Raw genomic sequence first — 72,089 nt, 5'->3', positions numbered from 1 at the left:
GTTGTTTTTCTAATTTACAATACAGAAGAAAGAATTAACCAACCTCTGTATTCTCAAACATCCTCAAAACAATATGGCTCATGTAGTCAAGTTCCTTGGTTTTCAGTAGGCGCTCCAACGCAATATCACAAACAAGGCTGGCTTCCCCTTGAAGAGATCCATCCAAGTAACAGTATCGAAGAACATTCTTCAAGGAATGAATATGAGATTCCTATCATTAATAAGCAAATAGCATCACTAAACAAGGATTTAACCAAATAATAAATTTGGAGATGAATATAACAAACTTATACCGATGTAAAGTAGAGGCGAGTCCGAACATGCCTTTCCGGGGTCCGAACGTTAGCATATCTACAGATTTGAAACACAAATAACATTCAAAAAGGTGTTCACATTGGAATGAACTAAACGATCATATAAACATAAACTAACTTTGGATCTGAGCGGTATTTAATTTCTTTGTCCTCGTCATCATCTGGATCCATTGATTTTTCATTTGTGTGGCCAGTCCTTGATTCTTCATTCTTTTGTTGACAGTCCGTATCTTGTTTATCAGCTGCAACAGAGGTCGAGTCCATACACAAACTCTTCAATTCTGCAACATTAATGGCTTCTTCACGAGTATTCCTCAAATCAATCAAAATTTTTCCCAACAAACGACGGGCAATCTGGAAAGTCAGTATGCAAGGGTCATAAAATATTATTGCATCAGTTATGGAGGTTAAGGTAAAGTTAAGTTTACCTTTGAACCTATTTTTAACTTCTGCTTTGGATTGATACCATACTCGTTTGGAATAACACCATCTGCAAGTAACTGTGCCACTTTGAATAGCTCGTCCAAGCCCTCTATCTTAAGATGTGCATTGTGTAAGAGATCATACCTGTAAAAAAGGTTCAAATAGAGCAGCTAAGAAAAGATGTAAAAAGGGTTCACGTAGAGTGATAATAAAACAATAATGGGTGATCTACTTGCAAGAATCGTAAACATCTGGAATTTGAGTTATGTCATAACGTCTGCACATGGAATGCAACAATATTTAACTATTAACAATAATAAGTGGTAATTTGTCATTAATATACAAAGCTTACTCTTTGCGTTCATTATATAAGTCTCTCTCCAGTTTTCTCCACCGTGCAAACATCAGAAGAAAGCCTTCACTCCCACAAGGTAATCCAGCAGCAATACGGTCAACATCTATATTTGTTTTACCAAGTGCTTTTGCTTGATCATATGGAGGAATCACATCATATGAGGTTGTCTCTGCAAGCTTCTCATCTTCATCTTTTGCAAGTAGCCTCACTTGTTCAGTAACCTTTTTGGTCAATTTCACCTATTAAATTGAACACTCAGTAAACTGCACTATATTTACATAAATAAGCATCAACAGCCAATAGCCACAAAAGAAATATTTACCAGTTCAGGTAGAAGTTCAGAAGCATTTGGAGGAATTCCAGCCCCATCAATCATCCAGGGTTTTTTTGGTGATCCATTAGCTATTTTTACTCCACGTGTTACCAACTCATTCAATCGAGCCTAAAAAAAGGTAAATGGAAAAAATCATACGAAGCATATATTATGTGAGCTTTTGCAGCATATAGAATGAAGCATTGGAGCTTAACTTATTTGGATAAAAGAGCAGATATACCTTGGCTTCTTCCATATTGGTACGTGCATTATCAAGTCCATCTAGCATTGAGGAGTCCTTGCTAACAAGGGAAACCTTCAAAAGAATTTTGATTCTCTTAGTCAAAGTCAATGTCAAAATGCAGAGTCAAACTGTTTTAAGTACAAGGTAACAAACCAGGATTGGTGTTAATTGTCCTTCCAAGTCTAGAAGTCCCTTGGCAAATGCTGCAGCTGACATCTGGCATAATATTTTATCCACAAAGAGGTCAAAGGAGTCAATACATAAGTATTGTTGCCAGTCAAGTATAAAGAGAAATTAGCTCAATGAAGATACCTGCACACGGCCCTCATCTGAGCTATAGATTTTGAGATCGTGACGGTACGTACTGTGGAGGCGAAGTAGTCCTGTACCTTCACCTGAGACATAAAGCGAGAGAAAATATGAAACTACACTAAACAACCTCTTCCACATGTTATGAAATATGTATATCTTCTCCTTAAACTAACTGTTAAAAAAACTAATAAGAAAGTGATGTTAACCTGGATACATATTGTTGCGAAAATATCTGCCAAGTTCTTCAGCCTGACAACACAAACGAAAGATTCAAACCATAGATTAAGATGATATAAGAAAAGTTACTGTTTAGCAGATGTACCACTTACACAGTAACAATCGACAAAGAAGCAATCATATCAAAATATACAAATATATGCGGCAAATTGTTAAATCACCTGTTTTCGACCAGCATGTGTGAGAACACCCCCATACTTAAGAATCATCAATGCTTCTATAGGACGTTCCTCTTCAGTGTCCCCTTTCGCAACTTTAACCCACTTAAGCGGCTTCAACTGTACCTTCCGGTAGATGCCAGAGAAATGGCCACCCTAGAAATAAAAAATTAGTTACAAAACTGTGGAGTTTGAACCCATGAAGACGTGAATACATACTTACACACGTAATCACACAAAAACATATACATACATAACGGGATCAATATAGATAGATTCAGATGCAAACCTCTTCAAGAACTGCTTTAACTTGCCGCAGTTTTTCTGCATGTTCAATGTATTCTGCTTCACTGTCATTTCCAAGACCAAGTCTCAAACTAGCTCATTAGTATATAAAATTACGTCTTTGACAAAAGAAAAAAGTAAAGTTATGTCTTTTTTTTTATATAATTTAATAGCAATGATCCAGCAAACAGTGTGGTAACTTGTTCTACAAAGAGAGATCCCACATTGTAACTTATTAAGAGAGATGCCACAAAATGGTGAATTGATGATACACAATACACTGCAAACATGATTTAAGAAAGGAGCAAGCCAATAAAGCTATATATCCATAAGGACTTAAAGCAATATGTAACAGATTAAATTCAAAGAGTTCATAAAAATCAGTAGCCCATCAGGATCTATTAACAGAAAACATTCTGAAAGTTTGGAATGCTTAACAAACTACATGCTCACTGAAGCATGAACCTAAATATTCACAAAAACCAGTGATTCACTTCTTATCATGTTTAATATTGTTAAGGGACTTTTATGAGATATGAGGATGAAACTCTAGTGGGCCTATTACACAGAGATGGGAATAACCGAAATATATTCTAACATGGATCAATACCTGGTATGAGGTACCAGTATACGTGTAGCATCTAACAAGTCTTGCAACTGGACTGCACTTTTGAGTTTTGTCTGCAGCAGAAGAGTTGTAAATAAAAAGACAAGGCAATGTATATGAACTTGGATAAGTAGGAAAAAAAAGGTAAAAACAATATAAGAAGCACCTCAGCTCTAGGTCTTCCCCCATTGTATTTTAACATCAAATTCAACAATTTTTCCTCCGTGACTTTCAATTTCACCTTTTGCTTTGGGGTCCTATCACCACTAGTGACAAAAAACACAAATGCTTTGAGAAAACTACTAAACTAGCAAGTGCACACACAATGTAAAAAAAATAGAAAGGATATTTAACTTACTGGCGAACAATGGCAATTACACAACGTAGCTCCTCAGCTTGTCCGAATGAACCAATGATCCCACTTCCCTGACGTGTAAGTCCTTCAGATGGCTGAGCTGGCTCACTGACCTTCCAAGGCAGAATTGGTGGAATTGCTGTTGAAAGATGGGGAGCTTTTGCATCTAGAAACATCTTTCTCAACACACAAGCCGCGTCATCATAATATCTGTAGTTAGATGAACATGGTAAAAAGAACAAGACAACAATGAAAGAACATATTTATGAATCTTAATATTACAGGTATCAAGAATTGTGAAGCACCCGCATTGACAAATGAAAAGGAAAATACTAGCACACATACTACATAATTTGTAGGAAAATAATGGCATATTTTATTGTATAGAAGCTAACTAACTAGCAACTTTGATATGGCAAATGTAAGTTTCCTTCTCAACTTTGCATCCTATATAACACAGACGATTTGGCATTATTAACAAGTTTATGCAAGGAGGTCTCATGCTCTCATGTTAAGTTAAAGCAAAACATTTTGATTTTTACTAAAGAAAGCAAATTACTCATGTATGTTCAAGATAATTAACAATTATTACTTGTATGAGTTCTTCACAAAGCTCCATCCATTCACATCACAAACATATGAACGACCTTCACAGCGTAATAGATCAAACCCACACACCTGCAGTCACATAACCCCAGACATTCATTAAGTTCACTAACTTATATATGCCCTTTAACTTCTGCTTAAGAAGTCTTATATCTAAAGAGATTTGGACATCCTATAACAAGCAAATAAATTAGTTTATATATGCTCCTTCAAAAGGGGGGAATATTAAAAAGCGGGGAACTGGTGGAAACAGTTATTATTAGAATACAAAGAGTTTTGCATAATAACAGTAACTCAGGATTGCCAATACAAAGATAATATCACCTACCCCTTGCCTAAATGCTATGCAGACTTCTCTTGCCATTTGTTTCTCATTGGGTGTAAGAAGCACAGGATATCTGACCTGCCAAAAATAAAAAAATTATAATAAAAAAAATAAAAAATAATCCCTATTTGATGCACTTACTAAACCCCTCTCTAGTATATTATCAGCAAAACTAGATAACAAATAGCTATATAAGTAAAAAGTTTTGTTAATGCTTTATACGTGTAAATTAATAATATGGTGGTCTACATGCAAGTTTTCTTGGATTAACCATATCCTTAGTTAGTTAGTTAGTTCCTAATACAAAGTCCATATAAATTGTTCACCAACTACCTTTATAAGTCAAGCAGGAACCAATATATTCCTTCCAGAAGAACTGAGTGTCATGAATCTTGGAAGTTAAGAAGTCAATCTATTCCTGTAGCTGCTACAAAAGTTACAGCTTTTACATGTACACACGAGTTAACCTAAACTGGAGATATGAACAGGGTATATATGAACCATATGTTGCATGTCATAGCCATGAAGGTATTCAAATAAATACAGATTATACTAATAATATGTTAATAGCAGAACTTAACAATGATTCTTGGAACAGATAAAGGGAGAAAGGAGTGGAGAAAGAGTTACTCTACAAGTCACTTACTTCTTTGCCATCGGTATTTCTCATGACAACGCCATCTACAACAGGAGATTTCCTGGCTTCAGCATGTGCATATTTTGGACCAACTGTATAAACCTGCAACATAAAAAGGTAACCCGTAAGCAAGCTGTCACTTCAACACATAAGCAAGATGTCAAATTGTCATGAATAACAGAATGAATACAATAAAAGCCAAATCCATATCACTCAGAGAACACGGACTCTCCTACAAACACAATGTAACACAACTACCAGCGTATTGATGAAAACACAATTACAAATGTTATTCTGTCACTATTTAAACCTTATTTGTACATTTTAGAGAATACGAAAGTATACAGGTAGAATTAGCTAGCAGGTAAGCACGTCATCCAGAAAACTTTATGAAGAATGCACCAACATTTGTGTAATATAAAAAACTATTGACAAAATGCATATGACCAAAAAGAATCAGAACAGGCATTAATGCAACAATATGCACTTCCGCCCCTAAATTCGATTGTAAATGTTGTGTGTATATAAATAATCTACTTCTGTTCATAACTAATTTAATGTATTTCATGAAGTAAAAAAATACAACCTTTACATCTGTTCCTCCAGTTGGCATAAATTCCTCATATATGTAAGAACTCTCACGCCTCACTCTTCTAACTTCTGGATGGAATTCGCTTGATCTATTGCCCACCTGCAAAATAAGACCTCCTATGATTATTATATACCAGTTATGATTTTACTACTAATCATGGATTAAAAAAGGAACATAACATACAAATGTCAGCAGATTTTAATTGCATATATGAATATATGATATAAGGTACATGGCAGATGAAAGGCCAATACCTTATTGAACTGTCAGACAATCATTTGGTAAAAAGTAACGTATGACTATTTTTAGCACTGTTATCCAAAATACATCATATAGAATCAGTGTTACTTTAGGCGTTAAAAAATCAAGTTGCTTCAATAGGAAAACGTACATCCTTAGCTAAGGCATAAAGCTCATGAAATCGAAGGAACTGAAGCAAACAAGGAAAAAGCCAATGAACCAAAACATCTACGATCCACAAATGATTTGTAGCTAGAGAAGTGTATTATGAGTAAATGTTTATCTTAATAATGGCATAGTTTTAATAATATCAAAAGTTTATATACACCTCAATTCAGCAAAGCAAAAATCTACTTTCAATATTAGATAGTGCCCACGAAATTTGTTGAAAAAAAAACTAAGTTATACACAAGTTTCTGAAGCTCCAAATTCCGGAGATGCGAAGTTAGAAAGCTGACCTTACGGAACAGTTCTTTCATCCCACCTCCAGCTGAACTGGGGTAATAGATCATTATGCGATGGTCGTCACCTGTAAAAAGGAAATATAATTAGCAAATTTACACTAATATACAAACTTTTGGAGAACAGTGCGGAATGTATTACTAAGTATCAACAGTAAGATTCTGAAAGTTTGAGCCCCCCGTACATCGCGAAAGAAAATAACAGCTTACTAGAGACCTAATGGTTGATACTTAAAACACAAATGTGGAAGAAAAGAAGCAGAAAGAAAATTGATAGTTTTACTGTAAAAGGTTACCATGAACGGGCTTCTCCACAAAAGGCTTCCAAAATCGCTGCCCATGAACCTCAACAAAATCTTCTTCTTCAACAAAATAATCCAACTCTTGATATGGCTTTCCTCTATTGACAAGTGCATACCGAGGAACAGGATTCCATATGATTCAAGACGCTTCAATTTCGAAGGGGAACAAACCGAATAGAGGGATGGCAAAAAAAACGAATCCCAATCAGTAAATGATAAAAATATATGCAGAGAATAATCCTCTTTAGTAAATAGAATCATCATGAATGAGTCAAATTTCTTGTGTTTAAGAGAAAGATACAGTAGCAATCGACCCCGCCTTTGTAAATCCTTTTATATCATTTTACTTAGTGACAATGAGCCATTTTCATAAGGAAACATGTAAAAAGAGTACTATAATTGCATGTGAATTAAATAAATTCCAATAATGTGACTGCTTTAATAATCATACCTCGTATACTTTCCTCCTATCATGAAGAAGGTGCTGATGTTCCAGTTCATTTACAAGGAAAGGCCTGAAAAGAAGAGTGTAACGGTAACATTAAAGATAGCTTTTAATGGACTGCTGACGACTGTCAGATGCTTACATAATAAGCGTATGAAACTTATCATAATGACGAATACTAAAACCAAACAGACATAAATTACGAACACAGGCCAAGCTTTCCACATGATAACAACAGGCGCACAGGAATTTCAGCATCGTCATTCAGATTGAAGCATATCTGACGTGACACGTTTATTAAATATGAGATACTTCCTGCCCGTTTTGCCATGCCAGCAAGAGAAAAAACAGTGACACTCACAGTTGTTCTTATCTCATGAGTCATAAAAGTAACTCATTATCTGGGATATCACTTCTTGCTGAAGTTATGCATGAATAACAACTAGAACTTTAAAGATGATGTAAAGCCTTTTAGAATGAATATAAAACACCATTGATTGCTGCTTCATAATATTAGAAGGTTCTAAAGACTAGTATAACTGTAGTTCATACAAATGAATCATTATCCATGGAAAGTGTATTTGAACCACAAACAAGTTTGTTTAATCCAAAACTAGTCAAGAATGCTTGAAAAAGACCATGCACATCATTCCAAATAACTGTGCATATTGAGAACAGAAAAAAGTGCTTAAAGTAAAAAGAAAGTTGCGACTTACTTCCTTAAGGCTGCATATGCTTCAGCTTTTTCAAGAGGATATCCAGAAGAGTGGAAAGCAATCAAACAATCACATAGTGGCCACCTGAAACACTAAAGTTAATGCTAGAACTCTAATATATAACAATGAGACCATTGCATGTTCAGAAACATTTCTATGCCTATGCACTCTCAATTGTATGGATGCAATCTAACTTTTAAAATAGCGAAGTCAAATATTGATAACACTAGAGACTGACATCATATCTGCATAGGCGTCGTCATTTGTTTTCAGAGTAAAACTATAAAAAGTAACAGGTAACACCACTGAAAGGCAAGAAACATTTGTGGAAGGTGTACAATTTTGTCGTGTCAGGCTTGGTTTAATTATAAGTGTATGGAGTCGCAAAACATATGACAATTAGATGTAATCTTTTGTAAACTATGGGAACCACCAAGAACATGGATGAAAATCACTGCAGATTTCCCACTGGCTCTAGTTGGTTGCAACTACTGGTTGGCTTATGAGAAACATGTTTATCTTGCTAAGAAAACCTAAATCAACCATGGACATCTAGTGCATCAGTTATTCCGTTATAGCATGCTAAGATTAATATGCAATCTGTACATACAAGAATAATTCTCTCCCGGCATCATGTCGTGTAATTTATACTTTAAAGAGATGAAATATCGAGAAATGCAAATACATTATTTTTCAAAATGCAAAATTAATATTAATGTTGTTTTAGCTTTTCGCTGCAAACTTACAGTGTTAATATCATATACTAGCAGCATAAATCAAGTTATTAAGTATTTATGAAGCACTAAGAAAAACTTTTACCTCTCTATTGGTTCCTCTAGGATGACCTTGTCCCCAAAATGGACAATCTACAAGAGAATACAACAAAAAAAAAATCAATCAATAAAAACTTCATATAAAGATATTATATACTTGCATGTTGATTGAGCCAATAAGAAATATAATAAGTCAAACTTTGACCATATCATATACTAGTTGCATGTCAATGTTTGAAAGTGATTCTGCATAATCATACAGGACCACATATATAACATAATTTTATAATCACATAAAATCCAATTTAATCTGCTACTATATATATAATATATATAGTATTACCTCAAATTCACCAAACGATTGCAGGCGTTCCAGAATTTGGCCCATAGGCGCCGAAAAAACCTAATGCCGTTAATACAGAGAGAAACAGAAATGAAATGAATAAAATGAAACGCAATAACAAATCAAGCATAGATATATATATATACATACAGATTATAGATATTATCGCCGTTGAAATAAAAGTAGGTAACAGATTAGTATAATATTAATAACAGTAACAGCAAATTAAAGGAAAAGAACCTCCGGGCCGCATTTCACCTTCTTTTCCATAACGCAAACGCCGATTCTGATCTTATTCTTATTATTATCAGCTTCTTCTTCATCACGTTTCTTCGTCGACATCTCTTCTTCTCCAAATGCACTTGGATTTTACTCAAACTGATTGAATTCAAAAGCACAATATAAATGTATATATCTAAATGAATATGAATATATAGAAATTATAGAATGAAATGGTATACATTGAAGATAATTAATACCAGAGAGAGGATTGATTGAAGGAAACGACGTCGTGGTCTTCGGTGATGGCTGACGTGAGGATTGATTGATGGGGACAAAGGCCGTAACAAACTTTTCTAAAAAGAGAAAACTTGTACGAGTGACGTCTTTATAAGCAATCGCAAATGACTGATGTGGCTATGCTAAACTTCTTGCTGGATTCCCGAATATTCAAGGTGTTTAATTGAAAAGGACCGGCTCGGGTTCGCTTTAAACGGGTTCATCGGTTATTTTAATAAATGAGTTGGAGTGACTCATTTTTGTTACGCATTTATAACTCGGTGGTGTGCATCTCTTGCAACTTTGTCGATCTCTCTCTCAAGCCATCAACTCTCTTTGACCCCGTCTTCTTCATCATATTTGACTTTTAGACCATCACTTACGCAGATAGACAACTACAACGCGAAGGCTTGGAGCATTGGAGATGGTGTTAGTTTATGGTAACTTCTGCTTATTGAAGGACTCTTAATTGCTCTTTATTGGATTTATTTTATTTCCTAATCTAAGAATGAATGATGGAGAATCAATATCATACGTGTTTAAAGTGACTTTCCAAACATACAAGTTTTAAAAGTGGCTTTCTAGTACTGGTTTTGTAGTACTAGTTTTTGTTTTTTTTTTTACATCTAACTTTTTTCATATTTTTAGCTTAGTTGTTTTATATCTATTGTTTATTATTTAAAAGAAAACTTTGATTTGTCAAGACAGTTGATTTCTAAGACTTGTTTAACCATTCAGACCGCCAACCCGGTATAGTAGCCAACTCAATATCCAATTCAGTTTTTAAAATACTATTTTTTTTCTTTGTTGTAAAGTTGTAAGTTGTAAAAAATGTCTTTATAACTTGTTCTAAACTAAATGTACATGCACATTTGCACTTACAAAGAATATGTAGTAAAGATTTGATATAATGAAGTACAACTACAAAGATTCTCTATATGATTCAATTGTGTCAGTTTCTTTTGATGATTCTTGTCTTGTAATTGTGAGTTTCGTTTGAATTGGATGTTGTGGCTTAAAAACCTGTTACTTACCATGTAATGGTTTTGTCCGTGGTTATGTTTTTCTAATCGGTGTGTGTTTTTTTTGGAATTCAAGCTTGCTTTTCTAAAAAAACAAAAAGTTTGAAAATAAAATTCCTTAAATAACTTTTATAAATTTATGTTGGTTGTTACATATAATAAAAGTAATGGTACGATACGATTATCAATAATGCTAAATCAAATTATTTTCATTATTATCTTGTGTGTAAACAACTAGTTTTATACTCTTTACGGTACGAATTTCCAAAATAAGAAAATTAAAACTTAAACAAGTTGTTCATACCATAAAAACTTACTAAATAACTAAAAATTAACAAGCGTAAGACAAGGTTCACTTCAAATTAAAAACTTAACAAGGTTTACTCATTTGGGCTTTTGCAAACTTCTCACCGGCCTCTACTATTGCCACGATTCATATTGTTTACCTGAATCCAACATCTAGCTAATGGGTATTATGTAATTGTATCATCAGCATTTACCTAAGACACAGACTTACCATAATTAACATCTGAATAATCTCTAACAACCGTCTAAATTTGTTTATCAACTATGGAAATGTGAAATAAATAAGATAATTACAAAAGTTAACCATGAATACTAATGACGTTCATATCATAGATGAGATTGATGAAATATGTGGTCCCCGCAAAGCTTCGCCCATCATATAACATACGTCATTTGCAATTCTGGCAGATAATTCATTGGCTTCTTAAGTGTGCGTTGTATGTGTGTGTGTACCAATGATGCTCATATTATAGATGTGGCTGATGAAATATGTGGTCCCCGTAAAGCTTCGCCCATCATATAACATATGTCATTTGCAATCCTGGCAGATAATTCATTGGCTTCTTAAGTGTGCATTGTATGTGTGCGTGTACCAATGATGCTCATATTATAGATGTGACTGATGAAATAAATATGTGATCCCCATAAAGCTCCACCAATCATATAACACATGTCATTTGCAATCCTAGGAACAATTCGTTGGCTTGTTAAGCGTGTGTTGTATGTGTGTGTACCGATAACATTCATATTATAGATGTGATTGATGAAGTAAGTGGTCCCCGCAAAGCTCCGACTATCATATAGCATACGTCATTTGCAATCCTATGAAACAATTCGTTGGCTTGTTAAGCGAGTTGTGTGTTTGCGTGTCTGTGTGTGTGTGTGAGAGAGAGAGAGAGATAAAGATGAATTTGCTAGTTTTCTTATATGTTTTTTTTTCCTTACGAATATGATTCAAGGAGTCTCATTAAGGGTGCCATGAATACCATATGTATATAATTTTATAGTTGGGCATGGTCTGGGTTAAAAATAAAACCAATCCTTAACCAAGAAGCTATGTCTTTTGGATTTATGAACCGAGCAAATTGGTTTATGCTGTAGTTTTGTTTGGCTATTGGTCGGCTAACCATTTTCTAATGTTTTAAACATGTGCCAGATCAACCTAACAAAGAACAAAAATACCGAAGTTGAACAAAAACATGAAAAAAGTACTTAAAAAACAGCAAACGTGACCTTACCTACTTACGAAACCAGATGCATGTGGTTGCTAATACAGAAATTAGCAATGAGATATATAGTCGTCTATTGCGAGCTTGAAAAATTAATGCACCAGTCGTACTTATATATGGTACTTCTCAACAAAGAATTTTCTTTTCGTCTCTTGGAGGTTAGAACAGGCCTTTCTCCGCATCAAGCAACCTTACAAATATTACAGGTATGATGGATGTGACTTGTCCATGTAAAATCTTTTAAGCATTTTTGTTATAATGTGAATTTCTTGATTAATAAAAATTCCATCTTTAAGTTGTTCATTTTGTAATTTGTGATCGTCACCGTTTTCTTTCCATTGTCTTTATTTTCAGGTTCTCTTTTCAAGTATTCAATGTTTTTGCGAAGCTTTCAAAAGTTCCAACTATACTCAAGTCATCAGCATATACAACTATAACACATTCAGAGTCTTATTTTTTTTTATAAAAATACACGAACATACAAAATCCTTTTTATATCCTTCTTCCATCAAATGCTAAGATTTTACACTATGAATCGTTTAGGGAGTTTCATGTAAATTTTGGTAGCAAGCGAACCATATAGGTATTCATTAGACGTATATCAACTCCTTGTATTATGGGTTTGGTTCATAACCAATTAGACGGATATTTTTAAGCTTATTAGATTTTTTTGAGAAAGAAGGAAATAGTGTATTATATATATATTAAAAGGTAAAAGTCAGTTAACTCACATTAGATACTATTAATGGAAATTAGCCATTTAGTTATCTTCACGTGTACATAAACATTTCACTTTTTTACAATATTTCATTTCTTACTATTATATTAATAATACTTTTAAGTTTATAATTTACTTCATTTCAATATACAATTCAATTTCAAGTTTGATTTTTAACTATTTCTTTTTATTTTATAATTATTCTTTTGACATATATTTTCATCTCTTACAAATTTTATTTTTTAAAAATTTGTACATATCATCATGATTCGCTTATATATGTTTCGTTCAGAAGCGATCTATGTTAATATTATGTATTAACTTTTTTTATTCGCAAAGTAACGTTACTCTAAACTTAACAAACGACAATGTTTCTCCATACGTCTCGATATAAATTTAATTTAATACCGAGTTCTTACAATACACGGCCAAAACACGTCTCAGTTATAATATCTTTTTGTTTTCTTCACGAAGACCTGAAGACAACTTTATTTACGCCTAAGTTTCTATATAAATTCATATTTTATTAAAACAACGTCCCGTAACACGCGAAAAAACTTAATATAACTTATGTCTAATCAACGTTTTCACCCGACACGTGGGCTAATGTGTATCAACGTTCCCGTCGCAACGCACAGTGACGTTTACTAGTTGCTAATTATTATATATCACTTGGTAGCAGTAACACTATATATAAACTCATTCGAAGCCTTCAATTAATTTTATATTGTATTATCTTGCCTATTTTGTATAATTAAAGTTAAAAAATATTTTCGACTCATACTACTTTAGAGATATTTCTTATACTACTTTAAACCTATTTTAATTCCATCAAGTTAATTCTTACTACTTTGAACCCATTTTAATATCATTAAATTAATCCAACTCCTACTATTTTAAATCCATTTTAATTACAAGTCCATAAGCCTTGGTCTGGAACCCCGATTGAACAATTATAACAAAGTGTTGCTAAACGTACCCTTCTTTTTTACAACCTTTTCATTTACATGAGTCATGACTACTTTCCTTTCATAATTATAACTGTAAGAGCATTCACAACATGTCTTCTATGTTTATGTGAGTGAGTTCTTTAAATTGTATAGAGTAGCTATAAGTGACTGTGAGCGCAAGAGAAAAGAAAACTTTAATTTTCATGAGTAAATTTGGATAAACAATATTCACCCTTTATAATTTTTAATAATTTTTAAAAGTGGTTGTGAGCAGTGGAGAGAACAAAAGTAATGATAATACTATAAAAAAATATTATTTAATTGAAAATAGAGAACATGTAAAGTTTTTAGTGTATAGAGATGGAGATAAAGAAGCTACTGGTAGGGGTGAGCATAAAACGCATAAAACCGGATTAACCGAACCAAGACCAAAACCAAAAAAATCGAATAAAAAAAACGTACCGAAGCATTAACCATGGTTAGTTTTTTTCTTTTTTGAATAACGGTTTTTCGGTTCGGTTTTGGTTAACCATCTTTTAATAACTGGAAATAACCGAACCGATTAACCAATATTTTCATCCATAAAAAACATTAACAATCATCTTCTTTTAATGATATTATGTTCCAATACTTTCAAAATGATATTAATCCAAATTTCTTTAACCATTGTATTCTTGATATTAGATATTTCATTCCATCAATAACATACATTAATTTGTTTCGAATGATAATGATTTTAATTGTGTTTATTCTCTTATACAATGGCTTTGACAGTTAGCTTTCATCTAGTAAAACTTAAAAACCGAGGAGTAATCATTTATGTATATTTTGGAACTAATATGTATAAACTAATTGTTTATATGTTCATGGTTTTAATTTTAGTAATCTTCTTAACAATGGTCAACAAAAAATCCGCCGGTGTTAAATTTTTGGGTTTAGCGGTTAATTAAATGAATCGAACTAATCATTAATAAACCAATTAACCGAAAACAAACGGTTATTGTTTTTTAATAACCGAAGTGTTCGGTTACAGTTATGGTTTCGGTGATTGACATTAACCAAACCATGCGCACCCCTAGCTACTGGGAATGCTCTTATCCCTCCAAGTCATCTCTTCCACCTAATAATTTTTCTTTGATATATCAAACAAAAAACTATTAAGTTTCTAATATATCTTACTATTAATACTGTTGTTGTTGTTGACGTTGTTGTTGTTGTTGTTGTTATTATTATTATTAACCTACATCTATATAGGATGGATGATACATTGGAAATATAATTATTATTATTATTATTATTATTATTAAGAAAATAATAATACAAATAATAACAGAAAAAATAAAACAATAATAATAATAATATCTAATATATCTTACTATTAATATTGTTGTTGTTGTTATTAATATTGCTAACCTACATCAATATAGGATAATACATTGAAAATATAATAATAATAATAATAATAATAATAATAATAATAATATTATTATTATAAAGAAAAATAATACAAATAATAACAAAAACGTAAAATAATAATAATAATTTTTATTTGAAATTTTGAAAGAATTTAAAATGAAAAAAATGTAGAGTGACTATTTTGACTATTAAATGTTCAAGGAAATGAAAGTTTAGTAGAAAGTATATTTAGTAAGGAAAAAGATATATTTAGCTTAACCCTTATAACAACTTTATACCATTACTGCTTTTATAATTTATTTAATAGTCATCTGACCCGACATGACAGAGCATAACTAACCTGGTGGTTAGTTCTTTTACAGTTATCAAGACAAAGGCAGGGAACCACGTGATTTAGTTGCAAGGTATGAGATTGGATTCAAATAAACCGAAATCCAGTGTGTTTGATGCTACAAGACATTGATAACATATTTGGATCAAAGTCTACGAGAATGAATCATAATTTATCTAGGAAACACCCATGATCTCTTCATGACTCATTGAAACAAGATACAACATTCTCTTGCATGTCTGGATATCACGCATGCTTAGGAGTTTAGATCCAGAAAATGATAATGATAATTATAATGTTAATGTCAAGTCGTTCCTCCGCTAGAATTCCTTTGCCGCTGATCAAAACACAAAAAAATGTCTATTAGCCACCGTTAAAGATTAAAACAAAGCAAAGGAAATATAATGTAACCAGAAAAGATAGCCTAAGTCATGCAAACTAAAGTCCATTCTTCATTCTAAAAAGTCAAACCTAATATAGTTCAACTGTAAACTGTTCTTAGAGCATCCACAACAACAAACTTTTACAAACCGTCACATCATTGTCACATCATATTCCAAACTTTTCTCAAAATCTCTATTTTTTTCCACAACAACAAACCTCTGCAAACCAACACATCATCACCTACCACTTCATATTTAATCAATTTAAAATACTTTACAACATATTAATTCTTATAGTTGATCAATTAATATTAATTTTATATCAATATATTATACCCAACAATCACAGGATGTGCACCACAATATCAGTTTTATTTTACTATATGTTTTAGATCTGAACCACCCTTCTCTTTAAACACCATATGCCGGAGAATCAAATTGAGGTTGCATACAGTCGCCGGCAATATAAATTGATCTCCCCATAAATCGAATCGTAGCGGGGAGTGCAGTTACCGCAACCAATCAAAGATGAACGCTCTGCAACTTCGATCAGATCTGAAATCATGGCGATTGAAATAGATTTTGGTGAGGTTTCCGTCAATCGATTGTAAGAAATCAAGAATATTTTTAATATAGTAGATCTAAAGGGCCCACATCTACTCGTTCGTCTCACGTTTGCAGAACCAAACTTTGTCAGCAGACTTGGGCGCCACAACGGCAACGTCCGCCGGATCTTCGTCCGCCCCCCTGCCACATGTATTCGGACCTCGGGAAACCATCCCGTTGTGGATGCTCTTACCAATTTTTAAACTAACCTATAACTTATTTGACTATTAAAAGTCAAAAGTGGACAGATATGAAGCTTCTAAGTACTGCTTAAATCAAGTTCTAACAGGTTATAATTTACAAGAGCTTAATTCAAGCATACACTCGAGGATCTTAGATAAAAAATAATAATCACAAAAAGTACAAAAATTGATGAACCCACATGGGTTGTTTTCATCCATCTGGTTTTTTAAGATGCAAGAAAGAGTTCTTTCTCTTCTTTTAAAGATTTCATATTATTAACAAATCATATAAAACTTTTTTTTTCTCAAGAAACCTGCCAAATACAACTTAACTACTTTAAGCAACTTATCTTCAACCAAACAACCAATTATGGCATAGGAGCACAAACTACTTATCACCAACAAAGTTCAATCAATCTGTTTGAAAAAGCTACTACCATCACAAACTAAAATCTGGGATAAAAGTATAAAACATGATCATACTAAATCAAAATATGAAAAATGCTTTTCCTTTTTTTTTTTAAATCTAACCTTTGGAGGTTGCAGGCACTACGATAACATGCATGGTAGTATTATTCGGCGGCAATGCTAGCCGGAGCGGGTAAAGCTTCCCATTCAAAGGGTTCCGAGAACACACGGTTATCTCCTCCAATTCCGTTTCTTCCTCCAAACTCTGAGTCAATTCCTGTACCGTATTACCTTTAAACAAAAACGAACCTTCAGCATCAACAACAGCTCCATCATCATCCACCAATTTGTAATAAATCATCCTCCCATCACTCTTCGATGATCCAAAATGTTCACCACTCACCTACAAATTCACACACACTCTTATAACAAACATATAATTAAAACATCGATATCTCATTCATCTCAACTCTGTTTTGGACATGGTTTGATTTGTTAAAAAGCTCCCACACAGCAAAACACAAGCTTAGAAACTAATAATTATATTAGTCGCAATTACATACAATTATTTGTCTAAAGTTAGACCATGCGTACTCGGCATGCGTTTTGGCGTTTTGGGCCTAACCACCACCCACCCACCCACCCACCCCCCCGGCAATTTTGCTAGGCGTTTTGGAACAAGCGTTTCTACAAACGCGCATATGGCACAAATTTTGAGGGTTTTGTGAGTGAGAGGTAGAGAGGGGGAGGAGAGAGAGGCGTTTTGGGGTCTTTTTTTCCTGCTACAACCACTTTTTGCAAAATGCCCAAAAGCTGACTAGGCGTCACATGGCGTAAAATGCCCGGGTGTGCCTAGTTTTGACTACGCATGGTCTTAGTGAAAAATCATTTTTGCCATTTTTTCGATATCTCATTCATCTCAGCTCCGTTTTAAACATGGTTTGATTCATTGCGAAGTTCTCACACACAAAATCAATAATAGTGACGATTACATATAAATTATCTATGTCAAAAGTTAGTGAAAAATCATTTCCGCTATTTTATCGATATCTCATTCATCTGAGCTCCGTTTTGGACACCGTTTGATTCGTTGCGAAGCTCTCACACAGCACAACCCAACCTCATAAACTAATAAACATAATTCACAAACCTGATCTGACGTAAGATGAAAAGACGAGTCCAGATCCAGATCGGGCGAATCCGATATCGGTTTCGGCGGATCCGCATTAACTTCCACAACCTCAACATCCCAGAGGATCCAATTATGATGCCGATGAGGAATATCATGCGTAACAGAGTTCCTCCACGGCGGCACTCCGCCATTAGCCCGTAAATAATTACCGTATCTGGTTTTCAACCGGACTTTTTCGAACCTTCAAGAACCGGTTCCCAATCGACGGACGAGTCAATTCTCGTAGGGAGGGTTTGGATAACCTTTTGGCCGGTGGCACCGAGCAGACGCTGGTCCTCGGAGGCGGTGAGGTAGCGGCCGAAGCATGACTTTAAGCGGATGACGTTGTCGTAGTCGTCGTTGAATTCGACGGTCCAGCGGGCGTTTTGAACGGTGGATTGGCGGTCTTGTGAGACGTGTTCGAGGTCGTCGTCGGCGAGTAAGTATTTGTGGTGGTAGCTTCTTAGCCGGACGGATTTTGCCCTTTGGAAATGCTCCATTTGGTAATGAGTTGTTTGGTTTTGGAGCTCAAATTTAATATTATAGAGGCAGGGTGGACCCAAGAAGGTGATGATGAATTGAACGTTATGTTATGCGCGTCGTACACGTAACCTCTTTAAGTTCTAGGTCCCAAAGCTTCGTTTTTAGCATGATTGGCTTTGCTATTTAAAAGGGGGTTGCGGTGCAGCTTGTTTGGTGTTTAGTACTTTACTACTTTAGACTGTCCGCAACAGTACAAGACAATTCTTTCCACAAACAGCCTAGTCAGCATGCCACATCAGCTTTTCATTCATTCTTTCCACAAACACTTTTTACCTACAAAAATAGTATATGCATTCTTCCCACAAACAACCTCATAATTTCCACATCACTAAACTTTCTATTTTTTATTTTATTCTTTATATGAAATTTATTTAACAACTAATTTTATAAAATTAAAATAAATACAAATAAAATTGAATTAAAATTACATAAAAATACCAAGAATACAATTAAATAAAAAAAATACAATATGAAGTCAACGAAAATATAACTAATGGCTATTCGCCCAAATATGCTCCACTAGATCGTTACGTATTGCTTGGTGAGCCTCTTGGTTACGTAAACTATGAGACCTCTGTATACGTGTTTGAAGTTGGGGTGGTGCTCCTTGGTTGTATATAATTGGTTCAGGATCATTCTCGTTGCTTTCCCAGTTAATTATTGCACGACCTTCATCCTCTATTATCATATTATGTAGTATAACACATGCATGCATTATATCACCTAATAACGGGATGGAAGAAGTTCTTGACGGGCCACGTATAATTCCCCACCTAGCTTGAAGGACACCAAATGCTCTTTCAACATCTTTCCTTGCAGACTCTTGGCGTTCTTAAACAACTTCATTTTCAGGTTATTTTCCGGTGGATATGTGAAACTCTTTACTAGTGTCGCCCATTCTGGATAAATACCATCGGCAAGATAATAACCTTTCGTATACACATTCCCATTGACTATGAAGTTACACTCTGGTGCAGTCCCTTCTAATATTTGATTAAATAGTGGGGACTGATTGAGGACATTGATATCATTGTTTGCACCTGCAACTCCAAAGAATGCATGCCAAATCCAAAGGTCGTATGATGCAACAGCCTCTAGCATAATGGTTGGATGCCCGTGATAACCACGAGTATATTGACCTCTCCATGCAGTTGGGCAGTTCCTCCAACTCCAATGCATACAATCCAAGCTTCCAAGCATTCCGGGAAACCCGTGCACAGCTAAATGTCCCGCTAGTAGCCGATGAATGTCATCTTGGTTAGGTCTTCTAAGATACTTTGAAGCATAAATCTCAACAACAGACCTACAGAACTAATGTAGACATTGTAGAGCAGTGCTTTCACCAGGGCGTATGTATTCATCACATTGGTCAGCTGCAGTGCCATATGCCAACTGACGAAGGGCACTGGTGACTTTTTGTATAGGTGATAGACCTTTTCTACCGGTAGCATCATATCTTTGTGTAAAATATTTATAATGTTCAGATTTACCTTCTTCTGAAATATCTTCGAGAATGCGATCGAAAAGCCTTCTACTCATCCTGAACCTTCGTCTAAAGAAACTCTCATCATACACAGGTAATGGAGCAAAATAGTCATTCCAAAGACGTGCATCACCCTCAACCCTACCTCTATCAATTTCTTTACGTTTCTTCCTTTGTTTAGAAGAACTTTGCTCTTCAACTGTGTCAAGCTCAAATAATTTCAAGGCGAGTTCTTTGACATCATTGGAAATAAGTTCTTCAAATTGTTCTCTAAGCATTTGTGGAATGCTTATTGGCAATTGTTGGTCACTAGAGCTCAATGTGGTGGTGGTGATAGTAGTGGTAGTAGCGGCGGCGGCGGTCAAAGGAGTAGTAGTAGTTAAAATGTAGAATGAGAATGAAGGGTGTAAATTTTATTGAGTATAGTAGTGTTATTTATAGATATATAGGAAAAACTAGCCGTTAAGATAACGATAATACATGAAAACTAGCCGTTAAGATAAATACGATACATGAAAACTAGCCGTTAAGATAAGGACGAAACATGAAAACTAGCCGTTAAGATAAGGACGAAACGGGAAAACTAGCCGTTAAGATAAGAACGAAACAATACTAGAAATTTAAACCAAGAATTAATAACTAGTTGCGTTGAGACATGTTGTACTTTTTCCCGATCTCAACACAGGAGAGTACACGAGTTCTGCCTCGGATGGTGAAGAATGGTGGTTGGTGGGCCCATTTTCTTCAAGATCATGATCTCAACACATGAGAGTACACTAGTTCTGCCTCGGATGTTGTACTTTTTCCTGATCTCAACACAGGAGAGTACACTAGTTCTGCCTCGGATGGTGAAGAATGGTGGTTGGTGGGCCCATTTTCTGATATTTATAAAGTCCTTTTCTTAAACTTTAATTTATAACGGCTAGTTTTTACAAAAAGAGGTTTTATAATAATTTCATTGTTTCCTAATCTTCATACGTTCCTATGGATCCATCAATTCCTTTTTCCTTCACAGGGCTTTTAAACAATGATAACAGTGAAGAAAATCCAACTCCACCACAAGCATCCTTTCAATTTCAACAACCTAGTTTTACACAATTTCAACAACCCTGCTTCACCTCATTTCAACCACCATGTTTCACACAATCTCAACAACCAGGTTTTACACCTTTTCAACAATCTGGTGGATTCGCGCAATCCCAATGGCAACAATTTCTTCAATGGCAACAACAACAACAATTTCAAGGATTTCAACAACAACCATCATCAAAACCTGTGGATGAATCACCTTCTTCAAAACCAAAGAAAGCATCTAACAAAAGAGGAAAAGCAAAGAAAAATGTTGAAGACTCTGAGGCGGTTAATCGTACCAGGTGGCCCCAAGGTGACGAAGTGTTGTTATTTAAGGCCACAGTAGCTATCGGTGAAGACCCAGAGGTTGGAAATTGTTGGATTTTATGGACGTTTCGGGTCAAGTCAACGTGACCGACCCGAACGTGACCCGGATAGAGTTACACCGGGGGTAACGAGATAAAGGCCTACTTAAAGGTTAATTAGGCCCGACACATAAAATAATTATATGGACAGGGTTATGGACTAGGCTTTGTTTGATTGGGCTCAAGCCTAAGATGGTTAATTGTTAAACCCTAAGTTAATTAGCTATAAATACATACTCTTTATCTATTTATGGAAACCAATCTAAAATATCACAAACCCTAGCTGCCCACTTAGTTCCGGCGCCGAAATCCGGCCACCCGTTTTTCCGGCGAGCCATTCCGGCCGCCGTGGACATCACCCAACCACCGCCGCACATCCTATCAGTAACTACAAACACCACCGCAGCCTCTCACGAGCTCCAGTGCTGTTTAAACCCCAGAATTCGTTTTTCCGGCGAACTAGGTTATCTTCTCCGGCGAGCTCTACTTTCCAGCGAACAAGGTTTTTGGTTGCTGCTGGGGTTGCGCTGCTAAGGGAGTCGTCTGCTGTTGGTTGCCGTCCATTGCTGCTGTCTTTATACCCATTGGAAGCCGCCGCCGCCGCTGCTCACAGCCGCCGCCGCTGGACCTCCATTTGGGTGCTTGATTGTGTCTCATCTCTAGTGTGTTTCGATTACTCCTCGGTGCGTCTTCCCGGTTCTTGTTAACCGAGGTATATCGAAAACACCCTATGGTTGATTATTATTTATTTTATTCGCGCTCGTACGCGTTTGTAATCGGATCCGGGTTCGGGTTTCGTTTTGGTTCGTTTTAACTCGTTATATCCGCTGCGTTTTATGACTCGTTCATATACTCGTTTATTAATAATGATTAATAACTATTGAAACGATTCTTTTAACTAAAACGGGTTCAAATATAATAACCGTTTTCGTTCCGAACCATCGTTGAAACCCAACAGTGGTATCAGAGCCGCGGTTACAACGTACGAGTCGATACCGGTTCGTTTAAAACCGGATCTACATCTTAAACTTTAAATCGTTTAAAGTTTATAGATCTAGAATTATTTTCGGGTGATTTTTGAGTTGGTCAAAGTTTTGTTTATTTTATTTGACTAAGTCAAAACGACCCGAAATTTTATTTATTGTGAATATGTAAATCCGGCTCCGACTTATGTGTTTTTTTGGTTGTGTTTGGTGTTTGAGCTTGTTTTGGCCATATGGTTGGTTCAAAAGTTGTAAAAAGGTTATTATTTAATTTTCGGTTTTCTTTTGGCCATTAAGATGGTTCAAATTTGTAATAGGACATATTAATGTTAGTTTATAAATTTGTAATTAAGAAGACGCGAAGATAACCGAGGACGAGCTCAAGGACCATTTTGGAGTTAGTGGGAGTTCGGGCAAGACGACGGGATGCACGGCGTAGTCCATCCTTGTGGTTGTTTGTGTTGTGACCCCTTGACCCGATCGGTCTCCCTAATTGGCTCTAGCGAGACCGATCAACTTTTGGCCATAAAGGATTTACATATTTTTGTTATTTGCTATTTGTGGTTGCTTGGTTTGATTATAATAGGATTATAATATCACCAACCTAATACCAAATAAATTGGAAAATAAATATTTTATTAACCGATTTTGTTTTGCAAATTAAAAGCGTTTTGATTTCCAAAACTAATAAGTTATTATAACTTAAAATTGGTTAGTCGTATCGCTACAAACTTAGTTTTAATAGATTATTTAAAACTAAGTGTCCTGAGAGATGAAAGGGTTCATCTATGCGTCGCAGTAATAAATACAGTAAAATTTGACTTTTACTCTATTTGGTAATTTTAAAATTAATCCCAATTTAAAAACCAATAGTTTATGCCAATCCTACTACAAGTCACACTTGAGGCATACTGCGAAATTTCAATTGTTTGGAGCTACAACACCGCACTTGTTTTCTAGCCTATCCCTTCAAGGTGAAAGCGTTTCGTTGACACATCCGGCGCTTTCACAAGTCACGGTACTAGGACAACTATTACTTTACTCTCCTGTTACGTGCTAAAGCTGTCTGGAGACTTAAAGTGGGCAAAGATGAGGCTAAACGTATCTATACAGACAATCGTTGTCTTTATAGGCCTCATAACCGAGAGTTGTGCTCTATTCACAATTGACAATCGTTGTCGGTCTGTCTAACCACTTATTAATGTTATGTGCTACAGCTGCCTTTAATAACTGGAAGCCAGATTCTCATACTCCCAATTAATTAATGTTATTGGGTCATTAATAATAGGACCACAACGTCGAAAATACTAATTAAATTTACTTTTGCTTAATTAATCAGATGTCGTCAAACGAAATTTCACCCTACGCCCTTAAGACTATCCTCGAGAAGGATAAACTGAACGATACCAACTTCATTGAATGGCACCGTAACTTAAGACTTGTTCTAACCATGGCAAAGCGCCTGTATGTTCTCGATGGACCTGTTCCAAACGAGCCTGAAAACAACACAGCCGCTGCACGAAAGGTTCTTGACAAGCATAAGGATGACTCGGCTGAGGTCTCCTGTATTATGCTAGCCACCATGACTTCTGAGCTCGCTAAAGGCTTGGAAGACTTTGGTGCCTATGAGATGCTTGAGCAACTCAAGGGCATGTTCCAGAAACAAGCCCGTCAAGAACGTTTCGACACCATGAAACAACTCATCAGTTGTAAGATGGCAGAGGGGTCTCCCGTCAGTGCTCATGTTCTTAAGATGAAGGGGCACATCGATCAGCTCAAGAAACTTGATTATCCCATGCCCGATGAGATGGCATCGGATTTCATCCTCAACTCTCTCCCTAACTCATACGACCAGTTCGTGATGAATTTCAATATGAATGGTTGGGTGAAGACAGTGCCGGAGCTTCATAACATGCTCAAGACGGCTGAGATGAACATTCCTTCTAGGACCAATCAAGTTCTGATGATTCGATCTGCTGGTGTCAAGAAGCCAAAACCAAAGAATCGGGGTTTTAAGGGAAAAGGCAAGAAGAAAGTTACTGTTGCTGCCCATGTTGCCACCAACACTAACAAGGTGGTTGCAAAGAAAAAGCCGCCGCCCTTTGAGGAGCGCAAGTGCTTCAAATGCAACCAAATGGGGCACTGGATGAGAAACTGCCCCGAGCACCTTGCTGAGATCAGAAAGAAGAGAGCCAATGGTGAAGGCTCTTCTGGAGGTATTTCCATATACGTTATTAAACTTTTCACTGTCTCTAGCAACAAATGGGTATTTGATACCGGATGTGGTTACCACATCGTTAATGTCTTGCAGGAGCCTGAGAAGTGGAGGAAACTGAATAAAGGCAGCATGGAACTCATTGTTGGAGATGGGAAGAGAGTACCAGTTCTGGCAACTGGAGTATTTCATTTTACTTGTCCATCTGGCCTAGTTTTTCCTTTAAATAATTGTTTGTATGCTCCTGGCTTGACCAGAAACATCATTTCAGTTTCGTTGTTATTTGAACAAGGATTTAAGTATGTTCTTAATGGCATGGCTATTTCTGCTTACTTAAATGATATCTTTTATTTTGAGGCTAAACCTCGAAATGGTATTTATGAGATTGATGTTCAACCTGACAATAACGTATATCATCTTTCAAAACGTATCAAGACTAGTGTCAATGATACTTTTCTATGGCATTGCCGACTTAGCCACATAAGCAAGGCAAGAGTTAAAAGACTCCAATCCGAAGGTATTCTTGAATACACAGGACCGGACTCTTTTAACACTTGTGAATCTTGCTTAGCTGGCAAACTCGCCAAAGACTCCTTCACTAATAAAAGTGAACAAGCAAGTGATCTATTAGGACTCATACATACTGATGTATGTGGACCTTTTAGAACCATGACTAGAAACCATGAAAGATACTTCGTTTCTTTTATCAACGATTATAGTCGATACGCTTATGTGTATCTTATGAAACACAAGCACGAAACTTTTGAAAAGTTCAAAGAGTTTCAAAGCGAAGTGGAAAAACAACTTGACAAAACCATTAAGATACTTCGATCAGATCGAGGTGGAGAGTATCTCAGCACAGAGTTCATCACTCATCTAAAAGAGCATGGAATTGTTTCACAGCTCACTCAACCTGGCACACCCCAACTTAATGGCGTGAGCGAGAGAAGAAATCGAACTTTGCTAAACATGGTTCGATCGATGATGTGTAGAACCAACTTGCCTCACTCCTTTTGGGGTTACGCCCTTATGACCGCCGCCCGCATTGTCAATCTAGCTCCAACTAAGAAGATAGACAAAACACCATATGAGATATGGCATAAGGGAAAGAAACCCAAATTGTCTTATCTTAGAGTATGGGGATGTGATGCTTATATCACAAGTGAGTCTGATGACAAACTTGATCCCCGCGGCGAAAAGGTTGTTTTCGTTGGATACTATTACAAAAGCGGTTATTAGTTCTTTCATCCTGATACAAATACGATTTCTGTCAGGAGGAAAGGCTACTTCCTTGAAAAAGAATTTCTTAGTCAAGGAACTAGAAGTGACATTGTTGATCTTGAAGAAATTCAAGATCCACAATCAACCGCTGAGAAAGTTGGAGAGTCTGATCAACAAGTTGTTGTTGCTGATACATCAGACGTGAACACAAGCGTTCGCAGAAGTAGTAGGACTCCCGTACCAAATTCTAGATACTTATGTCATCTAAATGGTCCCGAAGTCTTATTAGTAGCCGAATCTGGGGATGAGCCTACTAACTACAAGTCTGCTATCTTGGATCCGTAATCCAAGAAATGGCAAGATGCCATGAACGCTGAGATGCAATCTATGCATGATAACCAAGTTCCAAACTTGGTTGAGCTACCCTCCGATAGTCGGGCAGTAGGGAGCAAACGGATTTTCAAGAGAAAAACCGACATGCATGGAAATGTGCAAACCTATAAGGCACGGCTAGTCGCGAAAGGTTTTACTCAAACTCAAGGTGTTGACTATGATGAAACCTTTTCGCCCGTTGCTATGACTAAGTCAATTAGTATATTGCTTGCCATTGCTGCATACTATGATTATGAGATATGGCAAATGGATGTCAAAACCGCTTTCCTTAATGGACATCTTTCTGAAGATGTCTATATGGTTCAGCCTGAAGGTTTTGTCGATCCAAAATATCCTAATAAGGTTTGCAAATTGAACAAGTCCATTTATGGACTTAAGCAGGCATCTCGAAGCTGGAATCTTCACTTTGACGAGAAAATCAAAGAGTTTGGTTTTGTCAAAAACGAAGATGAACCTTGTGTTTACAGAAAGGCTAGTGGGAGCACTATATCATTCCTCATCTTGTATGTGGATGATATACTGATCATTGGAAACGACATTCCTATGCTTAAACAAGTTAAGCAATGGTTGGAATCTTGTTTTGCAATGAAAGATCTTGGAGAAGACGCTTATATTCTGGGAATAAAGATCTATAGAGATAGTCTAAGCGGATTCTAGGGCTTAGTCAAAGTACTTACATAGACAAAGTGATGGCACGCTTCTCAATGGAAAACTCCAAGAAAGGAGTTGTTCCAATGACTAAGGGAACCGTGTTGAGCAAATCGCAATCTCCGGCAACGTACATTGAATCTATACGTATGCAAGCAATTCCATATGCTTCTGCGGTTGGCTCTATCATGTATGTTATGTTGTGTACTAGACCTGACGTGTTGTATGCCTTGAGCATGACCAGCCGTCTTCAACAGAGTCCTGGCATTGCCCATTGGACTGCTGTGAAGAACATTCTAAGGTACTTCAATAGGACCAAAGACATGTTCTTGGTGTTTGGGGGAGTGGAAGAGGAGCTCACTGTAAAGTGTTACACTGATGCTAGCTTCTAGACTGACCGAGATATTCTCGCTCACAGTCGGGTTTCGTCTTCACTCTCAATGGAGGAGCTATTTATTGGAAGAGCTCCAAGCAGAGTGTCGTGGCGGATTCTACCACCGAATCCGAATATATAGCCGCATCTGAGGCTGCTAAGGAGGCTGCTTGGATGAAGAAGTTCATCACCGACCTCGATGTGGTTCCGAGTATTCACAAACCAATCGAGATATTCTGTGATAACACAGGTGCTATTGCTCAAGCCAAAGAGCCAAGGTCTCATCCCAGAACCAAGCACATTCCAAGGAAGTTCCATCTTATTCGGGAAATATTGGAACGAGGTGACATCGTGATAAGCAAAGTAGACACAGATCAAAATCTAGCCGACCCGTTCACTAAGCCAATGACTCAGGACAAACATGATCAGCATAGAGATGCTATCGGGCTTAGACTTGCTAGTGATTTATTTTGATTTAGTATTTGGATGTATGAACGTTTTATTAGTTGTACTTTTCTGTTCACTTTTGATTTAATGGTTAAACGCAAACGTTGAATGATACAACTGTGTTCATTTTAATACGTTTAATCCATGAATATTGTATTCTAAATTATCCGTAGTCGGTCAGACTCGTGGGAGCGATTCTGAATTAAGACTATTCTGACTTTGGACTCAAGTAGTTGACTTCCAAACTCACAGACCTCATTATGAATGACGTTGGATGTAACTCGCATCAAATCATCTTCATAGATCTTAATCATAAGATGTTTTGATAATAGTATGCTCATTTAGTATCCTTAGACCTGAGATACATATTAGAACTTTCGTTTACCGAGGAATATTCTTTGATCATGTCAACCGCTGTTGCGTAACTGCCAGCCATAAAGGCATTGGTTGGGAATGTTCTGGAGTTCAGTGGGAGTTGTATGTAGTCAAGATGGGATTCTGTACTCTTACATTTAAATGTAACAGTTAGACATATTGGCGCCCTCGTTGATGCAAACTGGTAAAGTGTGAGGCCTCACCCAAACTAACTGTGTGTTTGATTGGACCACTTTGACTCTATATCGAGAATTACAATAATTGAACACCATATGAGAATGATATGATCCATGTCTCATAGTTCATTTAATGTCTTATACAGAAAGGATAGATGACAACGATTACTATAAATTCATTGTCTTGCAATATGGTATTCCAGGATACTTTGGTTATGGATTTAAAATGTCATATTCGGTTGGGGACAGCTATGTGTAGCTAGAACGCCTCTGACTGTCAGCGTTGTGATACTTGACCCAAATACGTCCAAGTGGGAGACTGTTGGATTTTATGGACGTTTCGGGTCAAGTCAACGTGACCGACCCGAACGTGACCCGGATAGAGTTACACCGGGGGTAACGAGATAAAGGCCTACTTAAAGGTTAATTAGGCCCGACACATAAAATAATTATATGGACAGGGTTATGGACTAGGCTTTGTTTGATTGGGCTCAAGCCCAAGATGGTTAATTGTTAAACCCTAAGTTAATTATCTATAAATACATACTCTTTATCTATTTATGGAAACCAATCTAAAATATCACAAACCCTAGCTGCCCACTTAGTTCTAGCGCCGAAATCCGGCCACCCGTTTTTTCGGCGAGCCATTCCGGCCGCCGTGGACATCACCCAGCCACCGCCGCACATCCTATCAGTAACTACAAACACCACCGCAGCCTCTCACGAGCTCCAGTGCTGTTTAAACCCCAGATTCGTTTTTCCGGCGAACTGGGTTATCTTCTCTGGCGAGCTCTACTTTCTGGCGAATAAGGTTTTTGGTTGCTGCTGGGGTTGCGCTGCTAAGGGAGTCGTTTGCTGTTGGTTGCCGTCTATTGCTGCTGTCTTTATACCCATTGGAAGCCGCCACCGCCACCGCTGGACCTCCATTTGGGTGCTTGATTGTGTCTCATCTCTAGTGTGTTCCGATTACTCCTCGGTGTGTCTTCCCGGTTCTTGTTAACCGAGGTATATCGTAAACACCCTATGGTTGATTATTATTTATTTTATTTGTGCTCGTACGCGTTTGTAATCGGATCCGGGTTCGGGTTTCGTTTTGGTTCGTTTTAACTCGTTATATCCGCTACGTTTTATGACTCGTTCATATACTCGTTTATTAATAATGATTAATAACTATTGAAACGATTCTTTTAACTAAAACGGGTTCAAATATAATAACCGTTTTCGTTCCGAACCACCGTTAAAAGCCAACAGAAACAACCAGACAAACCTTAGTTATTGGTCAAGAATTGAACAACACTACAGTGCTTCAGGACCACAAGTTCAAAGAGGTGCTGCTTGCTTGAGAAGTCACTATAGACCGAGGCTTAGTAGATTCAATGAGTTTTATCTACAAATTAAATCTCAATACTAAAGTGGTTGGTCAGAGGAAGACTATATACACCAAGCTAGGACAAATTTTATTCAAGATCCTACCAATAAAAAAAAACAACCCTTCACACATGAACATGTGTAGTGGATTGTTAAAGATACTCCAAAGTATAATGGGGTTACACAAGTGCCTCTCAATCAAGCATCCAAAAGAACAAAAACTAGCAGCACAGGAGAGTACACTAGTTCTGCCTCGGATGCCAACTTTAGCAATACTCCTGAATTCAGAATTTCACTTAATAGCGAGATCGATGATATTTCAGAAGAACAAGTTCCACCCCCTCGTCCAATGGGGAGGGACAGGGCCAAATTAAAGGCCAGACAAAAGGGTAAGGCCACGAGTTCATGTGATTACGAAGCAATGAAGTTAAGCATTGTTGAAGAAATAGTAGAGACTAATCGGGAAAAGAAGAAGGTGATTGAGCAGTTTGATAATAAAATCGAGAAATTCTATGAGTTAGGAACAAAAAAAATTGGAGATGAAACTCAAAAAGATGGAGATTGAACAAAACAAGGTCATGGATGAAGAAAAGAAATTACTTTTCACAGACACAAGCTTCATGGATCAATACCAACGAGCTGAACACGAAGCAATGTGTGTTGAGATCAGGAAAAAGTACAACATGTCTCAGCGCAACTAGTTATTAATTCTTGGTTTAAATTTCTAGTATTGTTTCGTTCTTATCTTAACAGCTAGTTTTCCCGTTTTGTCCTTATCTTAACGGCTAGTTTTCATGTTTCGTCCTTATCTTAACGGCTAGTTTTCATATATCGTCTTTATCTTAACGGCTAGTTTTCATGTATTGTCTTTATCTTAACGGCTAGTTTTTCCTATATATCTATAAATAACACTACTATACTCAATAAAATTTACACCCTTCATTCTCATTCTACATTTTAACTACTACTACTACTCCTTCTACCGCCGCCGCCGCTACTACCACTACTATCACCACCACCACTACTATCACCACCACCACCACCACAATGAGCTCTAGTGACCAACAATTGCCAATAAGCATTCCACAAATGCTTAGAGAACAATTTGAAGAACTTATTTCCAATGATGTCAAAGAACTCGCCTTGAAATTATTTGAGCTTGACACAGTTGAAGAGCAAAGTTCTTATAAACAAAGGAAGAAACGTAAAGAAATTGATAGAGGTAGGGTTGAGGGTGATGCCCGTCTTTGGAATGACTATTTTGCTCCATTACCTGTGTATGATGAGAGTTTCTTTAGACGAAGGTTCAGGATGAGTAGAAGGCTTTTCGATCGCATTCTCGAAGATATTTCAGAAGAAGGTAAATCTGAACATTATAAATATTTTACACAAAGATATGATGCTACCGGTAGAAAAGGTCTATCACCTATACAAAAAGTCACCAGTGCCCTTCGTCAGTTGGCATATGGCACTGCAGCTGACCAATGTGATGAATACATACGCCTTGGTGAAAGCACTGCTCTACAATGTCTACATAAGTTCTGTAGGTCTGTTGTTGAGATTTATGCTTCAAAGTATCTTAGAAGACCTAACCAAGATGACATTCATCGGCTACTAGCGGGACATTTAGCTGTGCACGGGTTTCCCGGAATGCTTGGAAGCTTGGATTGTATGCATTGGAGTTGGAGGAACTGCCCAACTGCATGGAGAGGTCAATATACTCGTGGTTATCACGGGCATCCAACCATTATGTTAGAGGCTGTTGCATCATACGACCTTTGGATTTGGCATGCATTCTTTGGAGTTGCAGGTGCAAACAATTATATCAATGTCCTCAATCAGTCCCCACTATTTAATCAAATATTAGAAGGGACTGCACCAGAGTGTAACTTCATAGTCAATGGGAATGTGTATACGAAAGGTTATTATCTTGCCGATGGTATTTATCCAGAATGAGTGACACTAGTAAAGAGTTTCACATATCCACCGGAAAATAACCTGAAAATGAAGTTGTTTAAGAAACGCCAAGAGTCTGCAAGGAAAGATGTTGAAAGAGCATTTGGTGTCCTTCAAGCTAGGTGGGGAATTATACGTGGCCCGTCAAGAACTTCTTCCATCCCGTTATTGGGTGATATAATGCATGCATGTGTTATACTACATAATATGATAATAGAGGATGAAGGTCGTGCAATAATTAACTGGGAAAGCAACGAGAATGATCCTGAACCAATTATATACAACCAAGGAGCACCACCCCAACTTCAAACACGTATACAGAGGTCTCATAGTTTACGTAACCAAGAGGCTCACCAAGCAATACGTAACGATCTAGTGGAGCATATTTGGGCGAATAGCCATTAGTTATATTTTCGTTGACTTCATATTGTATTTTTTTATTTAATTGTATTCTTGGTATTTTTATTTAATTTTAATTCAATTTTATTTGTATTTATTTTAATTTTATAAAATTAGTTGTTAAATAAATTTCATATAAAGAATAAAATAAAAAATATAAAGTTTATTGATGTGGAAATTATGAGGTTGTTTGTTGGAAGAATGCATATGCTATTGTTGTAGGTAAAAAGTGTTTGTGGAAAGAATGAATGAAAAGCTGATGTGACATGTTGACTAGGCTGTTTGTGAAAAGAATTGCCTTGTACTGTTGCGGACAGTCTTAGTACCAAAGTTCCACACGGGTGGTCCGTGGTCACGTGATTGGCCTTAAGAAGCTTTGGGCCGAAATGTCTCTAAAGCCCATCAAGTAACCTTCACAGTTGAGGACTTTGAGGAGTTGAGGTTGGTAAACTTCACATGACCAATTAAACGAGTGAACATTCACGTTAAGATCAAAGAATCTCACTAATCAGATTGTTTACATAATTGAGATTATTGAATTTTGCTAGGATACATATGTTCTACACACAAATGATACTACTATATATATGTGAGCAAAATTAAAATGTGTTTGAATATAATCTGAACGTAAACAATAGGTGAGCAAAATCACAATATGTTTGAATATAATCTGAACATAAACAATTCGATCGGTCAACGTTACGTACTATTATTATTTAGTTTCGTTTCGTTTACTGAAAGATAAACGAGAGTTATATAAATGCCAAATAATGACATATTTTTTAGGGAAATAATAATGATTGACATTGCACGTATCACATGTAAATTAATGTATTTGTGCTAACTGCTAAATGGAGTATCACCAACATGACTTCACCGATGAATTGGATCATCAATCACACTCGTACATATATTTTGTAATGTGCAAACTAGTTAACTAGAAGATCACCTTCACTTCTAATTAACAAATGAAACTTATAAACCTTAATATCGTTATCTAAGATTTTGTTCCTTTTTCCAAATTTATAAAACTAAAAACCAAATTCATATACACATTAAAATCATGTATAAAATATAGTTGAATTACCTCTTTACACATAATCGTTATTTTCCTACAACGTCAATAATCATCTCTTCGTTCTTAGTCTTCTACCCAACCCTCGGTTCGTCACCGCAACGCTTACGGCTTCTTGATCATACCTTTTGCAGACCCCTTGATCTTCTTCTTCCCCTTATTCATTTCCGACACGAATGTTTTCGCATAAAGCGTCATTCTCGACGTAAATGAATCCGACTGCGTCCACTCAACCGATGGCGTTTCAACCAACTCAACTTGCCACGAAATCCGCTTATTCATCGGGCCTTCTTTCCTAGGAAGATCATGCGTAACCATGTTCCCTAAAGGCGGCGGACCCTTGTTCGATTGCAAGTAGTTCCCATAATGCGTCTTTAACCTAACCTCCGAACTTACCTCGGTCACCAACGGTAGCCATTGCAATGCAGAATTCCATTTGCCCGTGATCGTAGAATCGTCAACGGTCGTTGTCGAGACGACAGGGTTCGGGTTCCCTAGCCGGGTTTGGGTTACTTTTAAATACCAAGCTCGCATACCGGGGATTGATGGCTTGTTTGACGCGGTTAGGTAATTTCCATAACAACTTTTTAAGGAAATACAATCCTCGTCAACGATCTCGACGGTCCAATAAGAGTTTCTTGTTGAACCGTCTCGAGATTGGGAAACTGAATCTTCGTCTATTTCTGCAAAAAGGTATTTGTCACGATAGCTTTTGAGGCGGACCGTTGATCGGTTGGGAAATAGTTCCATTTCGACCTCTGGAGGTCGAAGGGTGGAGCTAAATAGATTGAATTATTGAAATCGAGAAAGATGATTGAATGGGATTTGGGTTCGAGTTAGGGGTGTAAATACGTCCGATTTTCACGTAGAATCCATGCAAAGGATGTTGGACTCAATTGTGATTATGATTTGGGAGATTTGTTTTCTTGTGTCCTATATTTAGGAAGATAAATGTTGGATGGAAATACATTGTTTGTTGTGTTACATTTTAAAACTTTATTTTTTTTGTTGCCCCTTGATATAAACTCACTTCTATGATTTATCATCTTTTTAACATTTGGAGTCTTATCTTCCTAGGTCTATAAATTTCATTTCTTCTTAATTAATCCGAATCTTTATCCTAATTAATCTTATAAATATAAAGCTAATACACCAATTTTACAAAACTATATTGCAAGCCAATACACCAATTTTAGCATACAAGTTCAAGATCATTGAAGTACAAATCCCTTTATGAGCTTTTCTTATTCCCGACATGTTTATTACCACCTCATTGATACATATGCAAGACTTTTGCACGATATAGTAATCTATCAAATTTTGTAGTATTAAAACACTCCAATCTCACACACTTCTTTAAGGCATTTAATCATAGTTTATCTTTTACATCATCAAAAGCCCAACTTCGATCATTAACTAGAATCCAATAATCTCTATGCATAACATGTCAATAAAATATAGTTAATTTAGAAACACCATGATTAAGCCACTCATTTAAGTTTTCACCTATAACCAATTTGATACTTCAAAGCTACACAACATGCATCAACATATACATACATACATATATCATTTTTTAAGTTTATGAATTTTGAACAAACAATAACTCATATAATACATCATCTTTTAACACAGACGAACAAAAACCCTGTGTTAGGTGAAACACTCATTAACATGGGTTTTTGGCTAGAAACGACCTTACAAGTAATTCTTTGTTACGAATGATGATCATAAAGCTTCCATTCATTTGATTAGACACCTTCAGTTTGATGAATTTTATCTTCTTCATTAATTCCCCAGCGCTCCCGTCGTTTTTCAGGATTACGCACACACATTTTTAATTTTGACCATCAATGATGATAAAAGCACGTTATAGTTTACTAAATCAGCCACCATACTTATAAATTTTGTCCCTTTAATTACATAAACTTAACCCGTCAATAACTTTATGAAGGTAAGACAATTTATACATGCATGTGTGTGTATATATATATAGGGGATGGTTCAGGAGAGAAATGATTTTATTGCGAGAAGTGCGAGAAGTAAATCATAACCATTGATTAAGTTTAATCTATGGCCTACATTTAACATGGCAATATTGTAATTATATGCTTTCTACTTTTTATTTATTTTAATACAAAAGGGTATTTTAGTATTTAAATTTATAGAAACCAGGTTTGAAACGTGATAAAATCTCAAATTTTTAGGCATCATGATCTCTCAATATCAAACATTCCAATATTAAAATAATCTATTCGTCGATCATTTTGGATCCAATTAATCAAGTAAATGCTTTTGACCACTCTAAATATGAATTGTTTCATCAATTTGGATTGGTCCAGATCAACTCCACAAATGGTGAAAATTCATCAATTTTTATTATAATATATATTGGTTTTAGAAATCTGGATTCGATTTTAGTATTTTTCCCCAATTTAACATACACTTATACAAATTTAATTCAGTAATGATTATTAAATGGGTTAAGAAATCAAATTGCTCCATTACACATCAATTTTGGAGAATTAAATGAGTACTTATAAGGTATACATATAATTCGTGGATGCTTAGGTTATTATGCTCATGTATATAATCTTTTTATACTCATACATATTACGTTATATGTAAATATAGTTTTATTCTATGTTTAATCTGGTTATGACCATACATTTAATCTGTGTGATTGTTAAAATTTTGTGTAGGTATATGTTTATTTCTTCAAATATATATAAATTGTGTGGGTTGTTAAAAGTTTGTGTGACGGTATATGTTATTTGCAAATATATATATAAATTGTGTATGTTGTTAAAAGTTTCTGTGAAGGTATATGTTAATTTGGTTCCTCAAATATATATAAACTGTGTAGGTTGTTGAAAGTTTGTGTGAAGGTATATGTTAATTTGGCTCAAAATGTATCAATCGTGTAGGCTGTTAAAAATTTGTGTATGAGTATGTTGGTTGTGTATGAGTTTAATGGTTGTGTAGGGATATGTTTGTTGTGTAGGAATATGTTTGTTATGTAGGGACATGTTTTATTTAATCTTAGTATGTGGTGTATATGTTACGGTCTTTTAGCTACATAAAGATATGTTGACGTGATACAATTATATTTGTGTAGGTTGTTTCGGATTAAGTGCATGTGTTGTATAAACCTGTTTTGTTGTGTAGGATATATGATTGTTATCTATGTAGGTACAATTTGTTATTTATGTAGCTATTGTGTTTTACTTTATGCGGGACTCATGTTTTTGTGTAGTCCGTGGAATATCATATGTGTTATATGTAGTCATCATGTATTTTTATGTAGGATATCATGATTTTTTTTGTAAGAAAATTGTTTGTTGTTCAGGATTTCAAAACTTTTATGGTGTTTTAAAAACTAAATTCTAAAATGTTACACCGTATATTTTTACTATTTATAACTGAATTCAACAAATGTATATATGTTTGTGAACACTAATGAAAAGTTGGAAGGGATAACGACACAAAAATATATGTATAGGCTTTATTTTTGTTTATTACCATTTAATCAAAATAACAACATTGAATATGGTCTTTATTTTAATTTTATTAAATATATTTTGACATCCATGAAATAAAAAAAAACATCAAGCTTTTTCTGGAAATTGGGAAAAAAATAGTTAGGTTCATAAAAAACCTAAGCCAAGATAATAACGATGAAAAGAAAACAAATTAAAATAAAAAATATGATTTGTAACTTTCTATTATGATTATTAGTTACCAAAATAAACAAATCCACATAATTTACTACTATACCCTTATTTTTAAATAAATTGAAAACAAAAAGGAAAATCTATGATTGGTTAAAACAATTTCTCAAACTTCTTGTAATAAAATCACTTCTCTCTTGAACTTAAACCTATATATATATATATATATGTATTAATTGCCATTACAAAATTGTTATGATATTTCTCAATCATCATGTAGAATATAAATAACGGATTTTGGGGTGTTACATTAGAATATCTTTTCATTGTATCTATAGATATTTCAAATCATATATCAAATTCTGTTAAATTAGAGAGACGTTGAAAACTTACCAAATTTCAGTTTGTTATATTTTTAGATAACATCATTTCAAGAAAAAGAGTATCAAACTAACAATTAATTAGGTGGATACAAAGGCTATTAGAAGTCAAATATATAAGTTAGTACTAAACTTATCATGATTTGCATATACACAAATCACAATGATACATGAGAAAGCAACGATATGCCCAACTAGTTTTGCCTTTTCTTTAAGTTACCTTCATGAAAAAGCCTTACAACATAATTATAAATGAATTTCTCTCTTTATTATTTTGCCCATTGACAAACAAAATCAAGTGTCAAATTATGCCTAATTTATAATTTGAAAAATATCATCAATGAGTCACATCAAATAAATTATTAATGTTAATCATGCAAAGTATTATAATCCTGATAATATAATATTATAATTTAATTATATAATTAATAATTTTAGTGATAAATTGAATGTGGTTCAATGGTAGAGCACTCACTTTATCAGTGAGAGGTAGGTCTAAAATTAGGGTTTTTGTTTTTGTAAATATGCTGAGTATTGTTGATTCAGGGTATATAATTTGTGGGAGTTGCAGATGGAGGCGGCCGACGGTGGGTTGTGGGTGGAGGCGGCAGCAGATGGTGGCAGTTGTTTTTGGATATAGAGAGAGAGGGTATTTATTTATTGATGTTTTTATTTTCAGTTATTAATAAATAAATATGTAAGTTTACAAAATTACCCTTATGTGCTTTGCACATGACCTGAATTTAACTGGAAAACTTAACTGGGTTAGGGTCAAAGGACTTAATGTGATATGAATTTGAAACGAAAAACATGATTTCTGTCATTAAGTTTGCCAAAAGACGTCTATTGAAAAAACGTGCAAACATAAATGACCATTTCTGCCATTTTGTCTTATCTTTATCTTTATGTGAGGTTGTGAGTTAAAGTCTCATCTAAAATATTTTATTTTAGGTTGAGCTAGATGGTTTTCTTGGGGTTTCCTCATGGGGTAGATGGGCCTATTCAACACATTCTATTATTTGGACCGAAGAATAATCCATTTGTTGTTATTTAGGTGTTTAGGCCTCTGCTGTTTTTTAAAATAAAATCAGTTTTTTTTAACAACCAAACAAAAGTATTAATATATATGAAACAGCTGGAGGGAAGTGAGCTAAGAAGGACAAACAACAACCGATAAAAGATATGAAATTGAATTTTGGAATAGCCTACCAAACTACTCAAACCCAACCGGATACCACGAAATTACAAGCAGTTGAATTTATAGAATAGATAAGAGTGAGGAGAAGCTGTTTCCTATCTTTTGTGAGAGAAACACCATCTCTAGGTTGTAGACTTGTAGTAGTTGCCAAACTATCAAGAAAATTCATCTTTATAATAGCATTTATTTCAAAATAATATTTATATCTAATGTAGTTTTAAAAGTTCTCTTGATTCATGATTAGCATATACACAAAATTTACAAATCGAAAGTATGTGTTCTCTTCTCTCTCGTCACATTTAATTACGTGTAGAAATCTAATATGTTAAAACCAACCATATATCCAGCTGTTTTTTTATTTTTTCTTTAATTATTTTAAGTTACTTTTATAGAAGAACCTTACAACTTAATTATCCTCTCTCTTTATTCAAATGTATAAAGTTCTCTTACAAACTACCTTGAAACATCAAGTACATTAGTAATATTACTCTATAATAATAATAATAATAATTAGCTGACTTTGTCACATAAACTTCACTGTTCAATCAAATAAATTATGCGTTAATTCGTTTTCTTTTTATAAGTTAAGTTTTAATAATCTAAGCTATAACATATTCTTTAATAACGAATTCATATGTTTTAAAACAAATTCCAGTATTCAAAATGATGTTTTAAGTAGATACGAATGAAGTTACTTCTTCATAAGATTAGGACTGCGAATGATAACCAAAACTACTATTGGAAATTCAATTTGTCTTTTTAATAATTAAAAGAAAATAACGTAATTATAAAATTTGGCTAGTCATCATTATTTCAAACAAGTTGAAAATGATTTATTATTAATTTTGCTCAAACTCCATAGTTGTTTTCCTCATCCCACCCAACCACTCAAAACTCAAAATCAAAACCTCAACTCAACTCCCATCTCAACTTACCGAGTCACCGTCTTCTTCTTCTTCTTCTTCTTCTTCTTCTTCTTGTTGTTGTTCCAGTTAAATTCAAACTCAAACCCACACTCACAGCCGCCATTCATCCTCTGTAAATCAAATTAAATCAATCAATTATGAAGAAATTACGAAGTTTGTACATGCACATAAAACACCCACGACCACACACCATCAAACGCAAATGGATCTACCCATTAGCCCTCGGGTCAACCCTCTTTCTCTTTCTCCTAACCCTAACCTCACTCGACACCAACCGCATCTTCACCTCAGATTTCATCGAACACAACCTCCGACCAATCCCACTTTCCCACACTCCTCGTACTCCTAAGTTCGCCTACCTTATTTCCGGTTCCAAACACGACGCCCTTATGCTCCGCCGAACCCTGCTCGCTCTCTACCACCCGAATAACCGATACGTTGTCCATTTAGACGCCGACTCATCGCCCGAGGACCGGGCTGAGTTGAATAACTTTGTGGCTACTCATCCGCTGTTTCTCAAGTTTGGTAATGTGGTGATGATCACCAAGGCCAACCTCGTCACGTATCGTGGACCGACAATGGTGGCGAATACGCTCCATGCCGCCGCCATTTTGTTGCGAGATGGGGCAGAGTGGGACTGGTTTATTAATCTTAGTGCCTCGGATTACCCTCTTGTTACTCAAGATGGTATATTTTTATTAAATTGAGTGAATTTGCTGTTATGGTTTGTTAATTTAATTTAATACATATTGTTGATTGGTTATGTGTTTGTTGCAGATCTGATACACACATTCTCAGAGCTACCTAGGGATCTTAATTTTATTGATCATACAAGTGATATTGGATGGAAAGAGTAGGTTTTTCTGATTCAAAATTTGAAATTGTTGGATATTTTTTACTACAGTAATAATGTGGATGACTGTGTGTTGTGATTGTATAGGTTTCAGAGAGCGAAGCCGGTTATTGTTGATCCGGGATTGTATATGACTGAAAAATCGGATGTGTTTTGGATCACACAGAGAAGAAGTGTACCAACAGCCTTCAAATTGTTTACAGGTTTTTTTCTTCTTATTATTCAGTGATAGTACCTGCGATGTAGACATATAGTTAGTGCTGTAAACGAACTGAACCAAACAAAACCTTGTTCGTGATCGTTTGTTAAGCTTTTATCGGACAAATGAACGGTTCACAAACACATTAACGAACGGAATTTTGTGTTCGTGTCCGTTCTTTTAACTTTCTAAACGAACGTAAACAAACACAGACGAGCATCTATTAAAATCCTTCAATTCAAAGAAGTGTGAAAGGTCTAAGTTCCCCAATGTTTAAATGTCTGTATAATAAACTAAAAAAATATAAAAGGTTTGTATGAAGTAACATAAACAAACATGAATGAACGCAAAAAAAATACATTAACAAACATAGCGAACACGTTACTGAACGTACACGAACATAAATGAACGAGCGACTTTTGTTCATGTTCGTTCATTTAACTAATCGAACAGAATTGATTGTTGGCTTCCTGCCGAAGTCCGAACAGTCGCTGAACGTTGGGTTTGTTTACTGCCCTACGTAATAGTCGTATACGCCAAATCATCTAATATTGAATGTGAAATTGAAAAAAGTTTAAATTGTTGCATTTTATCACAGGATCTGCTTGGATGGTTTTATCTCGTTCGTTTATTGACTTTTGTATATGGGGATGGGACAATTTACCTCGAACGGTGCTTATGTACTATGCAAATTTCATATCATCACCCGAAGGCTATTTTCATACGGTCATATGTAACGCAAAAGAATTCAAAAACACAACTGTAAACAGTGATCTACACTTTATAGCATGGGACAACCCTCCAAAACAACATCCTCACCACCTTACATTACGAGACATGTCTAGAATGGTTGACAGCAACGCCCCGTTTGCAAGAAAGTTCCATCAAGACGAACCCGTGCTCGACAAGATTGATTCTGAATTACTGGGCCGAGGCCCGGATATGATTGTTCCTGGTGGGTGGTGTGTCGGGAGTCGTGAAAATGGCTCAGACCCGTGTTCGGTGGTTGGGGATGTTACACGCATTGATATTACGAGTGGGGCGAAACGGCTCGGGAAGCTTGTGAACTCGCTTTTGTCAGATGAGAGTTTTAGACCGAGGCAATGCAAGTAGATGTTGATGGGTAAGTGCGGAGAAAATGATTAATGTCAGGTGGATTTTGTAGATTGTGACAAGTGGCGGCCTGGCGGGTGCTAGACTCGATTCTGGACATACTGATGAAGAGAGGAAGGTGTTGGTGATGAGTTTTTAGTTACTTTGATGTGTTGTAGTGGCTGTGAGTAAATTCTTTTGGAACCCTGATTCATCAAATTTTATGGGTTTTTTTAAGGGTGGTGGTGATAAGGGTTGATTGTAATGAAAACAAATAATCTGATGCCATTTTAGCAGGCAAGCACAAGAACAATGATGCAAAATATATCACAGTTTCAAAACATGAGTTAGCTGATGTGCAGTGTTGAATTCATCTTAGATGAGATGACTTTTTTTTTTTGGGTGTAGACTGTAGTGTATAATTGTTTGTGATTGGTAAATGATTTCAGCTAGTCACTTTGTAAAAGTAATAATTCTTATTTCTTTTTAAATTTTATGTGCTAATTTTAGTCTAGTACAATTATGGGCTAGTATTGTGGATCCAGTTGCTAATGCTAGGCTAGATGTGTTTAAATAGCTTATGATTTAAAACTTGCTTGAAATTAACTCGTTTACAAACAAAACTTAGCTTGGCCTTGATTGGTTTACAAACCAAGTCTGCCCGGATTGGCTCGTTTGCCAACCACTCTTAGCACAAGCGGGTCTTGGCTCAGCAGCTCGTGACAACTCCGTCAGAAACAACAAATAAAAAAAACAGGATCTCCTCAAGTACCAAGTTGCACGTCGTGTCGTTTCTCGTATTTAGGGAAATATCAAACTTGATGAATGTCATTTTATTTAGAATTACTCTTTTTGTGACTTAAACCTGTGTAAGTTTGAGTATTATATAAACTATACTTAATATTTGAAGTTTTTAGTGTGTTTAATTTTCAATTTTTTTTTAAAATTTTAAAATTATATGTGAGTTTTTTTTATTTATTTTCTTCATTTTGTTGAACTTAGAATTTTGTGATATTGGTAAGACTAAGAGTGTGATATACGGTAGAGATGGGAAAGGCCGGTAGGTTTGGTATCTTGCCGTTTTTTTTGTCTTGGTCGTTCCTTGACTCATTAATACTAGTAGTAGGTTAGTCCTTAATTAGCTATCATAACTATTCTCACATAAACTAGATATATACTAAGTTATTGTTAGGTGGATGACCATAATTAGCTATGATGTATTCTTCGTTATGAATAAAAAGTTTATTATTCTGAAAAATTAAATATGATTCCGTTTTTTACGTTACAAGTTATTTCCTATATTTGTGACTAAACCAATTGAATAAGATTGAAAAGGCACATACTTTTATTACGTGACAAATTAAAACATTAATTTTAGAAGTATCGTCACGTTTTAGTTAATATAACTTTATAAGGCACTTAAGTATTCTTTAATACGTTTTGATATGACATGGATATATCCTTATAATAAGTAACTTCAAAGATTGACAAGAAGCTATATTGTTACTGACTTACCGAAGTTACCGTTAAATCTAAAGACCATAGGAACCTTAAAAGATTTTCGATTTACATGTAAATGTGCTTAACCAATGTATGGAAATCTTGAAACACTTTCCTATTTACATTTTTAACGGAAAATTACTACATTATTATTGTCCACTATGAGACTTGAACCCTCACCATTTGAGAGACACTCCACCTTATCCAACACATTGGTACCATTACGCCACAAACACTTGGTAAAAAAAGTATGTGAATGTGGTTAAGCAATGTATGGAAATCTTGAAACGTTTTTCTATTTACATTTTTAACGGAAAATTGCTACGTCATTATTGTCCACTGTGGGACTTGAATCTTCGCAATTTTAAAAAGACTTCGCCTTATTAAACACATTGATACCATTACGCCACAACACTTTTGTGAAACAAGCGCTACTTTGTCCACTATGGAAACTTTTTCTAAAGGCATGTTTGGTATACAAAATTTTAAATTCTGTGTCTAAAATTTCAGTTTGATATAGCCTGTTGATTTGATGTGCGAGATTATGCATAATTGATAGATAGCGTATGTCACACCCCCATCTAAGGCCTAGGAGTATGACCCATAAATTGGTATCGTAATTGTAAATAAATCAGAGTTACGTTTAGTTTGCGGAAGACTTATAAATTTTAAGGATCGAAATATAATATTTACATAAAAGGCGGGATTATAGAATACCCGTTTGAGTTAACAAAAGATTACTTGTTTATGTTACAAAACCACCATATATTAAGTTTTACAAAATAAAATCCGAGCCATCGGGTATATAAGCACTTCGTCACTCCAAGTGCTAAACTTGTTCACCTGCAAAATGTAAGAAAATACGTCAGCAACGAATGCTGGTGAACACGCTGACGCAAAATAACTTCTTTTACTTTATTACCCCTCGAGACTACGCCTGTCTCGGCCCAACGTGGCTTAGGAATAACAAAGTCAAATAACACATTATAAACTAGAGCCTCTACGCTACGTCACCTCAGCAAACACCGCAGCGTTTGACTTAGTTAAGTACCCGTAAATATACACAACGGTCGTACTCCCTGCAGGAGAGCGTCCTACGACTAAGGGTGGTGCGATCATGCCCATACATTGCATAGTACCACCTATGTAAGGATCCAGACATATGTATACCACAGCCTAAGGGCTAGGTTCATACCCATAGTTATAATGGTTTTAGGAACACATAGTTCCTTGTAAACAATTCATATAACAAGTTTGACTCATTTGAAAACAAGTTTAAAAGTTTGGGGGCGTATTCACCTTATCTCTTTAGGGTCGGCTTCACTCACCGTCCAAGGGTCTTTCCCTTTCTTTATCTCGAACCTATAGTTACAAGTATAAAAATTTGTTAGTCGGATACACGATCCGACTTAAGACCTTTAGTCTTATATCTCAATCCTCGATTGAACTTTTAGTTTAATTCTTATTTACTTGAAAACCTCTTGTTTAAAAATAAATTATAAACCTTTAGTTTATATGAAAACCCGACGTTTCTTCTTCTCTAAGAAACGTAATCTTTTCTTTTATTATTTAAGAATACTCTTTATTCCTTAAAAAATATTTTCATAACAAAGAATATAATCATATATACTTACACACATATATATGTATCACAATATTTAACAATCAAATTTTCATTCGTTTCTTTGTTATGTTTTCTTTTCTCTTTTATCGAGGTATCGAGTATAACCTCGACTTAAGGCCAAAGCCTTGAATATAATATTGAATTCGATATTACGCCTAATTTTAGTGGCGTACCGAAATCCTAGGGACTTGAGCAGCACTCCGACGCCGCTTTACTTCTCGATCGTCAAACGATTACACCAAACTTCAGTACTCGTCGACACGCTTACCGAGATTCATTGCCATTTCAACAACACCTTCTTGGTATGTGGGTGGAGGGTGGCACAACTTCTAAAGGAAACGTTGGTACACAAACGATGGAACGTGGCACGCTTATCGAGGCAAATCGCTTATAGGTTTTAGAGAGAGGCTAGAGAGAAGTGAGAGAGCAGATGTGGAATGTGGAAATGATCTGCCCTTAGCCGCTATTTATAGGCTTCAAATTGGTTCCCATCGCGGTAGGCGATGGGTCCCTCAGCAGACCTATCGTGTACCGCGATATAGGTCTGCGGACGCACAACGTAGACCTGCCACGTGTTGACACGTGGCAGGCGCCGCTCCACGTGGCGGCAGTGTTGCCAAGTGGTGACACGTGGCAGCACATAGTGACACGTGTGCCACGTGGCACACGTGTCATAAATTGTCAGACATCCCATCGCGGTACGTGATGGGAGTCTCTTCTGACTCATCGCATAGCGCGATGGGTCAGGAAACCAGAATTTTCATTTTTAACTCTCTAGTTTGGATTTTGGCAATTTTAATCCCTAGACTTTGGAAAGTTGATACTTTGAACTCGAAATTTTTACGGTGTTACAGCGTACCCCCGTTTAGAACCCACTTCCTCCACCCTTAGTAAATCAAGGTTTGTACTTGATTGTGATTGATCGTTGACTTGAGCACAAACAAAACTTAACTATGTTAAATTTTGATACACTCTTAAGCGTTGAATTAGATATATAACTTAAAATGTTTTCACCAATAAAATTATTGAACTAGAAATAAAATTGTTTCACAGTTGCTTTGGTGGTTTGGTTTGAATCCTCACAAATAACATAAGGAACAATGAACACGATCCCGAAGCTTAAATGAACAATCAAGAAGTACGGATTAATGAAAGCACAATGTTAAATGATCTTAAAAGGACATACTCGCGCCCCTTTAAAGACAAAACCTGGAAACATGCATTATAAGAAGCGAATCTGACATTTACATAGTATGATGGTAGTATAATCTCGTGTCATTCTTAAAATCTCTGACCAAAACACACGATCATGTTTCGTCACACTTGCATAGTTGTGTGAAATCACTAGGAGGCACAACTATGTAATCTCAGACATACATACACGTGTGAAATTTTAACCTTGATAAGCAAGTTTTAACTTTAGCCATATGTAACCAAACCCAACAAATCTGTTTGGTCATAAAATTTTAATAAACAAATGGGAGACACCTTCACATGATACATGAACTCAATAAAAGTGATCTTTATTGGACTAAAAAAATGACAATGCTATAATTTTGTATAACAAAAAGATAATTTATCCTAATGGAATTAGGGCTGTTCACGAATCGAATCGAACCGAACCGAACCGAACGCGGGCATGCTCATACTTGGTTTGGTTTGAAAGCGAGCCGAACCGAGCGGATTGAATTTAAAGAAACGAGCGATATATTTATGCTTGAACTTGGTTTGGTTTTGAAACCGAGCGGCTTGGTTCGGTTTGGTTTTGCTTGATTTTGTACAAAGTTTCCAACTTTAAATTTCTAAAACTTCAAAATATCATTAATTCAAGACTTTCAACTCTAAATTATCTAAACTATCACCTTTGAAATGTATAAAACTCATAGTTAATAACAAAACACATATAAAACGAGTGGCTATTGTGTAAATTTGAACTTTGAATTCAACACAAAAGAGGAAAATTTTAAAACTTTAAAAAATAGTATACTTTTATATATATACATAAAGTTTATATATAAAACTAATAAATAAAAAATAATTCAAGCAAAACGAACCGAACCAAACCGAGCGAGGCTTTGCTCGTGCTTGGATTGCTTTTAAACCGAACCGAGCCGAACGGCTCACTTCCAAACCGAGCTGAAATCGAACGAGCATTTTTTGAGCAAAATTCGAGCGAACGACGTAGGAGCGGCGAGCGACAAGCAGTTTGGACAGCCCTAAATGGAATGGAACAGGTGTACCATGCTTCTTGTTAACAATAGCCATTGCCAAATATACCGACTACCCATCCCTATCAGTGTCTGCTCATTCGGACCTTCCCAAAATTTTAAGTGACCCATTATAACCCATTTAGTTAAAATCTATGACCCGAACCAACCCATATGATTTTTAAAACAAGCCAAATTGACCCATTTGAAATGGTTTGGGTCAAGATTGCCACCTAGAGGTGCACAAATCGGGTATTGGTAATACCCGGGTCGGGTTCGGGTCCAGGTATTGTCTCTAAAAACATACCCTATGCATCGGGTTTGGGTCGGGTATAGAACCGGGTATATGAATACCCTATTTCCCGGTATTAAAAAAACCCTTTTTTTCGGGTATAGATTGGATTTTTATAAAAGGTTGCATTTTACCAGGTATACATTGGGTATTTGAAATACCCGGTTTCGTTGTTGGAAAAACCCGGTTTCGGGTATGGAACCGGTTCGAGTTTTCGGGTATTACCGGGTACAAATCGGGTCCGTTCGGCTTCGGGTTTTACTATCGAATGCATACCCTATCCGTACCATACGGGTACTGGTTCGGGTATTAAAAAAACCGGTTTCATTTCGGGTCCGGTTCCGAGTTCAGGTTTTTTTTCCACCTATATTGCCTCCTCTTAGTTTTGATTAGAAAATTGCCGATTTGTAAATGAGTGATTATAAACAAACGACAACGTTTCACGAATGTTGAGTGGCATCAAAATCACGTTTTCTTTTTGGTATCCAAAAATCACTCACTAGTTGAACCAACAGCCACTAACACAGACCCTAGCCGTAGCAAACTCCGATGATGAGATCCATTTCTTACTCACCGTTCACATGGAAGCCGGTTCGCCGGTGCTATCCAAGCGTGTTTGTCCAGTATCCATCTCGGTTTACTGAAACCCCCATGGAAGTGTATCAATGAGGGCAAAGCCACAGAAGAAGCGAAGCCCGATTCCGAAGCTGTTCAAGCTGCTTAACAGCAAACGTATCTACGGGGACCAAGTCATCGGAAAAGTTATTTCCGTTAAAGCATACGTCTCTCGCATTTCCGATGAAGATATAGCGGACGTCTCTCTGTTTGTGGTTGAGCTCTTGCAACCGGTACACAAAAGACCAGCCGATGAACTTGTGTGTTCGGTAAGTGAAACATTTAAAATTGTTGAGGGGAGAGTTATGATAGGGGAACATGTACTACTTGACTCAATCGATTGGCCGGGCTGGTCGAGAGAAACACATAGAAAATGTGTTCGAGAGGTTTTCTGAATTAACCAATCCGTGATTGTGAATGTGGACCGTCTCATTGTGCTGTTCTTTTTGGAACAACTTGTGGACGAGGTTTTGCTTACCAGGTATTTGGTACAGGTCGAGTCGACTGATATCCCGCTCACTATTGCTTTGAAAAAGTCGAATCTCGTTGATGGAGAGGTATATTGCTGTTTCTTTAAGTTAATTTGTAATATGCCATGTTTTCGTGAATGTTTCTAGGCTATATGATTATCATATATTATCTTGTCAAGTTCTTGCATGATTGTATGAATTATTAAAATTAGGATATTATTTGTATTTTACTAGTGAGGTGTATTTTATTGTGAAAGTCTTATCGTAATGCAGATTGTGACTTCATGGATTTTGAAGCTTATGCTTTGGGGATATGATCCTGTTGTTTTAAGTGTCAAAGCTAGCACAAGACTTGATGAACTTATGTGGACTTTGAGAAGATCGACATGTGTGATGATGGGTCCACGCGGTGCTGGAAAATTCAGCACAATTTATTGCTGTATCACAGAAGATTCTAAAGAAGAGTTCTTAGCAAGGTGCGAAGGAAAGATCTTGGACAGGTCACTTCGTTTCTTAACTTACATTATCTCGTGGAGGATTTGTTGCCGCTACACCAGGTTTTTAAAAAACTGACTCTGTTTAAGGTTTCAGAGCAGTCCCTTGCACTTTTCTTCCCATGGGTTAGACTAAAAAAATTCTCGACTCGGCTCAATTTCTAAACTAGCCGAGCTCGTGCCAGGGTCTGCTCGGCCCGTTGGCTCAAATCTGACCTTGTTGATGGCCAAAAAATCAAATCAATTAATTATGTTGCAACATCAAAATAGCACTGTCATTAACAGGCTATGATACGAATACATGCATCATATGCTCGAATCTTAATAATATTAATTTCATTAAACATTAAGCAATGGGGGCTAACACTTTACTACTAATTGTGTTTCTTAAATAAAATTGGATTGTGAGGGTTGATAAAAATAAGGCAAAATGAAATAATAATTGCATAAATGTATGAATAAGAATAAGAATAATAATAACGAACAGAGATGAAAATAAAACATTAGTAATGCTTTTAAGATGCTTAACAAGCTCAAAATCTGAAGAAGGTTCGTGAGAAAGCTATGCAGTAATGAATACAATTAACTAAATTACTGCACATACATCTATGTAAATTGAAATGCAAATAATAATAATAAACAACAAGTGTAGTAGAGAAAGTGAACCAGGAGGATTATTTTATCCAGAGCGATCTACAAATATTCTGGCGGAGGGTTGAGGATTGTGATTATCCGCAGTTGGCTCAACTCGAGCTTTAAACGAGTCGAGCTCGGGTTTTCAGCTCGGTTAAGTTCGAGTTCGAGCAAATTTGGCTCGACTCGACTCGACTCGATTACAGCCTTACTTATTATCGTTTGTTGACATGTTGAACTTTTTTTGTTATCAGGTTTCCAAAGTTCTTAAAGAGAGTGAATCATTGAAATGCGTGTCAAGTGATTGTTTGCATAAAGGGGAACCTGGGTGCGTTGTGGAAACTTGTTGGGAAATGTATCACTTCTATCTCGAGTTGCTTGAAGAGATCAAACAGAGACGAGAGCTACAGTTGCAAGCTCTTGGAACCAAACTTTGATGTAGAGTGTTTTTGAGTTTATAATTTGACATTGCAAGTTTCAACTTTTATTCCGTTTTGTTCTCTAACTAATTGGAGAATGTTTACTCAGCTTCATCCATATTTTTGATAATGTTGTGATTAGATTATGAGTCAAGGTCATACGTTTTGTTCTGTAACTATTTGGAGAATGTTTACTCAGCTTCATCTATATTGTGATTGATTGTTTACTTGAGCACAAACAAAAGGTGTGTTAAAATTTGATTCACTCTTAAAGTGTTGAATTAGATATATAACTTAACGTGTTTTCACTAATAAAATTATTGAACTAGAAATATGGTTGTCTTATAGTTACTTTGGTGGAGAGAAACACATAGAAAATGTGTTCGAGAGGTTTTCTGAATTAACCGATCCGCTGGTTGTGAATGTGGACCGTCTCATTGTGCTGCTCTCTTTGGAAAAATCCGTGGACGAGGTTTCTGCTTACCAGGCATTTGGTACAGGCCAAGTCGACTGATATCCCGCTCACTGTTGATTTGAACAAGTTGGATCTCGTTGATGAAGTGGTATATTGCTATTTCTTTAAGTTAATTTTTAATATGCCATGTTTTTGTGAATGTTTCTAGGCTATATGATTATCACATATTATCTTGTCAAATACTTGCATTATTGTTTGAATTATTAGAATTAGGATATTCTTTGTATTTTACTAGTGAGGTGGATATTATGGTGAAAGTCTTATCGTAATACAGATTGTGGCTTTATAGATTTCGAAGCTTATGCTTTGGGGATATGATCCAGTTGTCTTAAGTACCAAAGCTAGCACCGGACTTGATGAACTTATGTGGAGTTTGAGAAGATCGACATGTGTGAGGTTGGGTCCACGTGGTGCTGGAAAATCCAGCACAATTAATTGTTGTATAACAGAAGAATCTAAAGAAGAGTGGTTAGCAAGGCGCGAAGGAAAGGGCACAGGTCATTTCGTTTCTCTACTTCCATTATCTCATGGAGGATTCTTTGCCGATACAACGGGTTCTAAAAAACTGACTCTGTTGAAGGTTCTAGAGCAGTCCCATTCCCTTTGCTTCCCAGAGGTTAGACTCGAAAAAATCTTGACGAGGCTCAATTTCTAAACGAGCCGAGCTCGAGCCGGGGTCTGCTCGGCTCGTTGGCTCAAAGCCGCGTTGTTGATGGCCAAAAAGTCAAATCAATTATTTATGTTGCAACATCAAAATAGCATTGTGATTAACATGCTATGATACGAATACGTGCATCATATGCTCGAATCTTAATAATAATATAATTTCATTAAACATTAAGTAATGAGGGCTAACATTTTACTATTTACATGTTTCCTAAATAAAATTGGATTGTGAGGTATGATGAAAATAAGGCAAAATGAAATAATAATTGCATAAATGTATGAATAAGAATAATAAAAATGGACATAGATGAAAATAAAACCTTAGTAATTCTTTTAAGATGCTTAACAAGCTCAGAATCTGCAGAAGGTTCGTGAGATTGCTATGCAGTAATGAATACAATTTACTAAATTATTGCACACACATCTATATAAATTGAAATGCATATACTAATAATAATAAACAACAAGTGTAGTAGAGAAAAGTGAACCAGGAGGATTGTTTAATCCAGAGCGATCTACAAATATTCTGGCGGAGGCTTGAGAATTGTGATTATTCGCTGCTGGCTCAACTCGAGCTTTAAACGAGTCAAGCTCTGTTAAGTGCGAGTTCTAGGAAACCTTGGCTGTACTTGACTCGATTACAGCCTTACTTATTATCGTTTGTTTACTTGTTAAACTTTTTTTGTTATCAGGTTTCGTGGATGTTTTTAGGCTATATGATTATCACATATTCTCTTGTCAAATTCTTGCATTATTGTATGAATTATTAGAATTAGGATATTATTTGTATTCTACTAGCGAGGTGTATTTTATTGTGAAAGTCTTATCGTAATACAGATTGTAGATTTATGGATTTCGAAGCTTTTGCTTTGGGGATATGATCCGGTTGTTTTAAGTGCCAAAGCTAGCACAGGACTTGATGAACTTATGTGGAGTTTGAGAAGATCGACATGTGTGAGTATGGGTACATGTGGTGTTAAAAAATTCAGCACAATTAATTGCTGTATAACAGAAGAATCTAAAGAAGAGTGGTTAGCAAGGCGCGAAGGAAAGGGCACAGGTCACTTCTTTTCTTTACTTCCATTATCTCGTGGAGGATTTGTTGACTATACACCGGGTTTTAAAAATTTGACACTGTTGAAGGTTTCAGAGCAGTCCCTTGCACTTTGCTTCTCAGAGGTTAGACACGAAAAAATCTCGACTCGCTTACAACCGTACTTATTATCGTTTGTTGACATGTTGAACTTTTTTTGTTATCAGGTTTCCAAAGTTTTTAAAGAGAGTGAATCATTGAATGTTTCTAGGCTATATGATTATCACATATTATCTTGTCAAATTCTTGCATTATTGTATGAATTATTAGAATTTGGATATTATTTGTATTTTACTAGGGAGGAGTATTTTATTGTGAAAGTCTTATCGTAATACAGAATGTGGCCTTATGGATTTCGAAGCTTATGCTTTGGGGATATGATCCGGTTGTTTTAAGTGCCAAAGCTAGCATCGGACTTGATGAACTTATGTGGAGTTTGAGAAGATCGACATGTGTGAGTATGGGTCCACGTGGTGCTGGAAAATTCTGCACAATTAATTGTCGTATAACAGAAGTATCTAAAGAAGAGTGGTTAGCAAGGCGCGAAGGAATGGGCACAGGTCACTTCGTTTCTCTACTTCCATTATCTAGTGAAGGATTTGTTGACTATACACCGGGTTTTAAAAAACTGACTCCGTTGAAGGTTTCAGAGCAGTCCCTTGCACTTTGCTTCCCAGAGGTTAGACACGAAAAAATCTCGACTCAATTACAGCCTTACTTATTATTGTTTGTTGACTTGTTGAACATTTTTTGTTATCAGGTTTCCAAAGTTCTTAAAGAGAGCGAATCATTGAAATGCATGTCAAATGATTGTTTGCATAAAGGGTAACCTGGGCGCATTGTGGAAACTTGTTGGGAAAGGTATCATTTCTATGTCGAGTTGCTTGATGAGATCAAACAGAGACTAGAGCTACAGTTGCAACCTCTAGGAATCAAGCTTTGATGTAGAGTGTTCTTGAGTTTATAATTTAACATTACAAGTTTCAACTTTTATTCCGTTTTGTTTAGTAACTAATTGGAGAATGTTTACTCAGCTTCATTTATATTCTTGATAATTTTTTGATTAGATTATGATTCAAGGTCATATGTTTTGTTCTGTAACTAATTGGAGAATGTTTACTCAGCTTCATCTATATTGTGATTGATTGTTTACTTGAGCACTAACAAAAAGTGTGTTAAAACTTGATACACTCATAAAGTGTTGAATTAGATATATAACTTACCATGTTTTCACCAATAAAATTATTAAACTAGAAATACGGTTGTCTCACAGTTGCTTTGGTGGAGAGAAACACATAGAAAATGTGTTCGATATGTTTTCTGAATTAAGCGATCCACCGATTGTCAATGTGGACCGCCTCATTGTGCTGCTCTCTTTGGAACAATCTGTGGACGAGGTTATCCGTGGAACAATCCGTGGACCAGGTATTTGGTACCGGCCGAGTCGACTGATATCCCGCTCACTGTTGCTTTGAACAAGTCGGGTCTCGTTGATGAAGAGGTATATTGCGGTTTCTTTAAGTTAATTTGTAATATGCCCTGTTTTCGTGGATGTTTCTAGGCTATATGATTATCACATATTATCTTGTCAAATTCTTGCATTATTGTATGAATTATTAGAATTTGGATATTATTTGTATTTTACTAGGGAGGAGTATTTTATTGTGAAAGTCTTATCGTAATACAGAATGTGGCCTTATGGATTTCGAAGCTTATGCTTTGGGGATATGATCCGGTTGTTTTAAGTGCCAAAGCTAGCATCGGACTTGATGAACTTATGTGGAGTTTGAGAAGATCGACATGTGTGAGTATGGGTCCACGTGGTGCTGGAAAATTCTGCACAATTAATTGTTGTATAACAGAAGTATCTAAAGAAGAGTGGTTAGCAAGGCGCGAAGGAATGGGCACAGGTCACTTCGTTTCTCTACTTCCATTATCTAGTGAAGGATTTGTTGACTATACACCGGGTTTTAAAAAACTGACTCCGTTGAAGGTTTCAGAGCAGTCCCTTGCACTTTGCTTCCCAGAGGTTAGACACGAAAAAATCTCGACTCAATTACAGCCTTACTTATTATTGTTTGTTGACTTGTTGAACATTTTTTGTTATCAGGTTTCCAAAGTTCTTAAAGAGAGCGAATCATTGAAATGCATGTCAAATGATTGTTTGCATAAAGGGTAACCTGGGCGCATTGTGGAAACTTGTTGGGAAAGGTATCATTTCTCTGTCGAGTTGCTTGATGAGATCAAACTGAGACTAGAGCTACAGTTGCAACCTCTAGGAATCAAGCTTTGATGTAGAGTGTTCTTGAGTTTATAATTTAACATTACAAGTTTCAACTTTTATTCCGTTTTGTTTAGTAACTAATTGGAGAATGTTTACTCAGCTTCATTTATATTCTTGATAATTTTTTGATTAGATTATGATTCAAGGTCATATGTTTTGTTCTGTAACTAATTGGAGAATGTTTACTCAGCTTCATCTATATTGTGATTGATTGTTTACTTGAGCACTAACAAAAAGTGTGTTAAAACTTGATACACTCTTAAAGTGTTGAATTAGATATATAACTTACCATGTTTTCACCAATAAAATTATTAAACTAGAAATACGGTTGTCTCACAGTTGCTTTGGTGGAGAGAAACACATAGAAAATGTGTTCGATATGTTTTCTGAATTAAGCGATCCTCCGATTGTCAATGTGGACCGCCTCATTGTGCTGCTCTCTTTGGAACAATCCGTGGACGAGGTTATCCGTGGAACAATCCATGGACCAGGTATTTGGTACCGGCCGAATCGACTGATATTCCGCTCACTGTTGCTTTGAATAAGTCGGATCTCGTTGATGAAGAGGTATATTGCGGTTTCTATAAGTTAATTTGTAATATGCCCTGTTTTCGTGGATGTTTCTAGGCTATATGATTATCACATATTATCTTGTCAAATTCTTGCATTATTGTATGAATTATTAGAATTAGGATATTATTTGTATTTTACTAGGGAGGAGTATTTTATTGTGAAAGTCTTATCGTAATACAGAATGTGGCCTTATGGATTTCGAAGCTTATGCTTTGGGGATATGATCCGGTTGTTTTAAGTGCCAAAGCTAGCATCGGACTTGATGAACTTATGTGGAGTTTGAGAAGATCGACATGTGTGAGTATGGGTCCACGTGGTGCTGGAAAATTCTGCACAATTAATTGTTGTATAACAGAAGAATCTAAAGAAGAGTGGTTAGAAAGGCGCGAAGGAATGGGCACAGGTCACTTCGTTTCTCTACTTCCATTATCTAGTGAAGGATTTGTTTACTATACACCGGGTTTTAAAAAACTGACTCTGTTGAAGGTTTCAGAGCAGTCCCTTGCACTTTGCTTCCCAGAGGTTAGACACGAAAAAATCTCGACTCGATTACAGCCTTACTTATTATCGTTTGTTGACTTGTTGAACTTTTTTTGTTATCAGGTTTCCAAAGTTCTTAAAGAGAGCGAATCATTGAAATGCATGTCAAATGAATGTTTGCATAAAGGGTAACCTGGGCGCGTTGTGGAAACTTGTTGGGAAAGGTATCACTTCTATGTCGAGTTGCTTGATGAGATCAAACAGATACGAGAGCTACAGTTGCAACCTCTTGGAACCAAGCTTTGATGTTGAGTGTTCTTGAGTTTATAATTTGACATTGCAAGTTTCAACTTTTATTCCGTTTTGTTCTTTAACTAATTTGAGAATGTTTTCTCAGCTTCATCTATATTCTTGATAATTTTGTGATTAGATTATGAGTCAAGGTCATACGTTTTGTTCTGTAACTATTTGGAGAATGGTTACTCAGCTTCATCTATATTGTGATTGATTGTTTACATGAGCACTAACAAAAAGTGTGTTAAAACTTGATACACTCTTAAAGTGTTGAATTAGATATATAACTTACCGTGTTTTCACCAATAAAATTATTGAACTAGAAATACGGTTGTCTCACAGTTGCTTTGGTGGAGAGAAACACATAGAAAATGTGTTTGATAGGTTTTCTGAATTAAGCGATCCGTCGATTTTAAATGTGGACCGCCTCATTGTGCTGATCTCTTTGGAACAATCCGTGGATGAGGTTATCCGTGGAACAATCCGTGGACCAGGTATTTGGTACAGGCCGAGTCGACTGGTATCCCGCTCACTGTTGCTTCGAACAAGTCGGATCTCTTCGATTAAGAGGTATATTGCGGTTTCTTTAAGTTAATTTGTAATATGACCTGTTTTCGTGAATGTTTCTAGGTTATATGATTACAGCTTTACTTATTATCGTTTGTTGACATGTTGAACTTTTTTTGTTATCAGGTTTCCAAAGTTCTTAAAGAGAGTGAATCATTGAAATGCGTGTCAAATGATTGTTTGCATAAAGGGGAACCTGGGCGCGTTGTGGAAACTTGTTGGGAAAGGTATCACTTCTATGTCGAGTTGCTTGATGAGATCAAATAGAGACGAGAGCTGCATTTGCAACCTTTTGGAACCAAGCTTTGATGTAGAGTGTTTTTGATTTTATAATTTGATATTGCAAGTTTCAACTTTTATTCCGTTTTGTTCTGTAACTAATTGGACAATGTTTACTCAGCTTCATCTATATTCTAGATAATTTTGTGATTAGATTATGAGTCAAGGTCATACGTTTTGTTCTGTAACTAATTGGAGAATGTTTACTCAGTTTCATCTATATTGTGATTGATTGTTTACTTGAGCACTAACAAAAAGTGTGTTAAAACTTGATACACTCTTAAAGTGTTGAATTAGATATATAACTTACCGTGTTTTCACCAATAAAATTATTGAACTAGAAATACGGTTGTCTCACAGTTTCTTTGGTGGAGAGAAACACATAGAAAATGTGTTCGATAGGTTTTCTGAATTAAGCGATCCGCCGATTGTGAATGTGGACCGCCTCTTCGTGCTGCTCTCCTTAGAACCATCCGTGGACGAGGTTATCCGTGGAACAATCCGTGGAACATTCCGTGGACCAAGTATTTGGTACAGGCCGAGTCTACTGATATCCTGCTCACTGTTGCTTTGAACAAGTCGGATCTCGTTGATGAAAAGGTATATTGCGGTTTCTTTAAGTTAATTTGTAATATGCCATGTTTTCGTGGATGTTTATAGGCTATATGATTATCACATATTATAATTTCAAATTCTTTCATTATTGTATGAATGATTAGAATTAGGATATTATGTATTTTACTAGTGAGGTGTACTTTATTGTGAATGTCTTATCGTAATGTAGATTGTGGCTTCATGGATTTCGAATCTTATGCTTTGGGAATATGATCCGGTTGTTTTAAGTGCCAAAGCTAGCATCGGGCTTGATGAACTAATGTGGAGTTTGAGAAGATCGACATGTGTGAGGATGGGTCCACTTGATGCTGGAAAATTCAACACAATTTATTGACGTATAACAGAAGATTCTATAGAAGAGTGGTTAGCAAGGCGCGTAGGAAAGGGCACAGGTAACTTCGTTTCTTTACTTCCATTATCTCGTGGAGGATTTGTTGACTATACACCGGGTTTTAAAAACTGACTTTGTTGAAGGTTTCAGAGCAGTCCCTTGCACTTTGCTTCCCAGAGGTTAGACACGAAAAAATCTCGACTCGATTACACCCTTACTTATTATCGTTTGTTGACATGTTGAACTTTTTTGTTATCAGGTTTCCAAAGTTCTTAAAGAGAGTGAATCATTGAAATGCGTGTCAAGTGATTGTTTGAATAAATGGGAACCTGTGTGCGTTGTCGGAACTTGTTGGGAAAGGTATCACAACTATGTCGAGTTGCTTGATGAGATCAAACAGAGACGAGAGCAATAGTTGCATCCTCTTGGAACCATGCTTTGATGTCGAGTATTCTTGAGTTTATAATTTGACAATGCTAGTTTCAACTTTTATTCCGTTTTGTTCTATAACTAATTGGAGAATGTTTACTCAGCATCATCTATATTCTTGATAATTTTGTGATTAGATTATGAGTCAAGGTCATACGTTTTGTTCTGTAACTAGTTGGAGAATATTTACTCAGCTTCATATATAGTGTGATTGATTGTTTACTTGAGCACAAACAAAAAGTGTGTTAAAATTTGATACACTCTTAAAGTATTAAATTATATATAAAACTTAACATGTTTTCACCAATAAAATTATTGAACTAGAAATACGGTTGTCACACAGTTGCTTTGGTGGAGAGAAACACATAGAAAATGTGTTCGAGAGGTTTTCTGAATTAACCGATACACCGATTGTGAATGTGGACCGTCTCATTGTGCTGGTCTCTTTGGAACAATCTGTGGACGAGGTTCTGCTTACTAGCTATTTGGTACAGGACGACTCGACTGATTTCCCGCTCACTGTTGCTTTGAACAAGTCGGATCTCGTTGATGAAGAGGTATATTGTTGTTTCTTTAAGTTAATTTGTAATATGCCTTGTATTCGTGGATGTTTATAGGCTATATGATTATCACATATTATCTTGTCAAATTCTTGCTTTATTGTATGAATTATTAGAATTAGGATATTATTTGTATTTTACTAGTGGAGTGTATTTTATTGTGAAAGTCTTATCGTAATGCAGATTGTGGCTTCATGGATTTCGAAGCTTATGCTTTGGGAATATGATCCAGTTGTTTTAAGTGCCAAAGCTAGCACAGGACTTGATGAACTTATGTGGAGTTTGAGAAGATCGACATGTGTGAGGATGGGTCCACGTGGTGCTAGAAAATATAGCACAATTTATTGTTGTATAACAGAAGATTCTATATAAGAGTGGTTAGCAAGGCGCGAAGGAAAGGGCACAGGTCACTTCGTTTCTTTACTTCCATTATCTCGTGGAGGATTTGTTGCCGATACACCGGGTTTTAAAAAACTGACTCTGTTGAAGATTTCAGAACAGTCCCTTGCACTTTGCTTCCCAGAGGTTAGACTCGAAAAAATCGCGACTCGGCTCAATTTCTAAACGAGCCAAGCTCGAGCCAGGGTCTGCTCGGCTCGTTGGCTCAAAGTCGGCCTTGTTGATGACCAAAAAATCAAATCAATTAATTATGTTGCAACATCAAAATAGCACTGTCATTAACAGGCTATGATACGAATACGTGCATCATATGCTCGAATCTTAATAATAATAATTTCATTATACATTAAGCAATGGGGGCTAACACTTTACTAATAACATTGTTTCTTAAATAAAATTGGATTGTGAAGGTTGATAAAAATCAGGCAAAATGAAATAATAATTGCATAAATGTATAAATAAGAATAAGAATAATGGATAGAGATGAAAATAAAACCTTAGTAATGCTTTTAAGATGCTTAACAAGCTCAGAATCTGCAGAAGGTTCGGGAGAATGCTATGCAGTAATGAATACAATTAACTAAATTATTGCACATACATCTATGTAAATTGAAATGCATATAATAATAATAATAATAATAATAATAATAATAATAATAATAATAATAATAATAATAATAATAATAATAAACAAGTGTAGTAGAGAAAGTGAACCAGGAGGATTGTTTAATCCATAGCGATCTACAAATATTCTGGCGGAGGGTTGAGAATTGTGATTATCCGCCGCCGGCTCAACTCGAGCTTTAACGAGTCGAGCTCGGTTAAGTTCAAGTTCGAGCAAATCTTGGCTCGACTCGATTACAGCCTTACTTATTATCGTTTGTTGACATGTTGAACTTTTTTTGTTATCAGGTTTCAAAGTTCTTAAAGAGAGTGAATCATTGAAATGTGTGTCAAGTGATTGTTTGCATAAAGGGGAACCTGGGTGCGTTGTGGAAACTTGTTGGAAATGGTATCACTACTATGTCGAGTTGCTTGATGAGATCAAACAGAGACAATAGTTACAGTTGCAAACTCTTGGAATCAACCTTTGATGTAGAGTATTCTTGAGTTTATAATTTGACATTGCATGTTTCAACTTTTATTATGTTTTGTTCTGTAACTAATTAGAGAGTGTTCTTGTGTTTATAATTTGACATTGCAAGTTTCAACCTTTGATGTAATGTTTGCTCATCTATATTACTTGATAATTTTGTTATAGATTATGAGTCAAGATCATAAGTTGTTTTGCAAACAATCTAACCTGACCAAAACTGAGTTAACTAAACCCATTAAGAAACCAATAGCTTGACTATAATGTTTTACAAACTGATATTTATGGCATGGTTATACTTACATGTGTATAAATAAACAAATTAACCAACTTACATGTGTATAAATAAGCATGGTTATACTTACATGTGTATAAATAAACAAATTAACCAACTTACATGTGTATAAATAAACAGCTTAACCAACAACTGAGATAAAACCAACCTTTAAAAATATTTTGTAAATAATGTGTTGTATTGCACAAAAGTATTATAAACTGAAAAAGACGCCGAAGTATCACCACCCCACACCCAGTTGTCTTCTCCACCCTTAAAACTAAAATAATAAAGCAGATCTAACAATGCCATTTGTTCGGTTACCGCTTCCCCAAATAGGGGCTGAGTTTTCCAATTCCACTTTATTGAATAATTTCCATCATTAACTTTAACATGATTAGCCACCACACAAGAATTCACCCCTTCTAATGAGAACAAAGTAGGAAATCGGTTTTTCAAAGTATCATCGGTTAACCAAACATCCAACCAAAAGCGAATATTAAACCAATTACCCACTTTCCCTTTGATATTTCCGGTTAACGAAGCTTGGGCGGTTGCCAATGATTTTTCAATCTTTACAATTCTATCCCATGTGCCATTTAATCGTTTGTTGTGATAAATAGACGGCCAAGATCTAGGCATGTGATGAATAGCCATTATAACCTTTTTTTTTCAAAGACTATCCTTTTTCTCTTTAACGCGTCAGATTTCAGTTAATATAACTTTATAAGACACTTAAGTATTATTTGACACGTTTTGATGTGCATGGATATATGTATCCTTATAATATGTTACTTCAAAGATTGACAAGAGCCATATTGTTACTGACTTACCGAAGTTACGTTAAATCTGAAGACCGTATGAACATTAAAAGATTTTTCGGTTTACATGTAAATGTGCTTAACCAATGTATGGAAATCTTGAAACACTTTTCTATTTACAGTTTTAATGGCAAATTACTACATCATTATTGTTCAATGTTCACTATGAGACTTGAACCCTCACTATTTAAGAGAAACTCCACCTTATCAAACACATTGATACCATTACGTCACAAACACTTGGTCAAAAAGTATGTGAATGTGCTTAACCAATGTATGGAAATCTTGAAACACTTTTCTATTTACATTTTTAACGGAAAATTGCTACGTCATTGCCGTCCATCGTGAGACTTGAACCCTCGCAATTTGAAAAAGATTTCGTCTTATCAAACATTTTGATACCATTCACTTTGCTAAAACAAGTACTACTTTGTCCACTATGGAAACTTTTTTCTAAATGCATTTGTGGTAAAAAGTAAAAACCTAAACCATAAATACAAAATTTTGAATTTTGTGTCTAAAATTTCAGTTTGAATTAGCCTGTTGATTTGATGTGCGAGATTGTGCATAATCCATCGGTAGCGTATCGATACCCCGTTTAGAACCAACTTCCTCCACCCTTAGTAAATCAAGGTTTGTACTTGATTGCGATTAATCGTTTACTTGAGCACAAACAAAAAATGTGTTAAATTTTGATACACTCTTAAGTGTTGAATTAGATATATAACTTAACATGTTTTCACCAATAAAATTATTGAACTAGAAATTCGGTTCTCACGGTTACTTTGGTGGTTTGGTCAGAATCCTCACAAATAACACAAGGAACAAGGAACGTGAACCTGAAGCTTAAATGAAAAATCAAGAAGTAAGGACTAATGAAAGCACAAGGTTAAATGATCTTAAAAGGACATAGTTGCATGTTCCCCTTTAAAGACAACCTGGAAACAAGCTTTATAAGATAAAAATCTTATATTTACATAGTACGATTATAGTGTAATCTCGTGTCATTTTTAAAAACTTCAGACCAAAACACACTATCGTGTTTTGTCACACTTGCATAGTAGTGTGAAATCACTAGGAGGCACAACTATGTAATCTCATAAACACACACGTGTGAGATTCTAACCTTGATAAACAAGTTTAAACTTTAGCCATGTATCCAAACCCAAAAAATCTGTTTGGTCATAAAATTATAATAAACAATGGAAGACACCTTCACATGATACATGAACTCAACAAATGTGATATTTATTGGACTAAAAAAAAATGAAAATGCTATAATTTTGTATGACAAAAAGATAATTTATCCTAATGGAATGGAACAGGTGTACCATGCTTCTTGTTAACAATAGCCATTGCTAAATACCGACTACCCATCCCTATCGGCGTCTGCTCATCCGGACCTTCCCAAAACGGAGCTTCACCCTCCCCCACCAACCGCCAGTATCCTGTTCTCAGTGACTCTGCTTGCTCCTCTGTGCAGTTTTGCAACAACGCTTCCACACGAAAATTTATCCCAAGATTTCCAAGAAACTGAGACTGAGTGATGGGTCCATACGCACACACGTCTTCTGCAAAAAAAAATTTCTAAAGTTATACTTATTGGTCTTTTTAGACTATAGAAACAATCGATGGGTGTAAGTTTAAACGAACCGAACATTTAGTGAACAACTTGTGAACCGTTCAGCGGGAAGTTTGTTTATGTTAGTTTATTTAATAAACGAGCGGACATAAAAAAACTTTGTTCACTTACTTAAATGAATGAACCCTGAACACATGTCTTGTTTGTTCATTTATGTTTGTGAACGTCCGTTTATTTAAACTCGTTTATGTTTGTTAGTTTACGTTTGTTTAAGTTTGTCTGTTTACGTTCATTTATATATTCATTTAAAATTCATGGGTGCAATATAGGTTTGTAAAGCGTAAACAAACCGAACATTCAAGAACCGTTATGCGGGAAGTTCATTTATGTCCGTTATTAATCATGAATAAAAAAATTGTTCATTTAGTTAGATGAACGAACATGAACACATGTCTCTTACATTCATTATATTCATAAACGTTCGTTTAATTTGTTAGTTTACATTTGCTTAAGTCCATTCGTTTACGTTCATTTAACTTTTTCGGCCCATTACGACGTAGTTCAGTTCTAATAACTTTTTAGGCCCCACACATTGTTTTTCACGTTACTTTTTACTGATTTCAGCTCAGCTATGTCTGTTAATCTATGTTCGTTCGTTTACATTCGTGAACCATCTGTTTATATGGCTAACAAATATAAACGGACACAAACATGTTAATTTTCTTAAAACAAGAAAACCCATTCGTTTGTTTAATTATTCATGTTTGATCATTTCTTCAGTTTAAGTTAAATGAATGAACACGAATGTGGTCTGTTCGGTTCATTTACAAGCCCATGTGTAAAGAATGCAGACCTGAAACTTCCTCAGCAGAGTGTTTGATTGCAGGAAAGTCAACGTATGCGCTTAGGTCAGCAGAACCAGGATCATCCAGGATATTAACAAACTTATGTTTTCGAATTGCCTGTGAAAACAGTTTAAATATTATAATAGTTATTGTAATCATTTTCATAAATAAATACATATGAAATTCAAAAGGATAGCCAAAAAAGTGTTGACGGGTTAATCCGACCTGAAGACTGTCGGAGACTATCGAGTCCAAGCCGTAATCAATAATAAGGGCCCCACCACCGTCATTACTTATTCTCTTGGCTATCGTTTGTGTCAAATCCATTGCCTTAGGGCAAACCTCAACATGTTCCAGTTTAGTCAACTCTTCTGTCGGAGCCCACTTGCAACGTTTTAGAAGATACAGTGTAGCTGGTGTAGGTTGAGGTGACAGCACAACACGGAACCTGAAGAGTGAACACAAATGAAAACAATTAATTAATTAATTAATTCAGAAAGTAACCGAATACATGCCTCAGTGGAGTATATGATATTATCCTATTGTAAATTTAAGAAAAACGTTTACTTTGAATCTTCTCCGACATCAATCATTTTTTCACACCAGCCACGGGAAGCTTTCTGGAAGAAACAATAAAAATAGTGAGTAGCAACGTAATTACTGGCATCGGAAAGATAGATGAACAGCGTAAGAAACTACAGAAATAACCTGAAATTGATGAACTGGTAAGGCATCAAAGAATTCATGGGCAATAATAATTGTCGGCACTGCATAAAAGAATCATTGGTGCATTCATAATCCTTAACATGAAAGCGCACACACCGAGGCATTGCTAATTTTGGTTTTCGAGTGATGTGAAAATTAACTAACTATACCATGTTTATCAGAAATGGCAACACAAACACTGTATTCAACAATGTGGTATAAGTAGAGAGAAGAAAGCATTACTATAACAAGATAGATTTGGCTAAGGGTTTAAATGAGCCATGTCACTAGTGAGCTACTTTAGATAAGCTCGATAAAAGCTCAAATCGAGCCGTGCTTAAACAAGCTTGAGCCTAAAAATAAGCTGTGCAATAAGCCGAAAACGAACTCCCAAGCTTCACTTATCAAGCTCGATTTGGATCACGAGCCTAAACAAGCCTTTAATTTGTATAATTTTTATTTAATATATTAAATATATGGTTATGAAATAATCATTATTATACATAATATTATGATAAAATAAACAAATAATACATATAATATTATATAGAAAGAACAAAATAAAAATATATATAAAAAGTAATTATAAATGTATATAAAATTATTATTTAATAAATAATAAACAAACCGAGCTCGAGCTTTAATGATAGAGCTTGAAATGAGCCGGGCTCAAGCCTGGTTGAGCTCGAGCTCAGCTCGGCTCGTTTACACCCTTAGTTTTGGCATATCAGAAAAACTACTAAATTTTGAGAATAAGATGCATGATATACACATGCTAACCAGTCAGCTAGATATGACTTGAGATGATTTGAAGGATTTTCAAAAGGATCACATTTGTGTACATTGATATCATTGATGCTCTCCTAAACATAAAAGATACTATTTGGAGGAGTTATAAATTGATCACATTTCTGTACATTGATATCAATGATGCTCTCCAAAATATGAAAGATTGAAATATAATATATAAAACATGAGATATGTAAAGACAAATGCAGCCCAGATATACAATATACAGTGAAGGAGGATGAACCTAAGAATAGCATAGTAAAACATTATCAGCTATGCACAAAAAATCCTTACATCCAGTTGGAACCTCCTCTAGGGTCGAGTGCCACGAGACGGGCGTTCCAGTCAAGGTGGTAGCGGTATTTTCATCAGCACCATCTTCATTGTTGCATTTCAATGTAGACTTTTGAATTTTCTTTAGCGCTGGACTCACTTCAATCATGTGTATGTTTATGGATTGTGTAAACTTCTCAAACTTTGAAGCACCCTGTGGTGGGAAATAACATTTTTATTAAAAAATCTTAATTAGCATTGCAAATATATTAACAAAGAAGCATTAAGCATATAAGTACTATACTCGTAGAAGATCAGCCATGAGTGTTCCTCTTCCTGGCCCAAGCTCAACTAGATTGACCTTATTTGGTTGGCCCATTTGCTCCCACAAACACATGGCCCAAACGCCAACCATCTGAAGCAATAACAGCACGTAGGCTTATAACAAAATCAGAAATAATTGGATGAAACAACCGACCATGTTAAAGAATGGGTACTGCTGCAAAATTCAAATTACCTCTCCGAACATTTGGCTTACTTCAGGAGAGGTTATAAAGTCACCTTCTGCACCAAAAACATCCCGATTGATATAAAACCCTGCCTTGGGATTTATAAGGACTTCTTCCATGTACTCAGCAACTGATATTGGACCACCTCTAAACTGAAAATACAATCAAAACTCATCATGAAGATGTCAAAAGGGTGGAAAATTGACTTTAATGGCCAAGGCCATCCCCAAGAATCGTTAAAACAAAGGCGAGAAAAATTTTGGGCCTTTCGTAAAAAGAGTTTTTATATTGGGCTTTAACATTTATACTTTTAAACGGGCTTATTAGTTATGATTTGGGTGTGCAAATTCTTTCCATATAAAAATGTGATTAAATGATTGAGTAATTGGGTTTAAACATTAAGAATACATTTATTTTTTCAAAAATTATATATATAGAAATCTTTTTTTTCCCTAATTCGGGCTTACCGAGGTGACCGGGCAGGGGATGGTCGTCCTCCCTGCCCCCCTCAGATCCGGCCTTGTTGATGGCAAAAAATACAAATCAATTAATTATGTTACAACATCAAAATAGCACTGTCATTAATAGGTTATGATACGAATACGTGCATCATATGCTCGAATCTTAATAATAATAATAATAATTTCATTAAACATTAAGCACTGGGGGCTGACACTTTACTACTATTAGTGCTTCTTAAATAAGATTGGATTGTGAGGGTTGATAAAAATCAGGCAAAATGATATAATTGCATAAATGTATGAATAATAATAATAATAGACAGAGATGAAAACAAAAACCTTAATAACGCTTTTGAGATGCTTAGCAAGCTCAGAATCAGCAGAAGGTTCGTGAGAATGCTCTGCAGTAATGAATAAAATTAACTAACTAACTAACTTATTGCACATACATCTATATAAATTGAAATGCATATAATAATAATAATAATAAGTGTAGAGAAAGTGAACCAGGAGGATTGTTTAATCCAGAGCGATCTACGGATATTCTGGCGGAGGGTTGAGAAGTGTGATTATCCGCCGGTTCGGTAGAGGAAGAGGAAGAAGAAGAAGAAGATCGACGGAAAGAGTGGGGTTGGTGGTTGATGAGGTAACGACATCTTTGTGGTAAAGAAGCCTGTGCTATGAATCTTCGAAGCATTTTGTGTTTCTGAAGGTCTGCAGGTTCTCAAAGCTAAATAAACACTGAATCAAGGTTAAACCACAGTGCGTAGTGTTGTGTTATCTGTCCTGGAATGGAAGGTGTTATCAATAGGGTATGAGCGCTCGCTTAGCATGCGAGAGGTACGGGGATCGATACCCCGCATCTCCAAATTTTCTTTTTAGAAGAAATCGTCTCATGTTATTGTTTTTGATCTCATATCAGATCATTCTTCCCTCGGTCTTCATTGTTTATTTGATTTAGAGTATTGATGAAACATTTGCGGTTTGAGTTTAATAATAGGAGATTCTATATCTATGACATATAGGGCTGTTCACGAACCGAGCGTGGGCATGCTCATACTTGGTTTGGTTTGAAAGCGATCCCAACCGAGCGGATTGAATTTAAAGAAACGAGCTATCTTTATGCTTGAACTTGGTTTGGTTTTGAAACCGAGCGGCTTGGTTTGCTTGATTTCGTATAAAGTTTCCAATTTTAAATTTCTAAAACTTCAAAATATCATTAGTTCAAGACTTTCAACTCTATATTGTCTAAACTTTCACCTTTAAAATGTATAAAACTCAAAGTTAACAACAAAACATATATAAAACGAGTGGCTATGGTTTAAATATGAACTTTGAATTCGACACAAAAGAGAGAAATTTTAACAACTTTAAAAAAATAGTATACTTTTATATATATATACATAAAGTTTATATATAAAACTAAAAAATAAAAAAAAAATCAAGCAAAACGAACCGAACCAAACCGAGCGAGGCTTCGCTCGTGCTTGGATTGTTTTTAAACCGAACCGATCCAAACGGCTCACTTCCAAACCGAGCCGAAATCAAACGAGCATTTTTCGAGCGAACAACGAACGGGCGGCGAGCAGTTTGGACAGCCCTATTGACATATCTATATATGCAATTAAATCATTTTCCATACTCGTGATGACTTAATAAACAAATGGTGCATTTCGATTTGTTATAACTCCATACACAACTTTTCAATTCGCAGCCATGTTATTTACTTTAGTTAGCTACCAGATGGCCAATTCAAGTTACAGTTGCGCTATATAACACTCGCAATATGACCAATTGACCATATCATATAGGCTAACAATATAGTTAAATCTTATCTTACCATACTAATAAAAGAAAATGTTGAAGCTTAGGTGTCAAGCCTACAATTCTCCTAATTCCTAATATCTCTTCTCATTCAATTTAGCTATTCATGGGTCATGGGTCAAAACCATTTTGTCAAGTGGGTTATAACATAGTGTGGATTTTATTCATTAAGCCTGCATTTATCCTAATTCCTAATCTCTCTTCTCATTCATTCTAGCTATTCATGGGTCATGGGTCAAAACCATTTTATCAATTGGGTTATAACATAGTATGGATTTTATTCATTGTTGAATTAAGTTTCATTTTCATACCTGAGGTTTGACCAATTACGCAACTTTAGTACTTTTTTTTTAGAGTTAATGGCCATTTTCGTCCCTGTGGTTTGCTACTTTCGCCACTTCAGTTCAAAATTTTTAATTTTGTCAATTTAGTCCTCATAGTTTTAAATTTTAGCCAATTACGTCCCATCCGTCTAACGGCATCCAGCTATGCCGTTAGTTTAAGGGTATTTTTGTCTTTCTCCTTTTAATTTTGAGTTAATGGTCATTTTAGTCCCTGTGGTTTGATATCTTTGCCAATTCAGTCCAAAGTTTGAAAATTTGTCAATTTAATGTTCAGTTTAATTCAATTTTTTTTATTTTTTATGTTTTTTGTTTATAACCCTAAAGAGCATAATTCAAGCCCAAAACCATCGAGCAACCTCAAATACTGGTATGCATTTACTCTGTTGACAACAGTAATCATACCCCCCCCCCCCCTTATATTTAGTTTCTAGACATTTCCTAAAATCTTCTCCATGGTGGAATTCAATGGTAAAGTGATCAAGGTAATTCCCTGAGATCGAATTATACACAAAAAACTAAAAATTGTTTTGTTGATTAATGTATAATAGTTGATTACGACCCAGATTTTCGTTATGATATGTTAATCTCTAAACCCTAAATATTATGCATTCATCAAAGAAACGATTTTTAGTTTTTTCCGTACAATTCGGTTTCACGGAATTGCTTTGACCACTTTACTATTGAATTCCACCATGGGGGAGAGTTTAGGAATCGTCTAGAAACTAAATACGAGAGGAGGGGGTATGATTACTGCTGTCGACAGAGTAAATGCAGACTTGTTTTGGGCTTGGATAATGCTCTCTAGGGTTATAGAAAAGAACTGACTTAAATTGACAAAATTTCAAACTTTGGACTGAATTGGCAAATATCAAACCACAGGGACGAAAATGACCAATAACACAAAATAAAAAGGAGAAAGACAAAAATACCCTTAAACTAACGGCATAGCTGGATGCCGTTAGACGGATAGGATGTAAATGGCTAATATTTAAAACTATGAGGACTAAATTGACAAAAATACAAATTTTGGACTGAAGTGGCGAAAGTAGCAAACAACAGGGACGAAAATGGCCATTAACTCTTTTTTTTAAATTTCTTGCAGATTAGCACCTGACGTTTCCATTAAAACCATGTTATTTTAGAACTTTTTGTTAACCACCCGTTAGTTTTTTTTCATTAAATCTACATTAAATTAATTTATAAGTATTTTGAGAATCATAATTGAAATAACGGATCTAATTTATTTTTATTATTTTAAATCCCGTGTAATACACGGGTTCAAAAGCTAGTCTAATCTGATATATAGTTATGCAAAATATACTATTATTTGTAACTATGATAAAAGAGAAACTAAATCATATGTACTATGATATATGTGTGTAATTATAATTATGTATATTAAAGGAGTCAAAGCCAAGTCGGTTTTGAACTTGTAAAACTAGTCACGAGCCGAACCTGAGTTTAAGTCTAGTTTGAACCGACTTGTCTATACCCTACTAAGAAAGAATAGGCTTCCAAATTGGTTAAGAGCCCCTCTCCTGTTCCATAACAAATGTATGGGGTGCTAGTATTGCAGTTTATAAAATTGTTCCAAGGTTGTAAAATAATTATAAGTTTTGTGAACCATAATTTTGAGAACATGACAGAATAAGCCAGTCATATTAGTTGGGTTGACTGGTCAAAATGATGCATGATTAAACGCTTGAAAATGTTAATCTATCGTTGTTTAAGACTATACGTAGTAGAGGACTTTCACATAACAAAAGTTTTGTTACATCACTACCAGGTAGGCGGAGAGCATTCATTAACTTTTTAGTGAAAAACATGCAATGATTTAACTAAAAATACAATAATAATTAACTTTTATTTTTTTATAAAATAAGAGTGGGTTGTGATAAACTGGATGTATAGCTCGCCCGCCCTACCATTTGAAGCCCACTGGTCGTTAGTGCTCTAGCTCCCAAGAGGGCACCCCACTCAAAATGGATTAACATTGAAATTAAAAAGTCGCCATGTAGGGTGAGGTGATGGGGAGTGATTGTGAATGGGTGATGCCCCCCACCCCCACTATACTTGGTCTAAAATGTACAAACTAAAATGTTTGCTTTTGGCATTATCAATCTTTGTCTCTCATTTAAGCCTAGCCAATAATGTCCCATTCAACATTTTATGATCAAGGGATTATTACTATTACTACTTAACTATAATACAATGACACATGCAACCAAATAAATGCATGATTACACTTAATCCCAAATCGAAACGGAGTAACACTTGAATTTACCGGCATCTAATCTCCGATTTTCGGGCATCCGATGATCATCCTCACCGTACCTCAAAATCTTCCAGTACTTAACAATATCAACAATTACAAACACATAGAACAAAAAAACACTACACAAACTCACAACACTATACAAAACCACCGTCACTTGCGGAAGAAAGAAATCCGCAAACTGATAAATAAATCCAAAGGAGACCGCTGTATAGAGCAACCACATGTTCAGTTTCAACCAAAATTTCCGTCTCCAGTACTCATTTTTAGGCAGCGAGACGTATTTAGAAACGCATGATTGCAGCAAAAAAACGCACGCACAAACCGATAGGCAGAGGAACGCTAAGGAATAGTCGTTAAGGCGAATGGCTCGGGCGATGGCACCAAGGGTGTTAGGCATCATGATGAGGAACACAAGTGTCCATTGGCAGTCGTTGGCGATTGCATGAGTGTCTCTTTGAGTTAAAGTTGCCTTGTTACGGAGAGGCATTTGGAGTTCTTTGGTTGTAGAATTATAATGGAGTGGAGTGGTGTGTGTGAGTGAGGATGATTAATGGGAAAATTATATATTTGAGGTTTAAGTATATGTGTGGTAGTGGACATTGGACAAGACGACAAGTGGTATCAAACACAACTACTTTCCGACAAAATTTATGGAGAGGGTCTTGTGTCGTTATTTTCTTCCAGAAAAATTACTACGTGTACACGATGGAATAAATGTTGGATGTAAGATTTTCTTTTAGTCATTTGAATGATATAATATAATTCATGTACCATATGAGAGTGTGTTACATCAAATTGAAAATTATTTTGTGTCTCTAAAAATACAGGAACCATTAGAGAGGTAACATGTGTCGGCATGAATCAATGAGATTACAAAAGTTGTTATGGTTACCGCTAAATTCGTTATTTGATTGTATCACTGGCGATTTTTTTATAGAAAAATTCTAAAATGTTTCTTTTTTAAGGGAGATTCCTTAAAATCTTAGAATTTTGGTAATGTTTCCATCTAAACACGTCTTTAAGGTAAAATATTATGATATTCAAGGAGAACACCATGTTTAGTGTAATTTCGATGAATATGCGTATTTTTGTTCCATTGCATACCGTTGCCTCTATATTAGTAAAGATTTGGGTGTTTCAATTGTGTATATTTGTCTCATTGCGTATGGTCGTATGCTCAATTTTGCTTATCATGTCGAATGCATATGATATTAAAGAAGAACGCTATGTTTAGGTGAATTCTTGACTCTTTGGCCATTTCATCATAATCTTATTTTGTTTGTCAATCAGCAGGCTAATATGATTAACGATTAACGAAA

General features: G+C 35.6%; 4 protein-coding genes, 1 long non-coding RNA gene and 1 pseudogene across 7 annotated transcripts in view; 2 read left to right on the top strand and 4 right to left on the bottom strand.

Moving 5' to 3' along the window:
- Nucleotides 1–9,378, bottom strand: part of LOC143628611 (inositol hexakisphosphate and diphosphoinositol-pentakisphosphate kinase VIP2-like) — a 10,307-nt pseudogene extending 929 nt beyond the window's left edge. Inside the window, exons 1-27 of the transcript XR_013152778.1 lie at nucleotides 9,284–9,378; nucleotides 9,044–9,103; nucleotides 8,747–8,793; nucleotides 7,928–8,011; nucleotides 7,218–7,281; nucleotides 6,761–6,913; nucleotides 6,462–6,532; nucleotides 5,758–5,862; nucleotides 5,181–5,273; nucleotides 4,538–4,612; nucleotides 4,196–4,281; nucleotides 3,607–3,813; nucleotides 3,415–3,514; nucleotides 3,252–3,322; nucleotides 2,646–2,733; nucleotides 2,360–2,512; nucleotides 2,168–2,210; nucleotides 1,962–2,044; nucleotides 1,803–1,865; nucleotides 1,647–1,721; nucleotides 1,415–1,534; nucleotides 1,090–1,331; nucleotides 970–1,014; nucleotides 743–881; nucleotides 433–668; nucleotides 294–351; nucleotides 44–211 (exon numbers count right to left, since the gene is read on the bottom strand). The product of XR_013152778.1 is annotated as an inositol hexakisphosphate and diphosphoinositol-pentakisphosphate kinase VIP2-like (transcript). The remainder of the gene's footprint in view (nucleotides 1–43; nucleotides 212–293; nucleotides 352–432; nucleotides 669–742; nucleotides 882–969; nucleotides 1,015–1,089; nucleotides 1,332–1,414; nucleotides 1,535–1,646; nucleotides 1,722–1,802; nucleotides 1,866–1,961; nucleotides 2,045–2,167; nucleotides 2,211–2,359; nucleotides 2,513–2,645; nucleotides 2,734–3,251; nucleotides 3,323–3,414; nucleotides 3,515–3,606; nucleotides 3,814–4,195; nucleotides 4,282–4,537; nucleotides 4,613–5,180; nucleotides 5,274–5,757; nucleotides 5,863–6,461; nucleotides 6,533–6,760; nucleotides 6,914–7,217; nucleotides 7,282–7,927; nucleotides 8,012–8,746; nucleotides 8,794–9,043; nucleotides 9,104–9,283) is intronic.
- A 6,177-nt stretch (nucleotides 9,379–15,555) lies between these two features.
- LOC143628556 (uncharacterized) lies at nucleotides 15,556–18,796 on the bottom strand. The gene is made up of 3 exons (XR_013152771.1): nucleotides 18,243–18,796; nucleotides 17,216–17,495; nucleotides 15,556–15,850 (listed from the first exon to the last, which is right to left on the bottom strand). It is a non-coding gene; the product is annotated as an uncharacterized LOC143628556 (long non-coding RNA).
- A 12,148-nt stretch (nucleotides 18,797–30,944) lies between these two features.
- Nucleotides 30,945–32,257, top strand: LOC143628555 (uncharacterized). Its single transcript, XM_077098113.1, has one exon. It carries the CDS (start codon nucleotides 30,972–30,974, stop codon nucleotides 31,878–31,880), a length of 909 nt encoding a protein of 302 aa, XP_076954228.1. The 5' UTR covers nucleotides 30,945–30,971; the 3' UTR covers nucleotides 31,881–32,257.
- A 1,202-nt stretch (nucleotides 32,258–33,459) lies between these two features.
- On the bottom strand, nucleotides 33,460–34,104 carry LOC143628586 (uncharacterized). Its single transcript, XM_077098138.1, has one exon. It carries the CDS (start codon nucleotides 34,102–34,104, stop codon nucleotides 33,460–33,462), a length of 645 nt encoding a protein of 214 aa, XP_076954253.1.
- Nucleotides 34,105–39,597: 5,493 nt separating this feature from the next.
- On the top strand, nucleotides 39,598–42,065 carry LOC143628554 (beta-glucuronosyltransferase GlcAT14B-like). Its single transcript, XM_077098112.1, has 4 exons — nucleotides 39,598–40,216; nucleotides 40,307–40,382; nucleotides 40,470–40,585; nucleotides 41,180–42,065. The coding sequence occupies exons 1-4, from the start codon at nucleotides 39,667–39,669 to the stop codon at nucleotides 41,692–41,694; spliced, it is 1,257 nt and encodes a 418-aa protein (XP_076954227.1). The 5' UTR covers nucleotides 39,598–39,666; the 3' UTR covers nucleotides 41,695–42,065.
- A 3,944-nt stretch (nucleotides 42,066–46,009) lies between these two features.
- LOC143628553 (uncharacterized) lies at nucleotides 46,010–67,021 on the bottom strand. 2 transcript variants are annotated; one of them, XR_013152770.1, is made up of 11 exons: nucleotides 66,832–67,021; nucleotides 66,664–66,725; nucleotides 65,872–66,015; nucleotides 65,659–65,769; nucleotides 65,376–65,568; nucleotides 64,296–64,354; nucleotides 64,155–64,207; nucleotides 63,813–64,035; nucleotides 63,596–63,704; nucleotides 62,287–62,731; nucleotides 46,010–46,195 (listed from the first exon to the last, which is right to left on the bottom strand). XR_013152770.1 is itself a non-coding variant. In XM_077098111.1 (10 exons), the coding sequence occupies exons 1-10, from the start codon at nucleotides 67,019–67,021 to the stop codon at nucleotides 62,469–62,471; spliced, it is 1,407 nt and encodes a 468-aa protein (XP_076954226.1). In that variant the 3' UTR covers nucleotides 62,214–62,468. The 2 variants fall into 2 exon arrangements, 1 of the variants encoding a protein (XP_076954226.1); XM_077098111.1 differs by lacking the exon at nucleotides 46,010–46,195 and having other exon boundaries at nucleotides 62,214–62,731.
- Nucleotides 67,022–72,089: the final 5,068 nt, after the last annotated feature.

Source organism: Bidens hawaiensis, unplaced genomic scaffold (assembly GCF_021521415.1).
Source record: "Bidens hawaiensis isolate Kalapana, Puna unplaced genomic scaffold, B.hawaiensis_p1.1 tig00005028_1, whole genome shotgun sequence".
Classification (NCBI taxonomy): Eukaryota; Viridiplantae; Streptophyta; class Magnoliopsida; order Asterales; family Asteraceae; genus Bidens; species Bidens hawaiensis.
The sequence above is the reverse complement of the archived record's forward strand: the minus strand, read 5'-3'. Positions and strand labels throughout refer to the sequence as shown.

Coding starts and splice junctions, on each gene's coding strand:
- LOC143628553 (XM_077098111.1), bottom strand. CDS start 67,021: ATGCTTCGAAGATTCATAGCACAGGCTTCTTTACCACAAAGATGTCGT. Junction 63,705..63,812: donor TAGTCTCCGACAGTCTTCAG/GTCGGATTAACC, acceptor CTGTTTTCACAG/GCAATTCGAAAACATAAGTT. Junction 62,732..63,595: donor CTCTGCTGAGGAAGTTTCAG/GTCTGCATTCTT, acceptor TTTTTTTTGCAG/AAGACGTGTGTGCGTATGGA.
- LOC143628554 (XM_077098112.1), top strand. CDS start 39,667: ATGAAGAAATTACGAAGTTTGTACATGCACATAAAACACCCACGACCA. Junction 40,217..40,306: donor CCCTCTTGTTACTCAAGATG/GTATATTTTTAT, acceptor TGTTTGTTGCAG/ATCTGATACACACATTCTCA. Junction 40,383..40,469: donor AGTGATATTGGATGGAAAGA/GTAGGTTTTTCT, acceptor GTGATTGTATAG/GTTTCAGAGAGCGAAGCCGG.
- LOC143628555 (XM_077098113.1), top strand. CDS start 30,972: ATGAGCTCTAGTGACCAACAATTGCCAATAAGCATTCCACAAATGCTT.
- LOC143628586 (XM_077098138.1), bottom strand. CDS start 34,104: ATGGAACTATTTCCCAACCGATCAACGGTCCGCCTCAAAAGCTATCGT.